This window comes from Hirundo rustica, chromosome 4, assembly GCF_015227805.2.
Source record: "Hirundo rustica isolate bHirRus1 chromosome 4, bHirRus1.pri.v3, whole genome shotgun sequence".
Lineage (NCBI taxonomy): Eukaryota > Metazoa > Chordata > Aves > Passeriformes > Hirundinidae > Hirundo > Hirundo rustica.
The window spans coordinates 54,714,780-54,786,868 of record NC_053453.1 but is presented as its reverse complement, the minus strand read 5'-3'; the positions used below and the strand labels follow the sequence as shown (position 1 = coordinate 54,786,868).

The 72,089-nt window shown below is 42.3% G+C and overlaps 1 protein-coding gene across 1 annotated transcript; it reads left to right on the top strand.

The window, feature by feature from the left end:
- The first annotated feature begins 27,487 nt into the window (after nucleotides 1–27,487).
- ISX (intestine specific homeobox) lies at nucleotides 27,488–50,740 on the top strand. The gene is made up of 5 exons (XM_040062978.1): nucleotides 27,488–27,778; nucleotides 34,963–35,205; nucleotides 45,692–45,843; nucleotides 49,694–49,810; nucleotides 50,504–50,740. Exons 1-5 carry the CDS (start codon nucleotides 27,607–27,609, stop codon nucleotides 50,738–50,740), a joined length of 921 nt encoding a protein of 306 aa, XP_039918912.1. The 5' UTR covers nucleotides 27,488–27,606.
- The last annotated feature ends 21,349 nt before the right edge of the window (nucleotides 50,741–72,089 follow it).

Below are 72,089 nucleotides of genomic sequence, written 5' to 3'. Positions count from 1 at the left end.
ATCAGAAGATATAAAATTACATTAGGATGATGTTTGCAGATGCATTCAGTGCAAACGCAGTGATGTGTTTGCCATGCTAACAGCACTAGTAAATTAACACACATTCCAGGCCAAACTAGAACTGAAAAAAGAGACCCTAATCCAGTTTCTGAAGTGCAGCAGTGCACGAAGCGTGGGCTCACTCCATATGTTCTCTCCCTCCTTGCAGAGTAAACCTCTGTGTTGCTTTTGCATGTTTAATGACAGTTTTCTACAACTCACTGAGCCTAGGAAATATTGGAGGAGCTATGAGTGATTAAATTCAGCTGGAGCGAGGCCAGCTCATCTCTCCATTCTTCAAAGTTGGTGGAAAGTGTTCACCAGGAAGAGGTGAGGGTAGTAAGTTCTCCAGCACTAAAGAAAGCAGCCACCCTGCTTAAAGCTTGCCCCAAAGAGGCTGTCCAGCATATCCTGCATGCCTCAGGCCCTGCCAGTCTACACTGTAGAAAGATGAGCCAAACCCTCATTTTTCCACTGTGAGATTGAATGTCTTATACAGTAAATAAATAACCCGAGGCTATGAATCATGAGGCTATTATTCCTTTCAGACTTTCTGTTCTAATCCAGAACAAAAACTTTCTAATGATGCCATCAGCTGCAAGAAAGGAAGCTTGAGTTATCATAGCTCCTGGATAAAATAGTTTGTGTGCAGTACACAATTGCCTGTTTGTTCAGATAAGCAGGTGTTGTTAACAGTGAGCCCTCTGACTGCCTGTAATAAGGCAAAATCAGTTTGATACCTGGCCCCACTGCCAGTTGAGAGCCAATGGGCTGTAGTGCACCCACTCTTTTCCTTCCACTCACGCACTGAGATCAATCACAAATGGCCCTTTGCAAATCATGAAAAATGAGCCTTATTTGTGCCCAGCACAGTCCTATCATGCATTTGCTCCATCTCCACAGAACCCCAATCCATTTCCCTCCCTCCCTCCTTGCCTAGAAGATGCCATGTGAGTCAGGAATGTGACAGCTCACACATGGCTCTCCATTCCCAGCTCTGCCATTTGGCTGTACAGTCCAGAATCCACAGAGATCACAGCAGCTGCAGCACAGAACTTTTGGGCTTGTATACTCAGACTGGCATCAAAAATCTGTGCTAAGGGCCCACAAACACTATGGTGCATGGAAAGAGAGGGCTGGTGTGTCAGAGCAGCCTGAAAATTACGCTGAGCAATTTAGTGAGTATGTGGATGTGCCAGCTTTAGCACTTGGTGTGTCCTGTCTTGCAGGGTTCCCCCCAGCATTAAAGGATTAGATGCTCCCATTCCTATTTTCCAAGGATGGAGAGTAGAAGTTTTGTCCCTATCTGGTGCTGGGTTTGGGGCATTGTCTTCCTAGTGGGAAACCAAGTTTGCTTCTTTGCCTAGTAAAGAGACTCATATATATATTTTAACATTCATTTGACTTGTTTAACAACCTGCCCATCTTTTAGGCTTTCCCAACCCTTATCCAAGGGTCAGACAGTAAGGAAGTACTTTTGTACTCTGTTGCTCTCTACTCCATTGATTGCAGCATTTACCTCAGCAGGCAGAATGTCTGGGTTTGGCATTTTACCCTAAAGAGTTGTTGAAATGTAAGGTAACAATTTCCCAAGGCTGAGCTTATTAGCTTGGTCACATGAATATGATTTGAATTCTCTCAAACTGGAACTCACCTTGCAATGTGCTTCTGCATTGAGGAGATACCCAGATGGCAAATGGCTGGCTCTGATCCCTCTACACAAGTCCATCATTACGAGAAGCGCCACAGAAGAGCAGAGAACAGAGCATGTATGGTAATCAAGTGAGTGGCAGTGCTCTGATAGACCATCCAATATGTGCTTCTAGAGCTCTTAAAAATGAGCATGGATGTTACTCGTAAGATATTCAGCTTTGCTCTGCTAAGCAAATCCTCGTTAACTACCTACCTTTCAAAGTCTGTTGCTAACATATTGTCTCTTGTATTCACAATCTTTGGCAGATGCCTGCAAGAGTTGCTCAGAGACTGGAAAGCAATGCCCAGTAGAAAGAGTCCCCAATATTTTCCTTCAGTGGACAACTTCCTTATCACCTTTAATCACTGTAGGATCAAACTTCTTTTTGTTTGCTAAAGGCTCACTGTCAGTTTCAGTGTAGGAACTGCAAATATTCATCTCTTGATCAATTGCCAAATACTTCTTCAGGAAGAAGGAGAGGGATGGCTGCTTATTGATGCAAGCCTGCATCTGAACTAGAGACTTCAAGCTCCCACAATTTAGAGTGCACCCTGTTTAGAGTGCAGCATAGAGAGGCCATAAATTACAGTAAGCTGTGAAGTCCAATCACAGAAGAAAGATAATAATAAAATTCAGGACTATTTTTCTTCCCCATCCTGTGTATGCTCCCTATAGATCAGTATAGCCGTAGGAGGGAAATGTGTACACCCTGACAAGAGTCCTTCTTTTGCTGGGAGTCTACATGTTTTAAGTTGTTGAAGCATTTGAAATGTAGCCAGGTCATTATGCATTGAGATTAGTTACAGGGTATCTCAGTAATAAAAAGCAGAGGCAAGTAAACCTATTTTATAAAAAAATCTGCTCCCCTGTACACATTGCGGCTGTACACATTGTGGCCATTCTGTTGGAATCGCTCAAGGAATGCCAAGTTAAGTATCTCTGTAGGTCTGTCAAAGTTGGGGTTGTAAGGCAAAATTAGGCGGGGAAAATGCCTTTACAGTCCATGGTTGGTAAATGATTTTCAAACCTTGAAGTCCCAGCTAAAGAAAAATCAATTTCCTTCACAATAAGCCTGGGCATTGTGCAAAAGTACAGCTATTAACATGGCGAATCACAGTTTTCAACTGTCAGCCATTTTGCTCATAAGAGTAGTTGAGGAGGGTCACAAGATATAATGGGAGAAATGCATTCTGCTTTTCATTCTCACTTAAAAATAGTCTGAATACTTCATATGTACACTTTTCAATGCTATTCACCAGGCATGGCACATTTTAGCCTAGAAGGCAGATATTTCACAAGCTACAACTATCACAAAATACATTTTTTAAATAAATAACAGTTTTCCCTCTTAAATATAGAAATAGTTGTCTCTGACTTTAACAGCTAGTACTGTCTTTCTAAATATAGAAATAACACATCATTTTGCATCTATTACCTTGAATCTAGGCTTTTAAGACTTCTAGGATGAAAAAAGTGGCCAAATAAAAGTGAAAAATATGAAAGAACTCGGGAAAAAATTCAGGGTTGTTTTTTCTATTAACTTTTGAGGCATAAGAAGCATGAAATTACTAGTGTTTGTAGGTATTGCAATAAGGCATCAACTTATCTGGTTTCACAGTGAGATCATTCTGCTCTAATCTTGTAAGGATTTTTATGAGATCATTGTAAAGGATTTTTCTCATGGCTTTTCCTACAGTAAAAAAGAGACCCACACAGCATTTAGTAGGAATTCTTTCTTAATTTTTAATGAAAACTACAGTATGATTCCTTGTGGCAGCAGATCTTCTCCATAGGAAGGGTTGGTCCTTGAAACGCAGGATGGGCACTTTCCAAAACCGCACATAAACTCTGGCTTCTGCCCGGACCAAATCAGCTATGGAAAAACAACGGAAATGTCAACAAGCTTAACAGACTTTCTGATAACCAGTCAGCACACAGTACCAGAGCATGCAATTCTAAATCTGCTCCCGAGAAACACAGCTTGCCATTTGGTTCGTACGTCAGGAGAGAAATGCTGCCTTCTTTGTTGAAATATATAACTCCACCTGAACTGCCAAAGATTTTCTCTTTTGTTTTTCAATTCCCTGATCTTCTGAATAAATGTGTTTTTCAGCATCAAAAAGGATGTAATTCTTGGCTATTTTCACAGCACATGCCCTGGCCTGAATTTCAATTTCATGCAGATATGTGTGAAATGCAGGAGCTGATGCAGAAGAGATGCAGTTCTACCTAGTCCACTGTCCTACCTCTGACAGCCGTGGATGCACAGTTAAAGCCAAAAAGACAGTCCCAGCTCCACCCTCAGAACCATTGCACCTTTCTTCCAATGCTGCCCCATAGCTTCCATGGCCACTGGGGATCCCAGGCCCTGCCTGTACAAGCGCTGCACCCTTCAGTTTTGTTATGAAAACCCTGGTCACCCAGAATCACCACTAGGTCACAGAATGGCAGGGAAAATGCCTTCTGAGAGCAGTTCACAACCAAATGAAAAGATGTCACGCTGTACCACCTCAGGCAGACACTGTGGTAGCAGCAGTAGCAGTACGGCTGCCAGTAGCATTTTCTTCCTTCCTGCTTCTCTTTGTACTGCTCTGAAGTTGCTAAGTTGATACTAACTGTGCCTCTGTTGCCATTTGGGCATATGAGTACTTCAGGATGTGGCAGACTTTGCAAGGATGCAAAGTGACAATTAAGTCAGATCACCCTAGGGCAAGGAAGCAGACAGTCAATTCAGGCAAATATTATGAAGTGATTTTAATACATTTGTTGTTCATACTCTTTTGGGTAATAATGAGTAACAGCTTTTGGGACAATTGAACAAAAGGTGCCTGAATTAGGGCAATATAATTTTGTAGGTGCACACAGAGGAAAAGGATAAGGAGGAATGGAAATGATACAGTAACATCTATGATTTATGAAAAAATCTTCATTTTACTTCTACTCATAATGGACTCCTGCTGCTTATAACCTTATTGTAATCAAAGGGTTATATTCATTTCTTGCATCGTTATGTGCACATAACTCCAACTGAAGCTAGTAAGCATTTTGTGCTTGCTGTGAGGAGCAGAGGTGCCACACAATTAAATAATTCACTACAGCTACATTAGAAACAATGAAGATGGCCTAGAATGTTATAAATGTAGATAACATTCCCCAAGGATGTATAGCATTCTCCTTTTGACCCTTTTGCTGGGAGTAAAACAGAAATGGTCACAGGGATTGAAGGCAATGGGAGGACAGGTTTCTTGAATACAGCAGTCACAGGGCACCTCAGGAAGCAAGGATAAAGCAGAAATCGGGGGCGGGGGTGGGGTGGGGGCGGGGCGGGAATAAAAACCTTGTTCCAAAGCTGAATTCTTCTGATTTTTTTTTTTTTTTTTGTGCCATTTTGAGTTTAGACAGTCTGATTTTGAAGAAAAGAAACAGCAGCAGAACTATCCTTCTTCCTACTTCACCTAAGAGATTAGTATCATTGTCTTCTCAAGTGAGAAAGTGAGAAACAGCATTTAAAGAAGGAGCTGCTACCAGTAATTAAAGCATCTAGATCTTCAATGCTTATAATGCTTACATAGCACACAGAAGCTCATGAATGTTGCAATCTGGAAATAAGGACAGATATCCAAATCCCCATTTAAGTTAACAAAATAAGTAGCACTTGTTCTCAGATGTGCCAGACCCCCCAAAGCTGCAGTCTAATTGCTTTCAGAGGCTGTGGACAAACATCCTTCCTTCAGATCCAGCTGTGCTGTTGGGTGTTACCACTGCAGCTGCTCATCTCTGGTGTTCTCAGACCTCGTCCCACCCCTTCCCTCCTTCCCTCCTCTCGTGTAAAGCACCCTTTCGAACCAGCCCACGCAGCAGTTTGTGTCAGCATTCCTTAGTCTGTGCAAAACAAACTCATTCGGCTCTGTTTAAGTGGTTTAAATAGGAGGTGGCCATACTGATTGTAGCCCTGAGGCACAAACTTTGGGCAGCAAGGCAAGGATAAATGGTCATGCAGCAGCCACCTGGAAGATGATGAAGAGAATGAAGATGCTCAGGAGCAGAACAAAGGTCAAGTAGCAGTTCAGATCTAATAAACTCTTTTTTCATGATGAGAAAGAAAAGGTCCCACAGAACTATCTGCACTGGGTCAGTCCCATAGGCTGGACGTACTGGACCAGCAGGTCTTGTGCCATCCTGTATATCTGATTTTCCAGCTTCTCCCCTGTTCTGGGGATCTGGGATCTCATCTGCAATTAATGGAAATACCTTGTTCAAGTATGGCTGCCATCCATCTTGTTCAAGTATGGCTGCCATCCACCCGCAGTACTTGGGTCATATTCTTTGCTCCTCTGCCTGTACATGCTGAAGTACCAGTGACCTTTGTAATCCTTGGGGTCTGGTATTTTTTAGGGATTCAGACAAACATTTCTTGTCACGTATCATTGTTTAGCGTAGTCGAGAAAGACATTAATTTTCTGCCTCCAAGATACACCCTCAGCAGCTATGATGTAAACTAAGAGCGTCTAGCTCCCAATACCTGGTGTCTTCCCATCCAGGAAACCCCTGTCCAAAATGTGACAGGAATACCTGGTTGAAACACATAACTCAAAAGGCTTGGCTGGTCCCAAAAACACTAGCTGTACTGTATTTGAAGAAGCAGCATTTACACCTACAACACATATTCTCTTTTGTTCAGTGCTTCTAAAGAGCAAATCTTGCAGCCTTTCTCATATAGGAAGTTATTTAGGATGATTTTATCATCTCTCCCCTTCGCCCAACTCCAGCTGTTTGAAGATGCTGTCATGCAATGTTTGCTAACAATATTAATGTGTCAAAATGGTGGCAAGACAGAAAAGTAGTACCCGTGCAAGAGACGGCCCAGTCTCCATATCCCTGCCTTTGGGGAGCAGTGCCCAGTGATGCATGAGGCATCCCAGCAACTTTCTTGTCAAGTGATTCTCAACTGCAAAGAAGTTGGAGATCCCCAACCAAATCAGGTGACCCAGCTGGAGAGGAAGTGCAGTCAGTAAGAAACCAAATCAAGAAAGTATTAACTAAAGTCACCTTGTTCTCAGTGAGAACAGGTCATAATCTTCCCTAAGTCCCTCTTGGGAACATGAGAGCTTAAATAATGAATCTCAAAGTCTCCTTTGTCAGGTACAGTAATGTGACACCTCTATCTCTCCTCAACTCATTCTCTGCAGCTGACTGATTCCCAAGGAATAGCAGTGAACTTTCAGATTCTCCTCCAGTACATAGAAGGGCAAGGAGCATCCACCAAGGAGCTGTTCTTACATTTTCAGTTGCCTCTTGACCTGCACCAGTCAATTATGCAGTTGTAATTGAGGCTGTTAGAAAGTGACAGTATTCTGCCCCAGAGCTTGCTCCATTCATAAAGGCGAGTGAAATCTGGGTTTATCTCAGCTTTAGCATCCTCTAGATTAAATTAAAGAGGCAATATTTGTGTTAATTTATCTCATAACCTGAGGAAAGGTTTAAACAATCTGAAACCTCAGACAAGTTCAGAGACTGATTCTGCAGTTATGCCTCATAACCCTGAAGAAGACAGTGCAAAGGCTTATAATAACAAGCAGCCCTTTTATGTGTAGAAATACTGATTCTAATTTCCCCTACCTTTACAATGGCATGGGACATTAGGTGAAAGCAAATAGTATTTTTGCATAATTTTTCCTTGCTGTTATGACAGGAACAGACTTACAGGGAGAAGGGTTGATGGGGCTATAGGTCTGATGACAGCATATACTGGCTGCCATGTAGTCTCTTAGCCACAGATTTGGGAGTGGCTGCTCCTTTTCCCCAACTTTCTTAGATTGTGGTCACATTCTACTCAACTCTACACTACTAAAATTTGTTTAAAGACCTTTCCACAAATGAGAACCAAGGGCTGTAACATTTTCTTAGATCAGTCCCTTGTTTGATTTGTTTTGCAACTGGCAGCGAACAAAATTATCTCTATGGTTCCAGTTGCGTTCCAGAGCTCATTTTGGAAACTTTCTAGAGAGGGATTAGAAAGAAGAAATTATCTTCTTGTGGTCAATAGAACCTGCATGCTCCCAGATGCCTCAAAGGCTTTTGTCCTCATTATATGAAATACTGACTAGTTCTTTAAGAACCTCCAATAAATGATGTCCTCAAATAAATATGTTCTATCTGTGTACAATGTTACTAATTTCCTTTGTACAAGAAGTAAAAACATTAAGCAGCGGTATGAAGAACACCTACAGTATCCCTCTCTTATGACTCACGTCCACCTATCTTCGCAACCTTTTATTCTGAACTCACTGTTTGAAGTCTTTTTTGCTCTTCCCTCTCCAGAAAATATTCACTTTCTGAATGGCTTGATTTGTTAGGACAAATTCATCTAAATCACTGCTATGGAACATGGTAAACTTCTACTCGTGTATAAAAGATGTAAGGCAACAGATAGCAAGTGTTTATTTCTATTACTAGGTTTCTGTATAGAATTTCAGACAACACATTCTTGCTCTTAATAGCTTGAATGTCTCAAAAGAAATCCATGGTACTTCATCAACAGTGTCTGAATCTTTTCACAGACTGGATGCTTTTCAAGAAATAATATTTTAATCATTTTTCTTAATGAAGAAGAGAAGATCAGTGCAATGTGCCAGTTCTCTTGCTTAGGCACTCAAAGTTGGCACTGGCTTCACGTTAGGGTTGTTCACTTGGTGACTGCTGGATGCTGAGACCCTGATCCAAGAATGTAATGAAGCACGTGGGCCTAAACATAAGCCTGAAGGTAATTTTTCAGACTGTCTTGTGTTCAATGGCATAATCCTGCTCCAAGTGCCTTGCAGAAACAGTATGGGAAAACCAGAAGGGAAGAGAGGTGGGTGTTATTTGCAAACAGTTTTGACAAACAATTCCCAGTATGGAACAGGTGACATTACACAGCACCCAGAGTGGTGGTCTCCTGAGCAATTCCATGGCATATGAATCATTTACATCAGTCTCCTTAACTTCCTGGACAAAGCCATTGTACTGAACTGCTTTGTTGGACTGCTGCTCTAACTGGCACCTCTGAGCACGATAAGCCCATTGAAGCAGGGATCCTGTTACTTGTTCTGCATTTCTTCCTGTGAGATCTGTCACAATCAAAGATTACACAGTTAAAATAATCCCTGCATTCACTGAGATGTGGGAAGTGGGAACTACAGACAGATGTGGAGCACAGGAATTTTCCAAGGCCAAGTTCACCCTCAGCCAGAGTCTGGCAGGCTGTTCAGGCACCCATTCAACCACCTCAGGCACAATGACATCTGTGGGCAGAGAGGAGATTCATCTCCCTCCAGTTTCTCAGGATCAATGGCCAGCAGAATCTGATTTGCCCTGTCTGCAAGTCTTCCCGTGTGAGAAAATAAGAAACTGGCCTTAAGGAATGGGTCCTTGCCACAGAAACCACAGACTGCAAGGTTCCTGGACCGCAAAAATTCTGTGATAATTGCCAGGATCTCATGGCTCTCCAGAGACCCAGTAAAGTAGGAACATGCCTGTGTACAAAAAGGAGGATGTGAGGGTTAGGATGCAGTAAACTAGACACACCTCAATTTGTGGGGACAGTCTTAAAGAAGAAATTGTTGCATTTTATTTCAAGTTAATTGTGTGCATATTTCTCATCAGTATCCCATCATCAGTCTACACTACTGGAAACATTTTTGAGTTGGTTTGGTTTTTTGGTTTTTTTTTTCCTTCAGCTGCATTCCTATTCATTGCAGAGGCAAAATCACTCATGAATCTTAAACAGCTTTTGCGCGGAATCAGCTCAGCTAATGAAAAAACAGAGAAGACTGCCATAATCTCTTGAATCTAAGGAGTAATATAGAGAAGTGATTCTATCAGGATGAAGAAGAAAGAAAGACATGAGAAAGATGGTCAGGTGCATTATGAATTTCTTGCAATATATTTCTTTAAAATATGTGGGGGAGGGAGAGGTGACAGTATTTTAACAATACCATTATTTTACATCATCCTTCTCCTCATTACTTATGGACAGGCTGATGCTGAGATTTAGCACAGGAAACAGTTTTAAGAACCCATATATTCCTGGCTCCAGTTCATGCCCTCAGACTGTGCCAGAACACCAACTGAATGTTAAATATCTAACCTAGCTATGCATTTTAATGCAGACTTTACCATTACACTGAAATAACACTAAGCACTAATGGCAAGTCTTTTTCTTTTTTTAATACAAATACAAGGCAGTATCCAGAAACTGTACTGAAACAGTAGGTGTAGTCAAAACCAACATGCACTGCAAAAACCTATGATTTCTTCCCAGAGACAATGTGTCATTCATAGTAAATGGCATGAAATTAGATGTGACCACACTCGTGAATAAGGTTTGCTGGACTGGGAGCTCCTCATTTAGAAGATTTAGGCAGGTCTGCAATTTATTCTGGTGCTGCCCATCTGTATGCCTCAGCTATGCCACTTGAGGTATGTTAGTCACTGAAGGCAAAATGAGTGATGGCTCTTCTGCCAATGCTCCCCGGAGTTGCTTTAGATGTAGAGGTGGAAGTCACAACAGCCTGTCAGTCCTCCCACACCAATCTGGTGGCCCAGCACCCTACCAGTGAGGCTTTTTTGAATACAGGCCTTGTTCTAGGGTCTCTGCACTGCAGTGCCCTGAGGTGTTTTGAGGCACTAACTTGGTCAGCAATCTCTGACCAAGAACTGTTTTGAGTAAATGTTCCTTTAGAAGCTAGAAGGATTGTTATATGAAATTAAACAGAGGAGACATCTCCTCTTTCTTTCCATGGCTTCTCTCATCTAGTTAAGCACTGATGGCTTCAAGGCAGGGATTCTTCCAGTGTTTGTATAGATACAGCACAGGGCACCTTCAGTTTCAGCGGCAGCTGCTAAGCACCACTGCAGTACACAATAATTAATATGAATTAACTGTATGTACCAAAGAAACCAGCTGACTGGCAGGTCCTATGTACCCACTTTGGAAAATATGAATAGCTCTTTATTATTCTCTTTGCTTTAAAATATATACATAACTGTATATACATAGTTCTCCTCTATGGAAAAATTGCAGTGATTGACCATTTTAAAAATAGGGTATATATGGGCTGAGATCTGGAAAGAATGAGAGGGATGTTCCTAAGGCATGAAATTTTCAAGATTTTAAAATGGTGTCTTCAATTTTAAAAACTGTTTCTCGAACAAACATACTAGGCTTTCATTACTGCACACGTCTTTGATTCATTATGCTTTCCTATTGAAAAACAGAAAAAAAAATAAAACAACCCTCAGTGTAAGGGGAAGTACTGGAGGTCAGCTGCTTCATAAACAACAAGAAGGAGACAATCTATATCCTTGAAAAAAATTCCACCAAACCTCATCATCCTCTTCCTGACACCCTAAAACATAAAGCTTAAAGGATTCTTTCATAGGTATTGCCTTTTGCAATATTCTGCTTTGGGTTTGCCTGCTAGTAATTTAAAACATGCTTATGCCAGTAGTCAAGACCAGTTCTGAGAAGCAATGCTTCCTCACTGGCAGTAGGTCTTTCTCCAATAGACTGGGATGAAACTGCTGGGAGGAAGCAGTTACAGCTCTGCAGCAGTTCACTAATGGCTCTAAAGCTGGTTGCCTGCTCAGTAATGAGGCACCAAACAGAAATATTTCTGTTTCTAATGCAAATAATGTTTCTGAGTTTTGCTTACTCATTCTGTCACTGAGACACCTGAAAAGGATGGGTGGTCTGTTATGTACCAAAAGCAAACAGTATCACATGTATTTTCCTCCAGGAAATTAATTTCTCATCTTATGTCTTTATCCCAAGGTGTGTCCAAACACCATATTAATTTCCTATTTCAGATGCTAAAGAGCAAGCAAGGTGACTTGTGCTCCTGATGCCTTAGTTGTTGTTTCTTTTCTGGAACATGCTATGTATTTTGTCATTGTTTCCTCTGTCAAAACTCATACCGTGGACACACTGTGACAGGAAGTACCTCAGTTGCTTAAAGAACCAGCACCTAGTTCTCACCACCAGCTAAAGTCAGTTGAAATGAATCTCACTCATAGTCTCTGCTACTTTCTGGGTAGCTCAGAGATACCTGTTATAAGCTGCTCATGCTGTGCCAGCAGTCTTGCTTCAATCAATGCAACAGCTCACACAGTGAGACATGACCCAGCAAGGCTGGGATCAAGCGACTATCCCCATTCCTTTCCAGCAGCTAGAAAGTACGTTATTATCTGAGCCTGTAGGTCTGTCTACTACACACAACGCAAACTATTTTGACCTAATGCCAACACATTTATTTAATTGTTGTTTTAATTTAATTTCATTTGAGCTTTCAAAATTTCCTATGGCAATGAGTTCCACAGTGTCATCTCTTGAAAACATATGGTGCTTCTTGTAAACCAAACGTCTAATAAATTGTTTCCTCCCTCCTGGCATTTAAGATGTGAGCACTGCATTGGTTTGCATGGTTAAAAAAATGTTTTTATCATGTTATCTACTTCTTTCCTAATAATTTCTAATACCCCATTTGTCTTTTTGATCACTGCTAGCTTTGAGGTGATTGTTTCTGAAAAATTATATGTAATGATTCCCAAATCTGTTTTCGGAGTGGTAATAGCTCATTTAGAGACCATCACTGTGAATGTATAGATAAGGTTGTTTTCCTCCATGTGCATTAGTTTGAATTTATTAAAACTGAATTTCATCTGCCATTTTATTACCCAATCATTCAGTTTCTTGAGCTCCTTTTTTAAGCCTTCACAAACAGTTTTATCTTTGACTGTGGTAAATAACGGGATGTCAGCAGCTGGATATGCCAATGGATATTAACCTCTTTTTCAAGGAGAGTATTTAGAGGCACGCTGTGCCTGTGGGACCACACCAACAATCTTCCTCTTCCGTGAAGCTGCCCCTATCTCCTAATGTCTCCAGCCTGAGTATCCAAACCGCCGAATATCTCAGGAGTACCTAGGCCATCGTGGCTCTCCCCTGCTCCTTTGTAGAGACTCGCGCGCACCCATGCCTTCTTTCAATACTAAACCTCCCTTCCCAAAGCCAGGCCTCCTAGTCCCAGCCCATCGCGGGGAGGTGACGCCCGCAGTTACAGTTTTCTTCCTCCCGTGTCTCCCGGGAGAAGCTGGCCCGGCCCTCCCGGCGCCCCCGGAGCCCGGCGCGGCCCAGGCCCTGGGGAGCGGGGTCCCTCGGGGCCGGCCGTGCGCAGGACGCCATCTGGCGGCCACGGCGCGCACGGGCCCAGGCCCCTGCTGACGCCCTCAGACATCTCCGGGCGCTCTCGCCGCCGTAGTCCTTCGCAAGCCGTGGCGCTGTCACGGCCCCCCAGAAGCTGTGCGAGTCCCAGCGCTTTTACAGGGGGAAAAAGCCAAAAAAATCCTGTTTACTACTGTTCACGTCTTCTTCTAGGGGGGGTGAAAGACGAAAAATTATCTGAAGGCCTTGAAAAGGTATAGTCGATGAACAGAGAGCCCAGGATGCTGCCAGGGTAGCACATTTCAACTGGGAACTTAATACTGTAACTCAGAGCTCAGTGCTTTTATTATCATGCTGCTACCTCACGGCAGACTGGCTGTGTCTCTAGAGTGCAGAGTCAGAAACACCGAGAAAGAAGTTGCTTTCTCGTTTATTCTTCACTTGCTCAGAGAGAGGGTACTGAGAACAGGGGGGTTCATCTCCCTCACTCTGGATAGCACTGCATGTCGAAACAAAAGCCAGTGCTGTAAAAAATAACTACCTTCTCAGGCTCACAGCACGGGACTAAGTCACTTGTTTGGCAGTCTGTGTTAAAAGAGAGTTCCGTAGCAGAAGCAGCATCGTGGTACAGCAAAGTTCAGCACAATTCTACCTGGAGAAACCAGCATGTTTGAAACTATTCTGTACATCTCTGAACTGCATGGTACTAACATGCCCTATGTGCCTAGAAAAAAGTTCAGATACAAATATTTAAAGTACAGCCATGGTTTAGCTCATCTCAGTTCAGCCCAATACTACAAAGGGCAGTGTGAACACATAAAAAGATTTTTGTAGGTTTTCTTTTCATTAGATCACTGCATTAATTGGACAGTTCTCATCTTACAGAGTGTTTCCTTGTTCTATGCTTTTCCAGCATCTAGCACAAGAAAGTTCTTAGGTGTTAAAACAGAGTGAGCTGCAAACTCAGTCTAGTGCCTTGAGAAGCCCAGCTGGAAGCTGCATTTTGGAGCATTGAACAAGCACAGAACACAAAATCAATTAATAATACGACTACAGTATCCACAATACAAAAATCCATCAGAGGGAAGCATGTTTCCAACCAGCTTCCACCTTTACTCAAGTTTGCAGACTATTGGTCTGAAAGACGCACACCTGGACTGCATGAAAAGGACCCACTGCAAGGTTCAATGCAGTCGTGATGTGCAGGAGGGACTGGGAAGACAAAGAGCCATTCCCTTTTCCTCTGACCTAGCACGTGTAGTATTTGGCCTGGGGGAAACTTCAGGTGCCAAATGAGGCATTAAATCAACTTGGAAAGCTTTGTTAACTGTTGCAATTCTAAGCCAAAAAGCAAAACCTTCACCTGATCAATATTCCAGGCCAGCCAACACCTGAATCATGTCTATTGCACAATTTATAAATGTAAACTCCTTTTGTCTGTGTTCCTCCAAATACTGCCACTGCGCTTCAGTAGTGCGATCCAAAACCTAGTGTTTTTTCAGCTGTGAACTAAGTCTGTATGAGGAATGCAGAAGGGCATTAATCTTATTTCCTCCACGTGTAAAGATCTTTAGTGCCCCTGAAATCTAGTGCTTGACCTGTGTGTGGTCCACGGATACTCAGCCATCATCTTAAGCAGGAAACCCGACTGCATGTATCATAAAAAGTACACAGATCATTTGTTAGTTGTGTTTTGCCGTGCAGAGGGTGGCTAAGCATGCCATGGAATCATAGAATGGTTTGGATGGGAAGGGACCTTAAGGATCAAAGGGACCCTAAAGATCATCTAATTCCAGTCCCCCTGCCATGAGCAAGGACACCCACTAGACCAGGTTGCTCAAATCCCCATCCAGCCTGACTTGTTACAAAAAAATTACTTGTTTTCATTCTCTTTATCTCTCAGAAAGCAAATAAAAATACTCTCAAACTTCATTTATCACAGCTTCCTCAAGACATACTCAAGCCTGTACAAACCTTTCTCGGTGTCTTTAAAGCACTCTCTGTATTTGGTCTTCTAAAATGTCACCAGGAAGACTTATCAAAAATTTCTTGTGGAGACAATAAGGAGAGGAGAAGCTGACCATTAGCACTAAAAAGCATCTTCAAATTGGGTAGGCATGAGCTAGGTTAAGCAACCAGCTTGTGCTTAAGGTTTAGGATGTTGTTTCCTCATCTTTCTCCCTGCTGCGGCTGCAAATAGAAGAGATGTGCAAGTTAGTTTAATCTTTATTATTAAAAAAAGGTAGTCTGTCAGGGTCCACACACTAAGGACCCCTGCACTCTCTTTGGATTGAAGCATTCTGGATTTGATTAGCTCAGTTACAGACGGTGAAAAGTTCTTAGTAAAAAGATTTTTATGGAAGGCAGAGACTGTCCTTTTTGTTGATGAATGTAATTTAAAAAAAAAAAAAATGCTTTAGCCCTTCTTGATTTTCTGTGTGTCCATTATCCATAGGCTGGATATTAACTGCACAGGCACCTGTGGATGCTCCACACAGATCACTGTGCTGTTTTCACATCCAAAGAGAACACCAGCATAGTGCTGCAGGGTCCCAAGTGGGATTTTGGTTCTGCTGTACATTAGCTTCAACATGTCTGCACTGACAAGGTCACTCACCACATCCTTTTCTCTGCTGTCTCCTCCCTGCATGTCGTCCACACTATTTCAAATGCATTCAGTGCTAGCTGTCTTACTCCTTTTTGTGAATTTTGTTATGCCTTCTGCATCACTATTACATTGCATTACCAAGAGAAAAAATCCTTGGCTATGTATAACTGTGCACGTGTGTGTGTGTAATTATTTTACTGCTGTATGACTGTGTTGTATTAAAGTGGTGCCAGCTGAATATTTAGTGATTTAGCTTGTTATGCCTGAGGTGGATTTTTATTGAAATGTGATATTTCTATTATGAGCTATAAGCCCCAAGTCCAAAATGTGCATCTTCAGAACTCTTCTCAGAATATTCTCAGAAAATTAATTTCAGATGTATTTGGTACTTGTAACTTCTGGAATAATGAAGAAAAAAAAAAAAACAAAAAAAACCTACACTGACATGCTGCAAGCTTGATGTAACCAGCATTTCAATCAAATTAACTTTTTATTTTACTTTTATGGCAGTTAAGGTGGGTGCATAACTTTTTAAAAATATTTAAGTGAAACTGGAGGTCTTCATGTATAAGCAGGAGGATGCTTGAATGCAGCATTCAAATTACTTGGCACTTGATTTTGGTTTATGTAGCACAATTTCTAAATAACCACTGCCAGAACATGAAGTGGGATCTAGAAATACTTCCCGTGTCACTATTGTTAGTCAAGTGACATTGCGTGTGTTATTAACTGTGCACTGAACTAAATGTGACAGATTTGGGGATGTAAAAATAATGTGAGTTTGCTCCCTATTTTCTTCATAGCTCATCGAAGAAGTAACAGAAACTTATTCTTTAAAATAGGAAGTGATAGGTAATAACAAGCTGATTCTTAACCTCATCTCACCCCTGCCATTAGTGTACTATCATGTAAAAAATAATAGAGTATTTACAAAAAAAAAACAAACCAAAAAAACCCAAACCAAACCAAACCAAAAACAAAACAAAACAAAACAAAACAAAACAAAACAAAACAAAACACCACCCTACCAAAGCTGGCAGTGACTGTGTCTCCAGTACAGGGATGGCAATTAGTATGTAGTCTGCAGGGAAGACCTAGTGGATAGAGCACAAGGCTGTACCTGCCTTTGCAGATCCAGAGGAACAAATCTACATGATGCCCAGGACAGATTAACGCACAGGAGTGTGCCTGGGGCTCCAGCTCTGCTTTGATGTCAACAACATTTATGTTTTTCTTATTAAGAAATGCTTTTAGCCCTCCTGGCCTTGATGGAAAGCTGGAAATTACAACCTGCGTGTCATGGATAGAGCAACATCTGCTTGAATCTGCTGTCAGTGTCCAGCAGAGAGAAGAGCTGTACCTAAAGCTAAAAGGAAATCACAGCAACTTTTTTTTTTTTTTTTCCCCTAAATAAATAAAGAAGACAGAGAAGATTTTCCATTTTTAAAAATTCCACTTTCATAAATGGAATGTGCTCCATTACAAGAGCACTGACAATCTGAAATGTCTTCATTTTTCAAAGCTTACTCCCATAATAAGGCAACTAAATGGAATATTTCAGACAATAGGTTTTATTTTTGGCAACCTAACTGCAAATAAGCTTCAGTGTTCAGCCAGAAAGGAAATGAACTGTCCTGTTGCATTACCACTATTGTAGGCAGGGATGTTGGGAGTGGTGGCAGAGGTGCTGCTCCTCAGTGCCTTGTTTTGGCCTTGCAAAGCTTAGCTCCCCTGTGCTATGGTGAGGTGCAGTGGGCGTAAATTTTCACTTTCTCCTCAGAATAGGCTGTGGAAATACTTACTGGATCATAAAATAACACTACTCTTGTAGTCCTTTTCAGTGTCTCACCAGTGACAGCTCATCAACAAAGGAGGCTGAATGAGTCAGGAACAAACCACATGGAGGGGTGATCTATCTTGTCTTTTGCTTTCTGGGCTGGGAAAATGCCCTTTCATCCCCCTCAGAAGTTGTCTGAACCAGACAATCCTCACCTGCTTCCTCCTCTTCGTCCCCTTTCTCCATCTGAGGCAGTACTATAGTGTGTGCCACAGCCACAGTGGTTTTAGCACCTGCTGGGACTTGCAGAGAAAACAGACAATGGACGCAAACGAGCACAGGAAAGGGAGTTGGGGGCCACAGCTGAAGAAGGAGTTCATGCAAATGAATCCCTTTTCAGGTAATTCATTCAGTCCTGCCTGTAAGACAGATCATCATCCCACCTTCTGTAGGAGTCTGGCCATCTATAAAAGCTTTTAGTATGTCCTAATGCATCTGCCCCTTAATGTATGAGCAGAAGCAATCTCAAGTCTGGCATTGCCTTAGCTTTCCAGTACTTGACTCTGCAGCCTCAGCTAATAATGTTCTTTAGGTGGACTTTCCGGTATGTGATTTTATGGATAAAAAGCGGACGGCACTTGAACAGAGGCCAGGTTGGCACAAAGCTACAGATATGTTGCTTTCCTTTAACAAACTGCAAGGGAAAAAAGAAAAACGTCCAACTATATATAGCCCCAAAAAATTTCATACCCTGTGCCAATGGCACATCAGAAAATACAGAAATATGTTTGAAATGTCTGTAGTTATGAAAACATGAGATTACTTCTTGCAGGAAATTTATATGAAATGTATGAACGAGGCTGTGTTAGATGTCACCCAGAGGAACTAAACTGGGGCTTTTCTGCCTCAAAAGTATAGGCAGCTCTAGCAGCTGGATCTAAACTTTGGCTCAAGTGTGTGCACTTATGGGCAAGACCACAAAAGGATCTGCAGTTAGTTGCAGGTCAGAAGTGCCCATTTCTCTGAAGTCTGAGTTCTGGTGCTGCTACATGAGTGGAAATACCGTGATTCAAAGAGCAACTTCGTGATAAAACCCATGCAAACCATGCATTTGCCCTGTAATTGGGCAGTTTACTTTGGTATGCAACTCAATTTCCTAGCAGACCCCCTTGGGCCCATCCAAACCCTGACAGTACTTGCTGCTCTCCTCCAAAGATCCTTGAGTCACAAAAGCCCCTACCCTACCCCTACTTCTGCCCCTTCAGCACTTGGTCTTTCTCTGGAAGGATGCAGCAAGGAAGCTCTTAATGGGTCCCTGTGGGGCATCACAGGAAGTCCAGGAGTGAGGAAGAACATCAGGCACATAATTCATGACCTGCCGAAGGCAAAAGGGGGCAAACAACAACAGCAGCAACAACAGAAAAAAAGCTCTTCCCTCCAGAGTGGAGTAATAGGAGTTCCCACAGGAGCCCATTAAACAAAACAAAATGCTGAGAGCCTAGGAATATTGTGCACTTCATCATCTTCTCAGGATCCCCATGGATAGGACAAGGAAAGTTGCAATGCTGTCTAAGTGGAGGGAAGGAACCTGAGAGGTGTGAGGGCTCAGCCAGGCAAGAGGGACTTGTACCTCCTTGGCAAGTCTCATTCGTGTGCCTGCAGGTGATATTTTTCCTTCTCTAGTCTGTACATGGATATGTTGTGCTCTCCCAAGATTTTGCAGGGCCTCAGTGGACCGTTTGCTTGTTTTGCCATTTTGCCATCTGGCCAGTCTAACACAGCTATCCCTAGCAGAGATTATAATTCTGATATTTTGTCTAAATTTAGAAGTGACTTTTTCATCAGGTTTTGTAATTAGAACTAATGAATTGTTACAGTGCAATCTATTTTACTTTCTCTTCATGGATTTTGACCTGAATTTTAGCACTGACGAAGATGATGTGTTGACAAGACAGGTTGCGAGAATAATATCTCCAGTGTGCTCTGTAGATGTGTCTTGCTCCTGCCCAGAATCTTCTCATGTTATCAAGACTTTTTTTATCTATTGCTCTCAGTCCTCTGTCAGAAAAGAGATTATTCTCCTCTTGGGACTGCCTTTGTTATGGCTGTGAGGACATATCTTCATACCCTCCTGCCATTCCTGTGCAGGACCTGCAGAGAAATTAATACAAACCATCCCAGCTCATCCTGAAATAATACTTAAGGTCTTGTCAGGCAAGAGGATTCAGGCAAGAGGATTCAGGATCAGTTCATTCCCTTAATTTTGTGGGATAAGTACAATTTGGGATATTTGACAGACAAAATCACAAATTATTTTTATTTTCCCCACTATAAACTTCTTAAAAATTGCATGTATGGGTGCTGCAAAGACTGAAGTTTAAAGAAGGCAGGAAAACTCTCAGCTTCTCTTGTGCTTTCTAGAATAAGTCACCTGAAAAACAAACTTTATCATCCAACCTTTAATAGATTTTAATTTACTGTCTTTCCTTATAGATATTGGATGCTCTCTACAGTTTCCTAAAAGGGGAAGTGGAGAAGAAGATGCTGATCTCTTCACCCTGGCATCCAGTGCTAGGCTGTGTAGGAATAATTCAGAGCTGAGCCAGGGAAGGCTTAGGCTGGACATTAGGAAGCAAGGAAGCATTTATTCACTGAGGGGGTGGTCAAACACTGGAACCTAGAGAAGTGGTTTATCCTCCCGTGTTTTAGAGGCATTTGGATAATTCCCTAAATAACATGCTTTAATTTGGCCCTGCATTGGTCAAGCAGTTGGTCTGGATGATCACTGTAGGTCCCTTCCAACCAAAACAATCTGCTATTCTATTCTATTCTATTCTATTCTATTCTATTCTATTCTATTCTATTCTATTCTATTCTATTCTATTCTATTCTATTCTATTCCTATAATTGTTGCCCAGCCTGAAAGGCTGCAGAAACCCTTTTATGCAAAAAATCAAGGTTGTTCTTGGCTTATAAATCACAGGCTTTACTGTATGAAGTAACTGCAGGAGAATCCTTGCATGCTAATCAGATGGATAAGACTACCACTTCTCATTCCGTGACATCTTTTCATTATGGGAATGTCTCAACTTAAAGTGGAAGATGAGGATGTAAGACAATTTTCCCTTCACCACCTGGGCTGTTGCAGCCCTGATGTTCTTATCCCACAGGATGTGCTGCCCTTTCCTGCTTGGCTTTGAGAGGCAGAAATTGTTCAAGAGTGATCCCCTAATACTGACTTTGTCAGCCTGAATATTGAATTAATTTGTGGTAACTAAAGCACTGTTTCACAACACTGTTTGCAAAGACCTTCATGTGAAAGGTGGTTAAAATCTGTGGGTGTAAGACCCAGTTGGGAACTTGATGACATGGTAATGCTTTTTTCTTGTGGAAATGACAGCAATTTCAGAGAAAGCTAAGGTTAGCAAATCCAAACACACTGAAATCTGTGACCATCCGAGACAGATAAAAACCCTCATACACATGCAGTATAGACTTATTTATTCCCATATAAAGTATCTATGCAGTAACTGTTTTCCAGGATACCTCAGAGACCAGACTGTTGAATTTGAGAAAAAATATCTACAGAAAAAAAGTGGGCTTAACAACATAATATGATAGTTGACTGTTCATCGTGTTAATCAGGACAGACAGCAGCCTTAGGAAAAACATACATGCTACAATTTTCCTTAATTTTTTTTTTTGCATCTATGAGACCAGGAAACTGGGTCAGCAGCAAAAACATGCATTTGCTCTGTACACAGAGAGCTCTACACTACCAGGTTGGGGCTGTTTGAATTCACTGTTCATTAAAATAAAATAATTTTTGAACATTCTTCATGTTCTTGAAACATGCTGTTCCAATAGTCTTTAAAAGGTCATTTTGCCATGTTCAAGATTACTACTTTATTTAAAAATTAATTCATTAAAGTGGAAAAGTAATTGAAAGTTCAACAGCAAGACAAAACATTGTTTTATGATCAAAGTGAAATGTTTTTATCGAGCTGAGGCTAACAGACTGGAAAAAAAAACCAAACCAAAAACAAAAAAGCACCTTCTTTTTTGAGTCTATCAGAGTTTGACTTTTTGATCTGGTTTGGTGTGGGAGCATTCCTTAAAAATCTCAAAATCTTTCCAGCACAAGAAGGCTGCTTCCCATGAAACTGTACCAGGCTGTGAATTACTTCTAGATCAGGCTTCTCAGGAATGAGACAACAGATGCCAGCTCCACCCCGTTACTGTAACATGAACATGTCCCTTACAACCAACACACTGATGGTCAGCTAAACCTCGCTGACTTCTGCCTAAGTACTCACTTGGTCTGTCTGTGCTTTTTTTTCATACAAACACACCAAAAAAAGCACAAGTGGTTAAGAACACAGAACAAAAATAACTCAGTTTCACACTCCCTATCTGTTCATTGTGTGGTCAGTTTGGGAGTAGGGTATGTATGTACTGTACTCCAGGCATATAACTTTTACATAATTAATCTAAACTACTTCTTGAGACTTTTTTTCTGTAAAAATAGAGAGAGAAGTGCATCCTGAGGGGTGTTAGGTACATTTCTCTCAGGCATTTTCCTAAGGATACCTTTAATTGCCCATTTGGCAATGCCAGTCTCCTAACTGGCAAATGAGACAGTTTGCCACAGCACTGTTTTTTAGAGTACCCTCTGCTGGCATCTCCTTAATGGATTATGCAGTGAAAGCGTAATCCTTTAACTGCAGGTACCACTGCAGGACAAGAGCAGCTCAGCATAGAATCAGTGATTCCTAGTAGCATTCAGTGCTTTCTCCTTCTCTTCATCACCTGGATGATGAAGAACCATTCCAGGTCACAGGAAATTCGTTTCCATGCATCACCACAGACATATATTCACTATCAAGCTACAAATAATTTGAAATAATTAGCTACAGGTCATGGTATTTCTGTTTTACTCTGTTAATGATTCCTTGGGCTTTTTCCCCCTTTTTTTTTTCCCCTGGAGAATTGGTTTCATTTCTGTACTTATGGATTCTGTAACTTCCTTCTGTAGGTGGGGAGAGAATTGGTGTTCTCCCTCATGTTTGCAAGGATGGACCTCATTAAGCATAATCCTTCTTTGTTTTTAGCTTTCCATCAGGCAAACAGCAAAAAAAAAAAAAAAAAAAAAAAAAAAAAAAAAAAAAAAAAAAAAAAAAAAAAAAAAAATCAAAGCTTGTTTATAGCCATGCTGGACAGTTCTCCATGGCAATTGCTGCTCCATGGCCTGAATTGTTATGAAAAGGACAACCTTTGATCTCTCCAGCCCTTCCCACATATAACAGCTCCTGCCCCATTCAAAACAAATTGCTCCCTATCATGGATTAACTAAAGATTTTTGATAGAAAAACCTCTACAAAAGGCTCAGGGGGCTGGCAGTGGAGAAGAAGCATTATGAAATACAAGAATGGATTAAACAGAGGCTGAAGTTGTTAAAAAACACCTCTAAATTATGTAATAAGTGACCTGGGCTCAAACTGTTTTTGTCCTTCTACTCTTGCAATCCTGCTGCTGCTGTTATGGGTTTTGGCTTGGGAGAAATATTTTTCTGAGTCCATTTCACCTTGATGGATTATGATGCCATTTTAAATGTCAATGGATAATAACTGTGCCATTAAAAAATCATAAATGTTATCTGTTTAAACCTACAATGTCCCTTTTATTAATATTTCTAATTTATGAGCATTTTCAGAAATCTACAGAGACAATGGGACTAATAAATCTGAGGTGAAAGGGACTCCAGAAGCAAGCTGCATGAGCTTTATCCTAGATGACTGACAGCTGTTGAACTTTGAGGAGATCAGAGCAGCTCAGATGTCAGTAGGGAGATTGGTGGAGTCCGGTACGGCATAAAAGATGGAAGACAACCTGCAAGGACATGAGGCTCCAGAAGTGATGTAGGCAATTTGCAGCTGCAGGTGCACTGGTGTGTCTCTGGCTGCCTGAGCTTGCTGACTTGCTCTGAACAGCTGAGTGAGCACAAGCCCTTGGAGATGAGCTGCTGTGAGCTGCAGCATCCACGCTATGCATAAACACTGGCAGCCCTGACTCTGAGTCACATTTGTGAACAGCATTTAAAGGAGATGCTGTTTTTTTATCTATTGCTCTCAGTCCTCTGTCAGAAAAGAGATTATTCTCCTCTTGGGACTGCCTTTGTTATGGCTGTGAGGACATATCTTCATACCCTCCTGCCATTCCTGTGCAGGACCTTTATCCAGTGGAAGAGACCAGTGGGACAGGAACAGTTCTGTTTCTTGACTGACAGGGTAAACACAATTATTCCTCCTTGAGATAGCCAGTATAAGACAAAAAATTCCCAAGTATAGATCCCAAGTTGATTTTAAGCCTATGCATCCAGAATTTTTCACTTTCTGAAATTCTTTAATTTATAAACCTCAGGGGTTGTGTGGACCTCTAGATTAGCCTGGCACATAGAGGATGTGTTGAGAAAATCAATACAGAGTGATTTTGTTCTAGACAGCCACCTTCTGCTGTAAAAGGTTGCCTTCAGAGCTCAGCAATCCCAGAGGAAGATGTGTTTCCTGCCTCAAGGAATTTATAGACTAAATTAGATGGGTAGCACAATAATTGTAACAAATGAGAGTCATCTGCATTTCCAGGTCAAGCAGAAATATAAAAATATCCCCAAACTACCCCGCAAAAACCAGCATATTAGAACTTGGCAGAAAAATAACTTCTTCATTCTCTGTTAATTTAAAAGTGAGTAATTTCTTGTTTTGAACTTAAATAATTTGTTACATTTCAGCAACTCAATCATTTGAGAAAGGGGGTCAACTGAACTATTTTAATTTGCAAAATGTTCATTTGCATTTCAAGGGTCTATTTTTTGCCACTTATCTTTATTTTAACATAATACAAAACAAATTCTGAGTGAGCAGTCATTCCAAAGACAATATTTAATCTTTTTTTAAGTTAATGAAATTGTATTTATCACTGTCTTTCCATTTCTATATTAAAAATAACAAAATGTTCAAGTCTTTTGATACTACTTAAACATTTTGATATCAAACTTGCCTTTTTTTCTGAAGAAACTTTTGTACACAAAACATGGGATTTATGCATCATTACATTGCTGCTTTCTAATCCCCTTTCAAGAGAAGTCACTTATTTATCCTATTTCCTACTTTAGTGCTTGTTTTGTTTTCCTATATAGAAGAACAAAAATATATTTCTCAGTTGGCATTGCGTTCACTTTTAATAAAACAGTACAATACAATCAGACAGAACAAAAATAAAGCCTTCACAAGGACACTTTCAAGTTGTAAATTTGCATGTGAGCATCTAATTTAAGCACACACAGAAAATCAACTTGTCAGTGCAAGCAGCAGGGAGGTTTAAAGTTGCAGACTGAGACAGACTAGTTATACAAACATGCACAATTTGATTTTTTGACATGGGACTACAGAATCCTCTCAGCAGGTCCCTGCACAGAACGAGTTAGTGACAGTGGAGACAGGCAGTGCGGACACTCTGAGTGTGCAGTAATGCTGAATTCACTCGTGACCACAGAATAAAAGTATTTATTCTCTTTGGAGATGGAAACTTGGAGTCTGCCTGTCTCAACTCTACTTCAGAATTTTTTTTAACATGAACACACATGTATTTCTGCCAGAAGGCTATGTTTCTCCCTTTCAAAACTGTGCGTGTTCAACTCAGCAAAAATGGAGCTGGGGCAAGGAAGAGGGATAGGATGTATCTTTTTTGCCGGTGAGAGTCTCTAGGCTAATTTACTCAGCTATTTTACCCAAAGATACAGGTCCTCTCATGAGGAGTACTGGAACCTATCAGACTTTGCTGTGAAATCCTTCTCTTCCTTCTCCTCCTGCCCCTGCAGCAAGAAAGCAGGCCCTTGAACAATGTTTTAATAACAAACCAAAGCCAAAGTTTTCCATTGCAAAGGAAAATGTGGCCTTGTTTCACTTAGTAATTGAAGCAGAGAAATCCATAGGCTTCACTTCTGCACCTGTATAGATACTTTGGAAAAATGGACAGCAGGGGAGGCTTAAAAAACAGATGTCCCTAGATCTTGTTTTTCCTGTGCCTGAAAGTTACAGGTAAAAGGCAGCACAGTAAACATCAGAGTTCAGACACTGAACTGTATATGAATATATACTAAATTAATACAGTGAAGCCTGTGTCAAGGACTCTCAACTTGAGGTATCTGAGAAGTAAGATTTGAAGTCATTGCTCTATAGGAAGCCAGAAAGCAAGAAGAGTGGCTCCCTTTTTAGTGCCTCAGGCAAATAGAGTGGGGAAAGTAGGGTACCTGTAAAAGAATGTACGAGGCTTCTCCTTGTAGTTTTTTCATGGGTTTTGAATCAGGAATCACAAGGTAAAAAGGGAAACACCGTTATTAAATAGGCAGTTTTAATCCAAGGTGTGGATTCAGAGCACCTTTCTTTCCCTTCTCTCTGCATACAGACTCACCTGTTCTCAGCCCATAAATTACCCACTCTCTCATTCTGCCTAAGCAAAGAAGAGGGGCACTTCCCTCTCTGTGTGCCCAGCCGAGATTACAGACTCTGGCAGCAAAGCTGGAGAGGACAAACCTTGGCTAGGGAAGCATTCCCCCAGTGCAGGGATTGAAACGGGAAGATGTTCCCTGCTTAATGGAGATGGCCAAAAGAACTTTTGCACCCACACAGCAGCTGCCGCCTCATCATACAACCAGGAAGGCACAAGTTCCTCCTTTATAGAAACAGCAGGGGGATGCAAAGGGAACAAAGGAAAACACTTCTCACTCTACCCCACTTGTGTCATCAGTGTGAAAGATGACCACTGGTCTATCCTGTCGCCTGGAGAGAAGCTTGATTCATAAAGTCAGATAATTAAATATTCTTCATCACGACTGGCTGCATCATCTTGAACCTCTTCCATTGTTATTTTCCTCATCACCCCCACCGTTTTTTCAGTATCTAGAATCTGGAAAAAGCCGAAAGCCTTTCATCTTATCAGGTGTGGTTTATTGCCCCCTGGTTACACAGTAATTTTTGTCTCCACTCCATGGAAAGGTCATATGATGGGATATCAGCTCAAGAATTGTCAGTTCGCTGGACAAATAAGGCAGGGACTGCCAGTACAATTATAAGAGCCCGATAAGGAAGGCACAGAGAAGAACCAGCAGGAGAGGGAGAAAAGACCGTAGCAATTTAAAAGGTGAGGGACAATACCAGAAGGCGGCAAAAAATGTCCCTGGGGGGAGGGAGAGGGAAGGAACAGGAGTGTATCTAACCACATTCTTCCCAAAATAAAAATTAACAAGAAGGTAGAAGCGGCTCAGGAGAGGAATCACAGGTACTCACCCTCATTAACCAGGAAATTTCCCGCTGTGCTGGGTGCCTAATTGGGAGGCATAAGCAACTGGTGGGATGATTATCAAGCTAGCTTGCCTCATAGCTCAGGATGGAAACAAAATAATGTTTCCTCTTTTGAAGCATAGGTGGGGGATAGAGGGCGCTAATTCCTGTTCCTACATGTGTTGCAAGGGCCATTTCTTTTTCTCTTGCGACTGATAAGATGGGATGATCTTGAAAAGCACCTGCTTGGAAAGTTCAAAGGGTTTTCACAATAGAAGAAAAGAGAATCTGAACCAAAGCTGATGGCTAGGAGGGATGGTTGAAGGAAAAACCTGGGAAGTGCTAGTGAGGAAGCTTTTCATATGTGACACCTCCTTGTATGCAAAAGAAGTTAACAATTGTCTCTCTTGCTAGTAGACGGCCCAAGGGAGAAGTATTTGTCCTGCCAATTATTTTCTTAACTCCGTAATGGTGCAAGTCGAGTGGGCTTTTTGCAGGTTTCAGCCTGAGAACAGAAAAGGAAGATTACTGCCCCACAAACCGAATTCACCAACAAGAGCCAACCCTTCCAGGGCGTTTTTCTCCTGGGTCTGCAAGAAGTACACCTCGCCTGGAATGGCCATACGATTGTTCAGAGCTCCGCAAACCCGAGAGACAGGGGGAATGCTCCGCAGTGGGTGGGGTTGGTTCAGACTTTTAACCCCCACTTCTAACACCGTCTTCCCCATGAGCAGGGAGTGCAGGTCCTGGTCCCAGGGTGATCAGCAGCGAGGAGCAGGCGTGTGCTGAGTTGCGGGTCGCCTTTGTTCTTCCTCCCAGCGCTGCCGCGGGTCACCCGGGCGTGGGTGGGGAGGGACACACACCATCCCAGCCGCATGTTCCCCGGGGTGCTCCGACACCCAGGCAGCACGACAGCACTCTGTGTCCCACGGCCGCTTTGGCAGGAACATGACGGATCCCCGGGTGTGTGCTGGACAGAGGAAGCCCAGCCTGTCCTTCTCCATTGAGGAAATCTTAAAGAAACCTTCTGCCAGCCCTGCCCTGAACAGTGAAACCGGGAACAGAAATAGCTACGCTGAGAGACCTCCGTCCCTAAAAGCAGGGTCACCGGTGGCCTTTGGTAAGTACCAGTTATAACACTTAATGAAAATGCTCCTTGCTTTTTTGATCCCTGAAGCTTTCAGGTTTAATTATGTAGAATTTTTATTCTTTAACTTTTGTAGGAATTTGGGATTTCCTTTATCAGGTACAAATCGTTCATTATCTATACAGAAAAAATATTTTAAAAATAATTTGCTTTCAACCTCGCAGTAGCTTGGACTGGGGTTTTGTGCATTGTAAAGTCCCAATGTCATTGGAGAGGTGAGTATGCAACCTGAAAAGTTATTTCAGGGAGCTCTCTTCAGTGATGAGTGCTTATTGTAAAAAATACAGCATCTTTCCTTTAAAAAACACACAATATTCTTGTTATCTGGTAAGGGGGAAAAAGACAAATAAATGCCTGCCATAAGAAGGACAGGTATTCAGACTTAGGAAACGAGCCTAAGACTGCTGCAATTTAACAAAATTTTTGGAGTTTCGCTTATATCAAGAGTTGACTGTTGTCTGGAATTACAGCCAAATCTCATATCAGCACCCTTTTCTGATAAATTTGACCACTCATCCTCAAGCAGAGAAATGATCTGTAAAGGTAATGGTAGCTATAGGAGTGTTAGAACCCAATTGCTGGAATAAGAAAAGAGAAAGCATATTTGTTTAATCATTTCTTCTTATCGTCATGGACACTAGGTTCTTTCATAAACTAAATATAAACAGCTAGGAGAAAGCTTGGCATGACTTTGATTTTAGCAAACCAGCAAGTGCATTAGACTTTCTGACTTCAGTTTTCACAGTTTAGTTACTGTGGCCTTGAGTGAACTTTAGCCCCCACAGAAATTGTCTCCTTTTGTTAAACAAAGAACAGCATGCAGCTTTTTCTGGATTTAGTACTTTTTCATCTTTTTCAATCTGCATTTTCCATGAAAAAGAGATACTTTATTTATACAAGCAGATCCACTTAAACAAAAAATTACCTGTAGTTTTGACACAAAATTTTCACTCACCTCTCACTCATCTGCTTTCAATAAAGCTTAATGCTACACTTTTTTTTTTTTTTTTTTTTTTTTTTTTTTTTTTTTTTTTTTTTTTTTTTTTTTTTTTTGGTAATATAGAGACATCCTTTCATGGATCAGGACCCCATTTCCCAGGACACTGGATGAACCACCCGTTAATTAGGGTAGAGAGTCTTTTTCCAAAAGTCTGTCAGTCCAAGAAACCATTGTCTATTCGCATAGTTTCATCTCTTTTTATGTCCAGCCTGGATACCTGGATTGGAAGGCAAACAAGACCTAATGGTGAGGGAAATTACTCCCTAGTGTAACATTAGTTTCTGGGGTTGGATTTAAGCACCCTAACACTGACTTAGTCATGCTTCGCACAAGATTTGGACTTCTTTTTGTTCATCTGTGACACAGGATAACTCGTCTCCTTCCCGTGTGGCAGTCAGCCCACCACTCACCTCACAGCATTGGGGCTGAATATACAGCTGCTGCCTTTGTGCCAGTAACTGTAGCTTTCCATGGAAACTTGTGTATGGGGAAAAGAGATTGAGTTCTGCTGGTTTTCCCAGAACCATAAGATAACTGGGGTTTGGGGAGACCTCTCCAGGTCATCTGGAGGTACAGCTTCCTGCTCAAAGAAAAAAGCTGTTTTCAGTGATAAAACGAGGTTGCTGAAAGCTTTGGCAAGCGTTGCTTGCTTGTTTCGCCACTGGTACTATTGGAGGACTGGAGCATTTGGTGGTTTCCTTAAGTTGCTTTTGCCAACTGGAACTGGGCAATCAGTCCTGAAAGAAGCAAGAACTTGGTAGTTTGTAGGGGTGGACAAGGACATGGCTGATGCTGCTGCAGTGCTAAAGGAGTTCAGATGCCAGGTTGTGAAGGGGGAGAAATGCTGCTGTGAGCTCTGGCGATTTGGTTTTGTGAGCTGAACGTTCTTTCCTGAGGGCCTGTGGCAGTCACTTTGTGCCACTGGATCCAAAGTGAGACAAACAACACCACTGAAAATTCAGTCACTTCTTGTTCACGTGGGCTATAGAACTGCATTTCAACAGTGTGAGAGTGTTCTCTGGGAAAGGAGACAGGACTTTTTTATATTAAGTCTTGTTTGCAATCCATACATTGAAGCCTGGTTTTACTGTGTGTCTTAACTAAGTGTGTCTTGCCCACTGAAAGCACAAGGGTTTGACAAATCTGCATGCAGAACATGGTGGGTTTCTGGGACTGCACTACTGCACTGCAAGTGCAGCCTCACCCCAAGTTGCTCCACCTGAGCATACAGTCAGTTTTTCATCTTGAAAGCAAATGCAGGTAGAGCCACCAGTCTTTGCCTTTGGCTTTGCTTCACCACCTTCACACCAGAGAGAGACTGTAGCGGTAGCAAGAGAATATAGTGACTCTTCTCTCCCCTGCTAGAAAGCAAGGCTGGATTCAAAAACTTAAAGGGAATGCAGAATATTAACTAATGAAAACATTATATACAAGTGAAGATTCATGTAGTTGTTACTGGAAGTGGGAAAACAGGAAAGCTGTAGAAACTTTTCAAAATGTTGTTGTGCTTTGTTTTTGCAATTGATTAAGGATGTTTAAAAAAAATGAAAACAAAGCTTTTTCACTGTTTGTTTCTTATCTAACAATGTGGTACCTAAGTTGATTACCCTTTGCTTTCTGAGCAGAACTGTGATTTATTCAGGTAAGTTTTATTTCTTTCAGAAGTGCAGTACCCTGTGCTGTATTCCATCTGAGTCGTTCAGCTTCATGCCATATAACACTGCCATTTAAAAAACAGTGTAAATAATCAGCTGCATCTAGTATGGCTCAGTGCTAGCCAAGATCAGAGAACTGAAATGAGCTAGGGAACTTGCTGGAAATTCCAGTTTGGGATACAAGTCCAGCTGCTTTCTCATAGCAGTTCAGCAGCAGCAAAGGAAGTACTACAGCTCAGGGCTTAGTTATATCTTACTATGGATTTTAAGAACATTCCCCACAATCCCATATGGTTTTTGTCTGATCAAAGCCATGACACATATGAGAGACAGGAACATCCATGTGGCACCACATAGGCTACTATAAGGTAAATACTGTGGCCAGAAATGACCATCTGATGTAGACAGTCTCAGTACCATGATCACACTTGTCCTGAAATCTAAATCTAGCCATTATGAGCTGAGGATATGGGTGGGAGCAGAAGATGCAAAATGTCAGAAATGTTTGGACTTGGTGGTTTAATATTTGGGCTCAATGATTTTAAAGGTATTTTCCAACCTATGATTCTAAATGAGGGGTACAAACCAAGATTCACAAGAAAACCCATGGAGGCTAGACCAGATGACTTCTCAAAGTTGTTTCTAGCAAATTATTCTGAGTCTCTGACAAAAAGGACGTTGTGATGTACCGTGCAAGCATCTCAGAAAGAGCTGGGGCTTGATCATGTATGGGAAGACCTCTGGGTCTGAGTCTGAAGTTCATATGTTTTTGTGAGTGGTGTTCCAGTGGGACTTGGAGTAAGGAGTGTTCTCTGAAGCATTTGGCTTCCCAGTTGCAGTGTTAGTCATAGGGGAGTTCACTGCACAAACACAACAGCTAGAGGACCTGGAGCTGTGGTTGTTGAAGCCTGTTGAAATCATTAAAAGCCTCTTACCAAATTAAAAAACAAATAATGGACAAGAAGACATTTTAGTATGCAGTCCGTGCTTTTCTTCTCAACCTTTTGTCACAATGCCTGGAAAGGGTAACCATGGCCTTTGCAAGGAACACAATTAAACTCCCAGGGGGTGCTGATCTCCTCCCTTGTGCCAAGTCTTTCATTTAAAACACAGAAGAATATCAGGCCTATTTCAGAAAAAAAAAAAAAAAAAAAGTTCTGAAATTCCTGGGAACCTGATTTTAATGTACTTGAAATTACATCTGAAGTGATTGCTCATTACTCCCCTGGTTTCTGACAGTGAGGTTTCACCAACAGATCTTTTATCAAGACAGGGAAAGCCTGGGATGAGAGTTTTACACCTGGGAAATTAATAGTGAAAGCAGTAACAGGTATGGTAATTTCATCATTCTGCCTGTGTTACTCCATCATGTAAAGGATATGCAAATTAATAGGAATACAACCTCCACTTCACACACAAATGTCAATATGGTGATTGTTCACCTTTAGCAACACTCCACCCAGCTTTATCACTAAAGAGGAAACAAACAGAAGGAATTTAACTGAACAAATACCATCTGGCCAATAAGACCAATTCACCCCACCTATTATAAGAAAAAACAATAAACCTGGAAAGCAAAAAAATAGGAAAGAAAGAAAAATATGTAGAAGAAACAGAAAACCAACACAATACAAAGATGCTTTTGTTTCTCAGTGACAGTCTTCCCTGTTCACAGCCTTAGTAAGACCCTAAAATCATAAACCTTGTGCCTCCACAAGTCTGTCTCTCTCCAGTGATTACAACAACTTAGGTCATCTGAAATAACCTCCTGCTTTCAAAGTCAAACCCTACTATCTTGGCTGGAATTGTCCATCCTTTCCTATGCAACTGAAAGTCAAGACAAAAAGACCGTTTTGAGCCCCAAGTCAAAGTAATTTCTGTGCATGACAGTAACAAGTATCTCATGTTGTGCTTGGCTGAAATGCCAAATGTCATTTCCTTCTCTAGGGGGAAAAAAACCACTACATTCCCAGGAGGAAGTTTTGCCCCACGCCAGTTCATAGCTGTTTTTCAGAGCTCCGTGCTGGAGTCACATGAATGTATACCAAAAAAAATTCAAGCTGGCCTAAAGAGCAACCACTTCACACAGTCTCTTTGGTCGTAACAACAAACACCAAAGAAGGTTGCAATGCAAACAGGACTGGGGCTTCTAACTCTCAGCTATGTGCTGTCAACTCAATATCATCTACCTTCACTCTTATCCTCCAGAAAAATTCCTTGATTAATTCACCCTATCTATGAGGTTCATATTTCTTTGATCTCAACTAACAGATCCTCCCACTCCTTTTCACCAGTTCACAGAGACATTGGCATTTTCCCATCTGTCTTTCATTTCCTCCCTGTTCTTTCTACTTCAGTCTGTAATTGCCCTATCCATGCTTATATGTAACTTGTGCTCATCTCTGGGGTATGGGAGCATTTCAGAGAAAAATTTTGGGGAGGAAAGTTGTTTGTAAAGATAAAGACATGAAAAGGTTACTCAAAAACTGCTAATATTTTAAATAGATAACATTTGAACAATTGCTCTTTATTGAAATGAAGCTTTGGCTAATATTTGGAGTGCTTACAACTTTGTTTTCTTCATGTAAGTGTAAACCCTCTATAAAATTCCTGTTGTGTGGGCTCTTAGTGAGGGCAGAGTCAGAATTGGGTACTTTGTCTCCAGATGTTATGATAATCATTGCTACAAAGCTGCTTTCAAATAGAACTTGTTTGTTTGAGAAAATAAATCTCAAACTAGTCTAGAAAGTTAGACGTTTTGCCAATGCCAGACATGACAACATATATATTTTATTTATCTATCTATCTATCCACATATATATATACACACACACACACAAATATATGTAAAATGTATATTAAAAAGTGGAGCCTCTTCCAGTACAGCCTGTAGTGGGTCACACCTGCTGCCCTTTATATATGAGAAGGAAGAGGGGACCACCCACAGGTAAAGCAAACCCCAGAGCCTAGATGTGGGAGACTGTTCATGAGTGCAGTCCATTGTTACATTAGGATTTTAATGTTCTTTGGCAGTAATAGCAGACAAACTTGCACTGTCATATTTGCTCCCAGGCCATGCAAACCATGAAACCTAAATTCCCCAAATGGTATGTTTATATGTTGCCTTTTACTCTGGCTTTCCAAGCAAAGAAACCCAGGAGGGGAGGAGAACTAGAGCAAACTCTAGGTTTGCCATTAAAGCAGCACAGACACAGATGTCTTATCTCTGAAGAGTCAACTGAGCCATGATTGCAACTACCAAAGGCAGCACATCAAACATGCAGCATCAGGGTTTATGGCAAGGCTGTAATATTGAAAAGGGAGGTAGAGAGTGGGGTATTAGGTGTAATTCCCTTGGGATGCTAACAGCCACAGACAGCCCACTGCCGTAAACCGCGAGCCTTCCCAGCGTGGTATATTTCAGTGCATGGCTTTGCAAAGTCTGTTCACATTTATAAGGAAGAGTAAGAACTCATACTACATTCATGAGGGTGGAGAAGTCATCTGGAAGATCTTTGTGGTGTCCCTGCTACACACTGAGGTAATGGTGTTAGTAATAAGGCAATACCATGACTGAAGAAAGATTGTGGCTTCTGGAGCCCATTTCCTCAGCACTTGGGGTCAAGTGTCCTAGCACATGTCATCACTGGTTGTTGCTGAGGTTACCTAAGAGATTGTTTATAATGTCCATGCTCAAATCTAAGCTAATGTTACAGCTGCACTTCGTGAAAAGAGGCCAACACACGGTTCTCCTGTTTGTCCTGTTAACAAAAGTATGCAGGTGACTTCATAAAGATGAGTTGGCTGTCAGTGCCTTCCTAGATATCACCAGCATCACCTGTCACAAAGGCAGAAGGGAAATGTTGACATGAGGGCAAAGGCTGCCTTTAGAACTGTCCTATGCCTAAATTAGAGCAGCAGGCAGCCTAGATAGAGAAGAAAGGAAAGAGGGACCTGAAATGGAGAAGACGCTGACTTTTTAGCCTATTCATTGGCCCATTTTCCTACAGGGTAGATGTACCTACAGGGACATTTAAGAAAGGACCAGGCTTTTAAAAGTATTTGGCATCCAGCAAATGCCATGGCAATCTTGTTGACAGATTTTCACAGCAGCTCAATATCCACTTTTTCTTCCAAGTTCTTCAAAAAAAGTGGCCACTAATTTGGATATTGACAGAGAAGTTGAGATTTCTCAATCTTTTGGTTATGTTTCTTTATTGTTACAGTCCTTTTTTAAAAATCTCTCATAAGGACCATTGAAAGTTTTATGGTGGAAGGAAACAGAGAACAGGAAAGATTTGTGGCTCAAATTCACCAAGATCCTGTGTCTGCAACATGAGGTAATCTTGGCATTGAAGTACAGCACAGAAGGGTTAGGGCCTTTTTAAATATGATCAGGTTTGAATGGTACAGTATCCAGACCACTTTTTTCACACAAACTGGAAGGTGCACTGAACAGTAGCTACTTTATTCAAAATTGTCTTGTGCTGTGTCCTTCACAGACTCCACCAGCCAGAGTCAGTCTGACTGTGACTTACCTTCAGCCAAAATGCTTCTTCGCACCACATGTGCTACACCCATGGCCAAAGCAAGGAGAGTGCAGGCAACTCACTGCAGAAGACCTAGTGCCAACCCAGTGTCCCTCCTGGGTGAGGACAGGGGACGTGAACATCTGGAAGGCAAAAGAAAACATGAGGAAGAGGAAGATCAGCTATGTGGTTTCCCAGTGGACCATCCACTTCATGGTGAGTGCCTCTTTATCCAGACTTTCCCCTTCAATTCCCCAAAATACAACTCTTATCTTACAATTATGTACATGGTGATACCAAACAACAGACATTACTAATGTTTCCATTGGCTGAGTCACAGTAGATGGTCATAGCTCCTGGATGAGTCACAGGTGCTTCATTCTTGCCATCAAAAGACTGAAGAGCCGCTATTTGAGCTAAAGTTCCAGCTTAGTCCTACCAACTCTGCCAATGTTAGCGGCAGGGAGTGCTTTGGGTGTTTATTGCCCTCCTGCTTGGGATGTGAGAAGTTACCACGTTCTGAGCCTCACTGCCAGGGTTGTGCAACACCCAATCCCTGGAAAATGAGCATTGCACAACGTGGGGAGAGAAGCTGGTGGATGAGCTGAGTCAGCTCAATGTGTTCTGTACACCTTGGACCCACTGTGCAGGTGATGAAGAGGTCATCGGCATGCACACAGGCAAACTGATGACATGCAATAGATCTGGCAGGATGTGTCAGGCACAGTTTTCAATTCTGGCCATATTGGTGAATCTGCTAATTTAACTAGTTATGAGCACTGGTAAACAGTGGTCTATCTCTTAGCCAAAGTACTGGACAACACAAGTATCCTTTTCCAGTATATTGCACAGAGACTTTAAGCTAAACAGGATATGTGGTACCTGAACAAGGTAAGTTCCTAACAGACAGATGGCAATTAATTAGCAGCATATGACAAAAATTCCTCTAAGTTCTTTGAGTTTGAGGAAAAGTAAATACAGACATTCATACTACACTCCAGAAAACAGGTTTTCACCAGCAGCAGAAAGGTGGGTTTTCATTAATTTGTTATTATTTACTCAAGGGAAAAGAAGGCGCTTCATTTAAGTCCATTGAAGATGGCAGATGTGGGGTTACTCAGATGGCTTTCCTGAAATCCACACATCATCCTTGCTCCATACTCTGCAAGCTAGCGGGAGAAATAACACTTTCTGTGACAAACATTTGAAAGAAAATCCTTGTTTCTGCCACTGCTGCCATGGTATACATGAGTCTTGTGACAAATTGCTGTCACCTCCTCCTCCAGCACGAGACAGCCATCAGTCTTGATGCAGGGAGAAGCCTTGTAAGATAACTGGAAATTTTAGCTTTCCTCTGCCCTGTAAGCTGCACACAGCTCGTGACAGCTGGGCTAAATCACGTTGCCTCCTCATAGAAGAGCCAGAGCTGTATGTCTCTAGCTCTCGCAGTTGCCACTGAGTATAAAAGTAGAATATTCACATGTGAGGGAGTCTTCAGGCAGGAGGATCACACCACAGCTGCGAGGTGGCTATCCTGACTTGGCACTTAGCTTCATTGACTAGCGCCATGGCGGGTCCCAGCCTCATCAGTAAAGCAGGGGAAGACACATGTAATTATCTGCACAAAAATGAGCAAACATGAGCAGCCTCCTTCAATGGCAACGTGTATTTTAAAGGCATTTTAAACAAAATCCTTCTGTTCCCTGGTCACAGTGATGTTTTGAAGTCATGCAGAGGTTTAATCATCTGCCATTCTCTAGGCTACTGGTTCCTGCAGTTGCCGAGCCTTTCATAGAAACTGGCTGAAGGAGGGATAATCTTAAAGCACTGGATTGACGTTTTCCCCCTGTTCCCCATATGCAACCAATGATGTTTTGGATTCTGTTCATGCACTGTGTCATTCCTAGCAGAGAGCTTGAGGCCTGGGTTTAAAATACTTTTCTGTGTCTCAAGTTTCAGCCTCCTTCTTCCACTTTACATTAGCGGGGAAGAGCTGGCAGCTCATTTTCTCCTGCCTCTGTCTGTGGCAAGTATCACCTTTCTCAGATAAAGTCAGCAACAGCACCTGCAGGAATGGTAGACTGCATCACCCCTGGAAGTAGTCTGTAGTCCTACTGACAGCTCAAGCTGATAGCAAATTAACTTCTTTTTATGCACCCATCAGCTGCGGGGTGCTTCAGACATGCTTTTGGCATGGCAGCTACAGGTCAGTTACGGGTCCTCTGACAAGGCTCCTTGGCAGTCCCAAATGCCCATAGCATATCCATGGAGGTGTCCCCAGGACCTCCCTCACACCCTCACCAACAGTGCCTGTAAGTCCTCAGAGGAACAGCACCAGCCTCAGCAGCAGGAGACCTTTGTGACGTGAAAAGACATCAGAAGCCCTTGGTGGGGTATTCCCTGACCTCTCTCTCTCAGCACACATCTATTGATGCAAAACACTTTCATGATTTGTGAGGAGTGGCCCTGGGCTCTATCTAGACACACACACCTGTTTAGTTGCCAGGGAACAGAAGAAATCAAGTGTGCTCTAAGATCACCTTGGAGGTAGGAGGGCTGGGCTTTGGTGCTATTTTGTAGAGGAGGAGAAAGGTGAAGAGGAGGCTTTGACAACAGCCTCCTTCATGGGCATGTGGTCTGAGATAGCAAGAGCACCCTACTGTGACCCCGAGTACGGATTTGGAGCATATTTCCAGGAAACACTGTAACAAGTCCCTAAAGTTTTTCTTTTCCTACAAAATGGCTTCTGCCACTAAGCGGTTTAGAAATGCAGTGCCATTTAAGCTAAATAGATTTATGCCCTTATCACAAACCACTTGCAGGAAGCAATGCGTCTTGTACTTTGAACTTGGAGGCTGCATTGTAAGCAAAAAAAAAGAAGAGTCCTCATATGCTAGAGACGTGCTGACACTGGCATTTAGTTTTGCTATAAACCCTTATTTGAATTTGGGTGCCTTCATTCTGAATGCTATATGCTTTCACCTGTGGCCTGCTGCATGAAAAGCTCAGCAGAGCCTTTTCAGAAAACCTGGATTCTTGGAAAGCAGTATTGATAAAGCCTGTTTTAGAAAGAGAAGCATCTTTGATAAAATCTGTTTTAGAAGGAGATCGTTCTAAGGAAGGCCTTACTTTGGAGCTGCAGGTTCAGACTCTGTTTGGGCCAGCTTCTGTGAGATGAGTCATTGCAGCCCCTTTGCCGTGTGCAACCACCATCAATGCCAAGGTATTCAAAACTTCAGAGCAAGCCAGGCAAACTCTTGTGGTTGTTGGTCAGCCTCTCAGCAGCCTGTCTGCAGAAACACCCGAATCTTGAGCTCCCACTTTCCTTTTAATTACTTCCTTCTGCTCTCTCTGACCTCCCTGGGACTTGGCTTGCCAGTTCAGAAGGGTGGAGCACTGGAGCCTGAGACGATAACATACCCCCATGCCTGCCTGACCTGCGAAGCTCCTGGTGGAGATTCCCAAGTACAAGATCCCAGCCTAGTTTGGATCCTTCTGGACAATCATTTTGCAATGTCTTTTACACATGCTGGGTCTGATTGTATACATTGGGCAGGTGTGCGCTGTAGCTATATCCAAAGGCACTGTGTGTGTGTGTCCAGCATTGCACACAGATAATGGTTCCAGTCTTCTGCTCAAGCAAAGGAGAAGTCAATGCCTTGGAGAAGCCAGGTAGCGGCATTACCTTCAGACACTGGTGGATGTGTGGTCTTGTGGGATTTCTTCTTTGGGCAATAATTCAAGGACAGCATAGATCATGCTTCAATAAACAGAGCTCCTAATGCCACCAGAAACTGAGGTGTTTAGGCTGTGGATCACACGTGGTTCAGGGGTTCATGTTATTTCCTGTAGCTTGTGTCTTCATTATTTGCTGTAGAGGAGGCTGCCCTAATGAGTCAACATCACCCAAATATTTCCAAAGCAGAAATCCTCTGCACATTGCTGACTGAGAGCTCAGGGATCTTTTTATTAATCTAATTGTTTTAGTGTTATGATATCATCTGTGATCCCAAAACATATTGATGAATTCTGGTGGCAATTTTCAAAAATACAACAGAAAGTATAGAGATAATCTCAGTTCTGGAGGAATTCCAGTATAGGTCATGTCCCCTCTGTACAGATGCCAGTTGCAGACATCCTTAGCTGAATGTTTATGTTTTCTCTGAAGTCATAAATTCACTTGTACTGTTCATTTGTGGACAATATGGTAAAATCCACATACCCCTGTGAAACACCATGGTTTATCTCTCACAGAACAGTCTTTCCCCCAATATGCTGACTTACCTTAATGCATTTTTGAAACACCCAAGAGAAAATGAAGCACTGTGCAATCACAATTCCAGATAAATATCGGCTGCCCAGAATACGCCAGTGGGATTGTGAGAAAGGGCACAAGCATCACATTGTCCTGCAGAAAAAAAAAAAAAAAAAAAAAAAAAAAAAAAAAGGAAGCAATTTTAAATGAAAAGGAAAAGCAGAAGAAAAAAAGAAATGCCCATATATATAATCTGGCTGCCATTAGCTGTCTTACCAGCCTTTTGTTTATCTGCATGACTAGTCCCTGTAGCCTTGTGTCTCTAAAGTGCAGTGTTACTCTGTATACACTTGGAAATGCCACAGATCATTGACCTTGTTTTGGTGGGTTTACTTGAGGTATTGTTGAAGGCTGATTCTTTTTTTTCCTCCCTCTTTGAAGACTTACTCTTCATAATGACACCCTGGATATTAAATGAAAACCTGAATCCTTTACTCTCACCCTTCAAACTCCTTTCACATAGAAGTCTCACTGGTACGAGTAAGCACTGAATAAAGCAAAGCTGTCAGCAGCTGGGGACTATCATAAATTCCTTTTGTGTTGTTTCTTCATGGCTTTTGGCTTTGGAGTTTTATTTGTTTAAAGCAAATGTTAACAGTCAATGCTTTCCTCAAGTAGCCCCTTCTTTCCTGGGAATTTTGGATCCAAAGGGTGCATTACATAGGACCCAGAGGTTAATTTGTTCCTTCTAGTCGAATCTGTATAATGCAACCACTTGTAAAATTGATGGCACATCATGATTAGTTTATTTCAAAGGTCTTAATGAGTATTTATTGGCTTCTCCAAAATTGTCCTAGAACTTTTCATTAAAGCCCCAGGATGTGGTACTGTTAATTACTGTTCTTTGAAATTGAGGGCAGGACTTTTGCCTACTTTTTTAGCAAGCCCTTTATGCTTAAAGGGGAAACAGCAGAGGCAGAGATGTAAATAGACATTACTGATTGGTGTCTAGACATTTGCAGGAACAAATAACAACAAAGAGCAGGAATAAAGAAGAAAGTCGGCTGTATGTGCAACCTCCAATAAGCTCAGCTTTCTCCCTGTTGCAAACGGCTTGTTCCTCTCAAAGGTTTTGGACCAGACACTGCGGGGAGAGTGGTGGGGAACCTGTTTTCTTTGGTGAGAACCATTATTGATTTAGGCTGGCCACTGCTTTTCAGGTGAGGTTTGACTATAGCAAACATTCACTGAAATGAATGTGTCAAGTGTCGAGATTGAGATTTAGCTGAGTGGGGAACCTACACATGCATCTACCCCAAATCCACATTGGCCTGAAGGAGCTCATGAAGGTGCAGGCTCTTTGACCTAGGTATGGACTTGATGGTTTGCTTCATCCTTCAGATATTCTGCTGACCACTGGCTGTGCCAGAGTTATGCACACATCATTTCAGGCAGCAGCATTTGTAGACACTGTCATCACTTTGCTGGGAGACAGGAAAGGTTAAATTCACCAGGAGCTCAGGTTGATGGTGAGCACGATTCTCCACAACAAACTGTCCGCATGAATGGTTTCATACATGCTGTCTACTCCTTGCCAATTCCTCTGACAAGCAGACTTAAGAAACTCCCCTGACCACCGCTGTACAGCCTGCTTAAACAGGTTTCTAGCCGGGTATTTTTAGCAGTCCTACTCACACCCCCTGAAGTCTGTACCTCTCTGCATTTCAGTTGTGCTGTCAGGTGATTAGGCACTGTATTCAGCACCAGCGTGGAAGGAGCTCTATATGAAGGAGCCTTGGACTGAAGGGAGGAGGTCAAGACTTTAAAAGTTTGAGTTGTGGTTCTCTGAATTAACTTTGGCAATGCCTGAACAGGCAGCAGCTGGATGCTAAATGCTGTGTTTCCCTAGCAGGAGGCCCTATCTGGAGCACATTGTACCCATCCAATTAGGATCAGTCTCATTGGTTATGCGAGTCCTTCTTAGGCTGAAAAACCACTTTAATAAAGATTAGCCACACTGCAATACTCATGCCTAAATATTGCAGCACAAGCTCTTTAACTAGGAGAGGGACTGCCATGGGCACGTGCCTGTATACAGACCAGCAGGTTTTGTCCTGCTGACATCTGCACTCTGTAATAACTGCAGGTTTTTGCTATGGGGCTGTCCGCCATGAGCAGAATGTTACCATGAGAAAACAACATTCAGAAAAGCCACGAGAATGAACTGGTGGGAGACCCACATATCTGAATTACAAAGAAAAGAGAGAGAGAGAGAGAGAGAGAGAGAGGAACTTCTCTGAAAAAAAAAGGTAAAAAAAGGATGAAACAGAACTTAGCCAGATGTAATGAGGCTCTATTTCAAGACCACCTGAGTTTCTTTCTGAGAAACAAATGATACAGTCAACTTTGTTACACAGAGAAAAATGTATTTCTGAGGATATATAGCTAAAGCCACTTGTTTGCTTATGTAACTGCTTTGTTCTTGTCAAAGAAAAAGCAGAATCTTTGGATCTGGCTGTCACATACTGTGAGAGGGTGTCTGTCCAGAAATGACAAAGCAAGATAAACTGATCCCATCAATCTTCATCTACCTAGGTTACCTACTTCAAGGCAAATATGTGCTAGCACTGATTTCCAGCCCTTCTCCTGCATTTTTAATTCCTTGTCCCTCCAGTGTATGGCCAAAGTAGGCTTGACACAGTTGTAGCTGCTGCTGGGGTAAGTGCAAATGAAGGGTGCAGTTGCAGAGATCGCCCTGAGGCAGCATTTTTATAACTGGTTCAGATATACAGCTAAGAAACATCAGTGCAAGACATACCATAGGCAATTTGCCTGCTGCAGAATGTAGTCCAGAATAAATTTGCCCCAAGTATGGCATTATTGTAGCTGTGCAGCTTTTACTTTAGGAACTGCAAATGTTAACAAACTTCTACAAGAAGTAGTCATCAGTATTGATTTGCTCATACCTCGAATTTCTTGAGACTGTGTTACACTGGACAGTGAAAATAAGCTGCACTATGCTAAGCTAAAACTGTATATAAGCAATTGCAAATCAAATGCTTTGAGCTGTGCTTAGTTTAAGGTCTTAATGCCCTAAGCTCCTTTACTTTTTAGGGAAGGAATGATGGGAGGGCTTTACTTCATGTGTTTATTTGAGAGATTACATAATAAAATAAATTGTGAAAGACTATCTTGTCCAACCCCAAATGTAAGCAGGGCCAGCTTAAATCAGGTGGCTTAGGGTTTTGACCAGTCAGGTTCAGAGTATCTGCAAGGACTGAGACTTCACAGCCTCTCCTGGCCCACATCAGACTACCTTCATGATGAAAACGTTTTTTACCTATTATGTAACCAGAATTTTCCTTGCTGCAACTTGTAGCCATTGATTTCATCCTTCTACTGTGCGCCTTCAAGAAGAATCTCTATTTCTACAAAGTTCGTATGTTCCAACTTGCTTCAAGTCTGACCTAGTAATAAAGCAAATCTGCAGAGGACAAATGAGCCTGATGCTGAATTTAAAGGAGCTATACTGCTTTATCAGCCTGGAGAATCTGGTCCTTCCAATGTCAACAGTAATACAATGTATAGACAGGTGTATCTCTAAGCATCTGAAAATGCTGACATATTTAGCTGTCTTGTATTTTCAGGCTTGGTTTCAGCGGCCAGCTAACCTGCAAATGACTTTCACAGAGCATAAAAGCACACTTGAATATCCCTGGCTTCTACATAAAAAATAGCTCAGGAAACTCAGAGAGAGTCTTATTTCCCCAGAGACTCTAGAGCCACATTTGAAAAGTCAAAGTTACAGTTCCAACACTTCCTAGTCTTACATCTTCCACTCACATTCTTTATTAGACTGTAATTCTGAATGCTGTTGTTTGCTATTGGATCTCTTAGCTGAGTTCCCAAGGCAAACAGAACAATCAAAGCTACAGTCAGAAAAAGTTTCATCTTGCGAGAGAAAATGTTAACATAGAGTCCCAGATTTTTTGCATTTCTTAATAGTTTTTAAAACAATTAAAAACAGAATGACTTATTGAAAAAAAAAAAAAATACACTTTTCTATATTCCCTGCTGGCAAAAGCCTTGATTAGTTAACAGGAATCTATTTTGTTAGCAATTTAATTTCATATCTAGTCAAAATCAGAGTTTGTCTTTCAGTCTCTACTGGCCCATAACTGACTTCACATTACTGTATTTTGTTCAGTCTGGGGAGTTTTGACTTTGCAAAGTCTGCTTTTAGTAGGATTGATACTTCTGAGCACTGTGCAGCCTCCCACCCCCTTTAAGAGTCTTGTCTATAACACAGTTCACCTTTCCAGAAGGGAACTTGTGGAGGATTTAGAGTGAACTGATAGTGAGATTCTTTTGCTCATCACCGAGTTATCTGGGTCATTTTCATACCCAAGAAGCTGGTATAAGACAACAGAAACTTAATGCGCCTGTTCTCTCTGAAGCCACGCTCTCTAGTCTTGGTGCTGCCATTTCTCAGGTGCCAGCAGGACAAAATACAGTAAGCCATATAGTAAATGTAAGGTGAAAAGCCTCCGAACAAGAAACAGCATTATGAACTGGGAACCCTATCACATCTACAGGGGATGTAGTGTCCTAAGATTTCTACTGCCAGCACTGATATTTCCCGTTTCTTACATATAGCAATAGACCCCCTTTACAGTAATCTTTTGAGAAGTTTGAAGTAAACGTAATCAGGGCTTCTTAGGAGAAGGTGCCCTTTATACCTTCTGCATAAAGGCACATGACTGTTTCTCATTTCAAAGCTCTGCCCCAGAAATGCCAGCAAGATTCAGTGGAAATAACATTTTTCTCTTGAGTCTGATGCCAGCACTGCAGTTTAATGACTAGTACTTTGATAGGCTGGTAGAAAGTCTAATGATACAGATTTAACTGTGTTGGGCAGCAGCTTTATTAGGCTGTTTCTGAGACATGGTAGTATTGACAGTGTTTATGATAGATGACACTCCTCAGTTATTCTTGCATGACTGGTTTCCTTTTAAAGTCCCCAAAAGGTTTGGGAAAGATCAAATATTCACAATGGTATCATGTCCAGGCTCCTTCCTACCAAGTCGATGAACAGAATATCTTAATCCTTATTTTCTGTGTCAACAGAGTCACAATGAGGTTTCAATAACAGAATGAAAAATGTCATTTTCTGGTTGGCACAGAGCCCACTTTATATTGGCCTAGGTGTTTAGTTACCTTTTCACTGTTTTAGCCCTCCAAAGGATGCTAATGACTGAAAAAAGGGGAGAAAAGGTAGCAAGTCTCTTTGAGGGGCTAAACTAACCTTGTCTGGTTAATTGTTCCCATTAGAAAGAGTATGCCTCTAGTTACGTAGTATGAATTGTTAGTTGTCATCAGAGGTGGAAGACCAAAAGCAGCCATTCAGAATAGCAATTTTCTCTAACAACACGGTTTCATTGACAATTACTTCAGGTCACTGAGTGGCAAGCTCATCATAGTCACTAAAACAGTATTAGAATTTTTATGCACATATCAGATGCAGTTTTCCAAGCTCAGTAAAAAAAACCCCTGTGATTCACAATGCTTGGGGTGTGGCTTTTTGAGCTGGTCACTCAATGTTAGCTGGAAGATACTCCATTTGTACATCAGAGAAGATTCCACCTTTTGGATGAGGCTGAACTCCACATTCTACAGGTGCTTTTTCCTCTTCCTTGCAAGACCTTCAGCATCATTTTGGAGCAACCGAGACCTCATTCTAACTTACATCAAGTGCTATACTGAGTTCATGATCTAAATAAAATATCCTGGTGTAGGAGGGCATTTTAAAAACACTATAGAAAAGTTGAGGGAAGCATGTTTGTGTTCACACAACAACAGGTGAAGAAAAGGAGCAGTCTAGGAGTCTCCTTAGGAATTCACAGCACCTAAACTTCCACATGGGATTTAAGGCCTTATTCTTAAGGTTAAGTTCTGTAAATTAAGCTTGTTTACAAAGTCCCCTGACCACGGTGGTACAGTCAGAAAAATAACCTTTTCTTTGCAACTGCAAAGTTTAACAGCTGACTATCCCTGCTGCTGTATGAATGGTATAGGAAGAGAACAGCAGTCAGTCAGGGGTCAATGGTTGGTCCAACACTGAAGGACTTTGGTGACAAATGCGTTGCAGGGCTGGTGTGGTTAAAAATACATAGGCGGTTATAGCTGTTGACATGCAGTGGATCCATGGAATTAGCAGTGCAAATGGACACTTTTGACTCATTCCTTTAATGATAAAAGAGTTCATTCATATTGTCTGCTAGAGAATGCCAGGAGCCAGTCACCTATGGTAGGTACACGTCTAGAAGGTGTTGTAGATGCCGTCCCAGCTGCAGAGCAATTTACAGGATTTGCTGCATCTCTGAATCTTCTTATGGTCCTGTAGCCTTTTCCTGTAAAAAGCAATATGTCTTCCATTGTTTTTCACAGCTGAGAGGAAAGGGAAACGAAGAATCCGGACAACGTTCACAGCTGAGCAGCTCCAGGAACTGGAGAAAATTTTTCAAGTGACTCACTACCCGGATGTCCATGTTCGCAATCAACTGGCAGCAAAGATAAACCTCCCAGAAGCCAGAGTTCAGGTACAGTGTGTCTCCAAAAGGCTACGTTCACTGCAATTCATTCATTATTTGGCATTCTTAATAGTTTATGCCTGGGTGGTAATGCTAATGAGATATGTGACCTCTCTCTTACCCTACAGACGAGGCCAGTATCACTGTTCTCTTTTTACAAATAGGGAAAGAAGTATTTGTCACCCAGCTGTGACTAACCAAATGGAATTAATCAAAGGGTTAACAGGAGCTCTAAGCATACTAAATGCATAGCAAATAGGAGTTACAGATGGTTATGAGCAACCTGTTGGACTCTGTAGCAACAGAGCAGCCACTTATGGAAACATTTATTAATCATTTATCAACCATTTATGGGCTAATATTCATCCAGTACAAACTGTCATCCACATCCATCTTCCACAGAGTCTCAAAAAATGTGAGAATAGTTGCCAAAATAGAAGTGCTTCTTAGTGTTCTGTATTTTGATATCACAGGCTATAAATGCACTGGCTATAATTTCAGTGCACAGAAACTAATCCGATTTTGCCCAGTTATAATATAATGTTGCTGACTGAGCTAAAAATTGACCCCAGATTCTTACTGCATAGGAAATCTGCTACATTAAAATATACATACTACTCTGTATTGGCATTTGGTGTTGTCTACCAGGCACTGTGGTGATGACTTTTGCATGAGGCAGTTTCTGCACTTGCCCCAGTGCTATGGTCATTGGTGTACTTATATATCCTTCTCTAACAATCAAAGTTCAACACAGAGCTGTTTATTGACTATGACATGCCTGGGACTATTGACTAGCCATGATAATATTGCTTCATCGTCGACAGGGAGATGGAGAATTGGACCTGCATTGCCACAATATGCCCATTAGCAATACTGGTACGCCAACAATGCGTTTCCAACAGCATAAAACACAAGCTGGGTTGCCAGTCAGTGTTCTCCACGGAACAATGGATCACATGAAAGAACTGGAGATGTTTCTGTTAAAAAAAAAAAAAAAAAATCTGTATGGGGAAAAATAAAAATGAGTTATTACGGGCAACATCAACCTGAGATGTAAATGAAAGAAGTAAAAAGTCCCTCATGTATGAGGTGCAGATGGCAAATTCCCAATTCAGTGTTATACATGACACGGGAAATTCTGTCTTTGACCTTACCCTGGCTGATAAAGGTAAAACAGCCACAGAACTAAAAATTAGCAGTAACTTAGGTTTGAGCTACAAGTTACAGTTTTGACTGGCTGCATTTGTCACACAAATCAAATAGCAAACAGGGAATTTGCATGTGCTTTTGCTACTTTGACATAATAGTTTTGACAAGTCAAATCACCTCAGAAATATAACTTAACTGTCAAATAAGTAAGTGAGCAGCCATTTGGTGACCAAATGAAACCCTTTATAACCATGAAAAATTCTTCAATCCTCCAAGAAAAAAGTAATCATTATGTGAAACAGCTTAAGTGCGTATATGAAATTGTATAACTGCATGTGAAACGGAAAACATTAGGAATCCTGTATGAGTAAACATGACAAACAAGAAATTTAAAAATAAATAAATAAAGCAGGAGGGTGCAGGCCAAAACTTTGGTCAGAAAAAATAAGGATCAAAAACTCATTAAAAGTTGATTAAGAACAAAAAAACAAAACCCAAAGTGATCAATTATATTGATCTGTTACTTTATAGAAACAGTAGAACTGTCAAGGATAATGCATAAATGGCAAAGATGTTCAGTCATCATTTCTGCTCTATCCTTAGAAATAGGTAAGGTGGCAACACTTTCTATAAGGATAATGTTGAACAGCAGCTGCTGCAGACAGATCTTTTTTAATCTACACATCTAAGTAACTTACGTCCAGTGGTTCTGAAAAAACTGCGCGAGAAGCAGTTTGGGTCATCAGTGTTGATATTTAATCAGTTCTTGGGCATGAGAGACATTTCATTCCAGGGGCCTTGAAGAAATCTAATGTTGTGTCAGTATTTAAAGTATTTAAACAGGACAACCAGATAATGACTAGGCTGTCAGACAAACACTGGTTTTTGGCAAAACTGTGAAAAGGACTGTATACTCTGTTAATGGAGAGTTAAAGAAAAGATAACATATTTAACGCTTATCAGCACTGGTTCATGAAAATAGACACTGCCAAACACTTCTTTTTATGGTGAGATTATTAGTGATGGTTTTAAACTGAAAGAAGGTAGATTTACTTTGTGTGTGAGGAGGAAATTCTTTATGGTGGGATTGGCAAGACACTGGAACAGATTGCCCAGAGAAGTTGTGAGTGTCCCATCACTGGAAGTGTTCAAAGTCGGGCTGAATGGGGCTTTGGGCAACCTAGTCTAGTGAAAGATGTCCCTGCCCACCACAGAAGTGTTGGAACAAGATTTTCTTTAAAATATGCATTCCAACTGAGACCAGTCTATGGTTCTATGATTCTGTGTATTTGGTTCATAAAGGTATGATACGTGCAGTAGACAGAGCACGAGGGGTTTAAAACACAATTAAAAGAACTCATGCTAGGTATTGAGAAATCATTTTAGACGTAAGGGTGCTGGAGAGCTGGTTGGGCAAAAAAGAGCAGTTTGGTCTGAAAAGTGTTAAAATCTTTGCCTTTAGTTAAAAAAAAGCAAGTCCATGAAGTGAGAACTTCATCCCATGTGCAGGTTTTAGAAGAAGCACTTCAGAGACTGAATGTTGGCTGGAGTGCCCCCTTTGCCCTCTATCCCTTTCTGAGTATTAAATTGTGCTGTTTCACCTTGTAACTCCTGCATGGTAGAGAAGGAATGGAGAAGTTCCTACAGACTAAGCAGTTTCCAGACATATGCAAACCCAGATAAACAAAACTGTCCTCTCAGTAACCCCAGATACTTCTAACTATCAGCAATATAGCAGCTAACTATCAGCAATATAGCAAAGGGCTCCTGACATTCCTATTACTTCTTGGGTGAGAGATGTAGAAATAACTGAGCTGCTCATTATTTCGCTTGAAATACATAATGTATTTACATCCAATAGTACCTGGCTTCCATAACTAACACTTTGTGTTCACGTGAACCACTTGCTTACATTCAAACAGCAAGTACCTTAGCAAGCTGGAAACTGCTGTTGAAGAGGTCTTGAACTTTTCACAGCAGCGCAGCAGGATGCACAACTGCAACTGCACAATAAATACATTTATGCCTCTGCCGGAGGGCAGACTGGTCAGATCAGCTGACAGATGAAAGAAATTCCCTGGAGAAAATTTCTTTCCAGTGCAAAAGAGATGGCAGACAACATACTTAGATTGCTGAGTGATCCCCTTGGGTCTTTCACTTAGGTCCCTTGCGTGAATTTCCAAATGCAACCAGCTAAATAAATATAGGTAGAACCCTGTTACTACATCTCCACTGGTGACACACTTTTATTGCAGCCCAGAAATTCTCAGTCTTTGCTCAGTCTATTCACTTGGAAAGAGGGTGGAAGAGCTTTGTCATGAAATGTCACACCATCTAGGGAAAACAGAGAACACACAGAGTACTGTGTGCATTGACCACTGCACATCTCTGAACACAGAAGGATCTACTCTCCCCAGAGAGCCCTGGAAAACCTGCAATTCTGTCTTTCCTTGAACAGGGTGATCCTATTTCTTCTGTGAGCCACAACAGAAAACAGGGTATCATAGCAGTCCAGAGATCCCATATGCTAGGCAAAGCGAAAAGTGCTATGTCAAACCCAGTGGTTTACTTTCTATTCGGCCTCTGGTTCTGCTGAGCTGGAGGTCAATGTTTTCTGATACTCAGAGTTTAGGGAAAGTTGTTGGCTGGGAGAAGTTCCTCCTTCATATTCTGTTAATTTCTGTACCTTTTCTTTCTTAACTTTATCCAGATCTGGTTCCAGAATCAGCGAGCAAAGTGGAGGAAACATGAAAAGTTCAGCAACTTTGGTGGCCTTCAGCACCTGACAGAAGTTGATTTTGTTCCTGCTCCCAAGTCAGATATCACAGTGAGTACCGGACACTTTGTATAAAGCCACTGAGTGAGACCCAGTTATCCTTCACTAGGTAATCACTTCACCAGCATTCTCATGGGACTGTCCCAGAGAAGGAGCACCAGGAAAGACGAAACTGGCAATATGATGATAAGAAATCCCACCATCAATCCATTGATCAGATAACACATTTCTTCATAGAAATAAACCTGTTTCATAAATATTCTGTGAGGTGTCTCTTGCAGGGTGGTCCTTCCCCATTTTGCTTGTAAATCACTTTCCTGTAAATCATACTGTGATTCAGAGTGTCTTTATAATCAGAAATTTCCTGAAAAGGAGGACCTAAGACATTTGCAGCCACAAAGCCATGCTCCTTTACAGGCAGTATCCCTTTACAATATCCAGCCTTGGTTAGGCTGACCAGCACTTTTTGCACTTTACCGGTGCTTTAGAAGTCCAGGACTGTTATTTTTTTAGGCTGCCACACAGGCTCTTTCCTGGACAGGGTTTTTTTCATGGCTACAAAAAAAAAGATGTATTGCTTTGTGTCCTGGTTGACAACACACCACTGGGTTTTAGGAAGTCTGTTTTTCTAAACTTTTCTTCTAAATTACTGAGCACTGGGGAAAAAAAATAAGGTTGATTGTAAATTTCATCTAAGTACAAGTCCATACTGATTCACTTGAGGCTATGCTTTTTTCTTGAAAGGCACCTAGCTTGATGCCAAGAAAGCTCTCTGCTTCCTTTCCTGCCATTGGATACTACTCACCACTGCAAGGACAGCTGACAACTGCCCGGCTGCCCAGCACGCTCTCCTTCGCTCCCCACCACATGGAGCTGCTGCCCTTCCCAAAACCATACTTGCTCTTCAATGTCCTGCCCCCTTACGGCTCGCTGCTACCCCACAAGTTGGAAAGGAGCAGCATCTGTGCCAGCTCCTCGTAGAGGAGACACGGAGCAGTGGGGCCTCTGGGGAATGCTTTCTCCCCATGTCCTCCATGAGGGTGTGTGGTTCCTTGAACAAACCTGCTGGGGTGATGGGTGACAGTGGTGCCCAGTCACCACGCTGGAGGAGTGCTGCCAGGAGTTGCCACAGCCAAAGGGATGTGGGCAAGAGGCACCAAGGACCAGAAGGGATCTCCTCATCTCCCTTAGGAGCAGCACACTCCGTGGAAACCCAACCCTTCAACCAAGAGCCCCTGCCCGGCGGGACACTGCACCACGCAGCCCTGCAAAAGGACTGGGATTTTACTCAGCTGTGAGACATTGGATGACCCTGTTGCACTGACGGCTTGGGGCAGGAAAGATGCTTGGAATAAAGTGTGCATAAGCCTAAGGTCCAGACAAAAGTGCATTTCTCTGCAGGTTTTGGTCACTTTCTTCATACATTCTGGTCTTCATGCGCTGGGCTGCTGCAAAGAACATGTGTAGGTCAAAAATCAAACTTTCAAGATACCTTTTTTTTTTTGTCAACGGAGGGAGTGTTGATTTGCTGTCTGTGTTTTTGACTTGAATAAAGGGGAACAAACACAATCTGAGCTGAAATATGACAGTCTGAGCTCTGGATTTGGTACTGCAAGTCTCTGGGGGCAAGAGAATTCTTCAGCTGGTTAATTAAAATGCTTATGAGGAAGCCTCCCATTTTTTGACCTAAATTAAGAAAGCTCAAAAATTTCCTCAGAAACAATAACAAAAAGAGATAGCCTGAGTTTAATCTGCTATGTCTAATAGGTTGATATGACCCCACAGTTTAGTTTATTGTAGATAAATAATGAGATCAGCCTGCTCATTTACAAAATGTCTCTATCCCTGTTATTTACATAATACTCATCCCCTACCAACATATGGTGCTTTTGTCTCCTCTGCTTATTCAGGGTCCAATCCTGCTTCCACTAAAGTCTGTACTGTATATACTGTATCCTTACTTTTACACATCTTCCCCAAGACCTTTTCCTCATACCTGCTTGGATCTGAATTCCCTATCATCTTCATCCCTGTCACCTTATCAGTCACCTGAAGGACGCTCAGGTCAGATACAGGGCTAAACTTCAGCTCCAGCAAAGAGCTTAAACACCTAACTGATTAAAATCAACACAAGTTTGTTGTGATGTTTACCTCGTGCAGCTTCAGATGACTGCATTGTAGCCACACACACTCTCTCAAATTAAGGACTTGATCTTAATTTAAAGAAGAAAAAGTGATCACACTAAGGTTTCTGAATTAGGTTCAATTTCTGCCTTAGTGCAGTTTCTGGAAGGTGAATTGTTCTTACACAATGATTATCATAATAATCTAAAGCTAAGGGGTCATGACTCTGCGCAATTGCCCAGGGATTCCGGCCAGCACCTGCATTGAGATAGCTCTTCCTACATGAATGTTTCTTTGGCCTTAAGGAGGATTCTGGGACAATCACAACATGACCATTTTCTTTAGTCAGGATATGGAGGTAAGAAGCTTAGGATGCTACTTTTACATTGTTTCATACTCTGATGCTTCCACGTAATACCAGGTTGGACACACCAGTGCTTAGAACATCCTCACCTCTGCAGTTCTTCAGATGTACAGGATTGCTTTGGGAAAACATATCTTAAACCTGACAAAGAGTTTCTTGAGGGAGAAATCATCCAAGGAAGCTGACTACACAACACATGAGTATAGAAATGTAGTCATAGTTTCATCCTAACCATCTTCACATTGATGTCAAGTGATTCAAATGACAGGGTTTACAGGCCTCCTGGGGCAGACTCCTGCAGTCTCACAGCATGACATTCCAATTGCATATGACAGCTTCAGCCTTTAATCTTTCCTAAAACCCCTTGTGACCTGAACAGTTTCTCCTCCTGGCTTATGGACCTGATTCCTGTTTTCACGCTGACTTTTTGATAAAAGAAAGAGAGTAGGAGAACCCAGGGGCCTCTAGAAAGTTTTCCTTTTATGGTTACTGCCATTGTTTTGTGGGGGGTGGCTAGAAAAGAGAGCTGGGGTCTTGAGGAGGTTGTTTACTTTTAAAGGTTTATCTTTTAAAATTTTTTTTTCCTCCTATGTTTACCACATTTTGATCACAGTCAAAAAGAGAGCATGCAGAGAGGATGATGCCTGCTCTGCAATTCCATGCAGGTACAAACTAGACCTTGGGTCAAAAATAGCTGTGATTTAAAGCAGCCAAACATCTGGTGCATCATGCTTTTTGACCAAGCTCTACATCCTCTTCCCACTCTGTGCTCTGACCTGACTGAGTGATTGTAAAATGTCCTTCCTCTGTTTCCTCATGTCTCTCCTTAGCCTAGGCAATGGGTCTTGCCTAAGGGTCTACTTCTGTTTTCTTGCCCTGCTCACATTTTGTTCCTGTGTAGTTTGATGTGGCTTTGGTATGAGAAAACACTATCTCTTCTAGCTCAGGAACCACCAAATGAGCCATTGTCTGTGCATCTCAGAGGAATTAACCCAAAAGACTTGGTGTAAGTAAGGGCTTAATTCAAAATAAAATGGTCAGTGAATTAATTCAGGTAGGCTTTTATCCAGTCACGGGAGTTTGACTCTTCTGGGAAGGTCTCCTGTGATACTTCCTCCCTGCTTGTGTCCTTGTGCAAACCTGCTCTCTCCCTGGGACATCTTTATCCCACTTCCAGGATGTGTTCTTGCTTTTGCTGAGATCCATAATTTATAGTGTCTATCCAAAGATACTAGCACAGAATGATTTTATTTTCAACTGGTTAACAATAAAACCTCACCTCCTGACCTCCTGAAGCCCAGCAGAATGCAGAGGGCAGGAAGGGAATGTGCCTTTCATTACAAGTCTTCAGAGCTAGAGCTTCTGAAAGGGCAATGGAGTTTGATCAAAAATGAACCTGGTGTCAAAGCCACAAGGTGGGTTTAGATTAAATCCTTTAAAAGAAAACTGAAACAGGTTTGGCTTTCAATAAGCTCAAAGGAAAATAAATAAAATCTGCATCTCAAAGTAGCAAATTATTCATTATTCCAACAGCTATTAGATATATATTACATTGTCATGGGCATTTCAAGGTGAGAAATGTCCCCTCATGTCCCCTCATGGGAGAGCTTGCATTGGCGCTGTGACCATTTCTGAAGCCATCACATCAAGTGGTACATGTTGTCCGCCTGACTGATCTGAAACCTGTTTAAGAATTAAAAGAGTACCAGCCAGCAGCCACATGCCAGGAATCTGTAGTAGTTGTCCATTTCTCTTCATTTCAAAACTCTAATAGTCACATTCTTTGCCATCACATTACTCGTCTTTGTCACAAGGCTGATATTGAGCTTACAGGAGAGAAATTCACTGAATCCTTCATCATCTTTGATTAAATATAGATGCTGCTATTTACAGCCTTGCAGACCCTAGGCCTTGTTAGCTTTTAATGCTTTCCAATGCTTCAGATAGCAGAAAAGAGCCACTTCATCTGTCCCTCAATAATAGGAAAAGCCAATTTAACACTTTCTTTCTCTGCAGGAAGCAAATTCCTGACTGTAGGGTCACCTTTCCTCTGCTTGTGACTACTGAAGCTAGGAAAACTTTTAGGGCTCTCAGCAATACCAGCCTTGTCTATCATTAATCTTCACTCTCTGAAGCCTTGCTTTTCCTTGCCTCCTTTCTTTTGTCTCTGACACACATTAACAGGACTAATGCCCCTGCTACTTCTGCTTTATTCTCTCCACTAATCTCTTTTTGCTGCCCTGAACTTAGAGCTGTCCCACACAATGCTTCCAGGATTTCCCAAGCAGGAATAGGTGCACACTCTTTTTAGGGCTGCCTGGCAGGGTAAACACCTCCTCACTACTGTGAAAATTTTGCTGGTGTAAGGACCTACTCAGAAGGGCCATTTTCCTTTGTTTTCCTGAAGCAGAAGTAAATAGGTGTCTGGTGTTCAAGGTCTATCATATGAATCCCAAGATTATCTTTCTTACGGTTACATAAAAGCAGATCTGCACCAAGGGGTCTTAAATCGGAGCCTGCATCACAGATGTTAGGAATCTTTTATTGATGCCATTTTATAGCACTCCACAGTGCAATCTGGCCGCTCTCAGACACTTGGAATTTCAACAATTTTTAACTTTCAAATTTTGACATTTTTTTGTGTTATCTGTCTGCCTCAGGCCGATGTCTTAAATCTAAGCAATTCAGTCCCTGAGGCTGTGGAAATGGCACTTTTTAACTCAGGGTGACAAAATTTGGGTGCCCTTTTGAAAACAGCACTTGGAGCAGGAGCTTGAAATCTGGCACAGAGATGGCCTTTTCTGTTAATTTTGCTCTTTGCCATCATTGTCACCGACTACTGTCACCTGGCCAAAGTACTAGTCTTTGAAAAGTATCGGTTTGCACAGGTTTTTTCTATATCCTTTAGATGATAGCAATTTCATTCCTTATGGAGTTGATGCTCCCTAGGAGCGTTTGCTCTGATGGCTCAGCACAATTTTCCCCCACACGTTCAGTTCCTGGCTTTCACTGAACGACACGTGGTCCAGACTCTCATGAAAGCCAGCCTGGCCCTTTTCCCTTGCTTCCCAGATGCCCCCCTGCCTCAATTACAGGATGCGGCTGGTGGAACAATCTCCTCAAGCCTAATAGTGAAATACATGAAATGAATAATTTCCTATGACCACTCACAAAATATGTAGGGTGCTATGGGACACACACTCCCTTTTGATCTTTACCTTGCAAAAATCTGTTGTTCACCTCTCTGTAACTGGTGGCTCGGAATGTCTGCAGGAGGGATGGCGAGCCTGGCTGTGGGAGTCTGGTTCAGTCTCTGTTGTTGCCAACAGGAAAACGTCCATCTACCTTGGCAGAACCAGAGACTGGTGTGTGCTGGAAAAACCACCTCTAACACACAGACTCACTGAAGGAAATGGCAGCCTGTTCATGTTGCACAGGGCATTATTCAAGTGCAGACCAGCATTAGCACAGCATTCCAGGAGTTAATATCATTCCAGGCAAATTAGTGCTCTCCAATATTAAAGCTGCTGTCCCTACAAAAACAACAGCATGTGGTAGCATCTTATGTTTTCTGTGGTTAGCTGAACTACCTCAGACAAGCTGTTTCAATAAAGTCAAATTTGTACTCGTGTTACAATGAATGATAGTGTGCTGAAGGAGCTATGAAAATTAGAAACTCCTCTTCTAGGAAGCCAGGTCTTCTCAGCTCTTGCAGGATGTGTTGCAGCACACAGCACTAGCCCAGGAAATGTTTTATCACACTGTCATAAAATAACTGGTTCTTAGTGTAAATGTTTACTAGGAACAAAATTAATCTTGCGCTCATTTTCTGTGAGGAGGATGTTATCAGGTAGAATAAGCCCAGTCCTGCTTCTCCCAGCAGACCAGTAGATCCTGCTTGGGCTCTTTGATGTTTGCTCTCCTGGCCCCACAGCATCTGCATTCCTGCCTGCACCGTGACCTAGCCTGAAAAGGGATCACTCTCTTTGCCCATACCAACCAGAGCTGTGCATCCCATCTTCCTCAAGGCAGAGAAAACTGGGGGTGCACATCCTGATGAGTAAAAGCTGTGATCAATAAGTCCTAGGTCCAGCTGCGGCTTTTGGCCTGGGAATTGCAGCAGTGAGATCACACCTTCAGTGCTGGTGTTGGCAGATACCCTCAACAATGCTGGAGGTTCCTGCCTCTGAGAACATTATTTTGAGGTGACAGGGGCTTTTGAATTTAAGTAAGCCTAAATCTCTCCACAGAGTCTTCCTAATTCAGGCAGTCCGGATGTGGCCACAAAACGATGGCTCTGCAATGCCTGCTTGTATCAGGCATGGTCTAGATGCTGTCCTCAGTGTAACATATATATCTAAAAAATACTCCTTAGAAGGCTGTCTTCACCATCCAGCTTGGGAAATAAGGATGCAAACCCATGTGTACTCATTCAGAGTCACAGAACACCTGCTCCTGAACGACATGTAAAGAAAGGAGGGGAAAAGAATCTTAAAAAATTTAAAAATCTGATTAAGATAGCTTAATTAAAAGATAAACGCAAATGAAATCACAACAATCAATGGTAGTTCAACACTAATTGAATTTTATCATCAGCAGAGCTGCTGTTGTTTTTCCCTTCCTCCCCAGATGAGAAGCTCTGGAAAGGAAATGTCCCTCATCAAATTTCTAATTCCGTTGAATTAGTCTGGAGGTTTTTTAATAATTTTTTTTTAAAAAGCAACCTTCACAGGAAACTTTAATTCCAGCCAAGGCCCTTAAACCAACCATCCTGTGCCAGACAGTTCAGTGACAGAGCTGGAGGGTGTCAGCACTAATCATCTGCCCCTGTTTTCTGAGGGTAAACTCGGCATCTGTCTCCAAGCTGGAGAGAAGAGGCCCTGGAGTCCTCCAAGGAATTGGCTTGTAATTCTGATGTGGTGGCATCAGCTAATTAGCAGCTCTAACAAACCTCACCTCCAGCCCCTCTCTGGATTTTTCTTCAATTACGGCTAAGAGTGCAGCCTGCAAGGAGGGGAGGTGAAGGGGGGGGAGTTGTCCATAGCTACTGAAGGTTACACAGCTGCATAGAATAAAAATGACTGCAGTATTTAATGACACTCCTGTTTAATTCTGACAAGCAGGAGCATTAACATCCTGCAAATAGGGACAAATTAACATGGAGGATACTGAGCAGAGACAAGCCCCAAAGCCCTTTCTCTGGCCCTTTGCACAGAACTAAATTTTACCCACAGGAGTTTTAGGGACTTGTCAGCCTTTGAACATGATTACTCCTTCACATATGGGTGTGACTATAAATACATAATTTCCTTGAGGTTCTGCTTTATTAAAATTCTTAACTATGGGGATTTTCTTCGTGCACTCTTTGCTCATACATATCATACAAAACAGCAAATACCATTTACCACAAGCAAAATAATCACTTACATACCAAAGGTAGAAAACACTTTAATTGCTGCTGTCCTCAAAAGAGTTTTCTGTTACGCTCAGAAAGTTTGGCTGTTTTTTTTATCCCTCGGTGGCATTGGAGAATTCTCCCATTGAAACCAGTGTAGTCCATTTTTCATTGAAATCATAGCATTTCCCAGCTGCCATAAAATGACATTATTTTAGAAATGCCATAAAATTGTATAGAATTTTACAAATGCCATAAATGTAGCCATGGAAAGAGTGAAAAATGTTCAAAGTGTGGTTTCATCTCTCCCAAATAACTGTGACACCCCTGTCACAGTACAAAGCTTTGGAACAGTTATACCGCCACACATAGCAATGTAAAGCACAGATGATGACACAAACAAATGCTCAGTGCTGACACTTAAAAGAGCAGCTGTAAAAAATAGCAGTCCATGATAAAAAGCACAGCATCAGCCAGTGACTTTATGCAAAATATTATTTACTGTACAAACATACTGGGCTGCAAATGTAGCTAATAAAATAAGTGATTTCCCTTCCTGCTGCTTCCAAAATCACTCACAGTCTCCAGTAGGCACAGTTCCCTAGGAGTGATTGAAAGCATTTTCTTGCAGTTGACAAGAAACTCTTGATAATTTTTTTTCTGTTTTGCTGGCAGTGAAGAGCCACCCTTGACAATCTGATTTTAACTCGCTAAACTCATTACAAGATCCTACTGTAAAAAAAATTAAAAGCAGACACCCAATTTCTAAATAAATCAAACAGATTGCACCTTCCAGAGACAAAACCTGTTCCTCCAGCTCCAAAGTAGCCAAATGATGTGCCAATGTCTTCATGCAACACAGAGCAGTGGCATGGGTCATGCTAAATGTCCCCTCAGAGCAAAGTGATGTGACAATCAAGGTGTGCCGAGTTTTGGCCAATGCAGAGCAATAACGCGGTCAGACACCAGCCAGGTTCAGCCTGCAAGCTACTTAGGGACGCCAGCCCAGGAGCTGCACCTCAGCAAAGTACCCTGCCCTTGGTGGAGAGGAGCAGATGGAGAATCCCCAGGTATCCCACAGACACTGTGAATGCCTGTGTCACGTATACATCCTTTCTTATTCCCGTCTCACCTGCACTTGGAATGGATAAAATCTCTCCCTGCATGGGCCATCAATTTTGAGACATATATGCCAATAAAGATGGACTTGAAAAAGCTCTGGGAAGATCAGGCAGACCTCACAATTTCTCTGTTGACAATGATGAGTTCTGCTACCCAAATGCAAAACAAGAAAATCTTCTCGTGATGTCCAGACCATATGACTTCTAAACAGAAATGTAAGTCCTTTTCCTTGGCTGATTGCCAAATGATCTTTTTTCTTCTTAATAACTTTGCATTCACTTTCATGGGACATTCTTGCCCTGTCCGAGAAAGCCTTTCACCAGAGAGCCAAGCTCCAGAATAGGAGAGGGAGAGATGGACACATTAGGAAGTGTTTCCCCCCACCAGCTCTTTACTACAGAAAGATAGTCTGCATTCACCAATCACACAAATTTGGAAGCATTTAACACAATTTCAGTTCTGAGTTCCTTCCACAATGATCTCACTCTGGCACCACTATATGGCCACAGGTCCCTTAAAATGGGGGACAGCTTAGGCAAACACCTGGACTCCCCAGAGATGCATGGAATGTTGGACATGGACTGCCACTCACTGCTCCAACTCAGCTTTTCTCCACAGAGAGCTGCCTTACCTGGGAAAACAATCAAAGGATCACATAGAATGGATCTGAGTTGGAAGGGACCTTAAAAATCATTGAGTTCCAACCCCTGGCCATGTGCAGGGTCATCTTCCACTAGAGCAGATTTCTTGGAGCCCCATCCAACCTGGCCTTGAACACTTCCAGGAATGGAGCATCAACAACTTCTCTGGGCAAGAATAAAAATATGTGAAACACACTGAGGTGCTTCATGATTCCCTACAAAGGCTCCCAGAATTTTCCTGTTGTAAATTAACTCTGACATTTCAGGCAGAGTCTCCTGGGAATACCGAGACATTAGCGTAGAATGAGGGGACAACAAAGCTTGAGAAATCCAAGCGAAATCAATGCAATATCCTGTCTGGATAGTCCTTCTCAGACAAACTCCATTTTATCCACTTGGGAATTTCTTTTTAATAGTTTTTTGCTTTTTTGCTCTCCTTGTTTTAAAATGACATACTGACAGATGCTTCCCATATATTTCCATCCTACAGTGTATTAAATCTTGATGTTGAAACAGCGATGATCCTTTCAAGGGATTATTTTTTCATTGTTACACCTGGGTCATCTGGCAGTCTAAGTGGGTAAAGAGATGTTCTCCACTGGCTCTGTGATTAAAATTATTTATGTTGCCAAAGCTTTCAGCATCACAATGAGCAGAATTCCACCACCTTGTGTGGTACAAGCTCCTGCACAAGTCTCTGCTAATGGCTTCTTTTTGCCAAGCAGAAATGGCTTCAAAGCCCCAGAGTTTTCTCCTTAGGCTGGAAAAATAGCTGAGCCAAACTCAGATGGAAGAAACACATTTGGTAGGAACTATATTAAAAACTCAGAGCAACTTTTCTCTCTCTTATTGGGCAGTGCAAAGGCAGTGCCTGGGCTGATGACAGCAGGAATGTGTTCATTAACCAAAGGCATCACGGTTGCCTTCCTATTGCTGAGCTCTGCAACTCCCACCCACAATCAATGCTGCTTCAATAGCAGAGTTTAATCTAAGCTTTGCCCCATTTATCCTAATAAAGACTAAAGATTTATCTTACTTTCCACCCTACTTTTTTTTCTTTGTGCAAAATTCAACTAAAAATCCTGATCACTTTGTCACTTGCTCTAAGCACTGGTTGCATTGCACCATAATGGCAGTGGCCCACACGCCACTCAAAAATGCCATGGAGGAATAAAGCCATGGTCTTCTGAGTGATGGAAATTTCCTTTGCAAAGGAAATATTTTGTTGCCCCACATCTTGGGCTTCCTGCCATGTGAGAGGCCATTCAGCCTGATATTTGCCCCTCAGCATTTGCAGAAATTGTACGCAATTCATCTGTGTCTCCCCACATGCCAAGAAACGCATGCCAAGCACAGTCTGGCCCAGAGTAATCCTACTTCTTGGCTGATGCTGTTCCTAAATATCTCCTCTGGAAAGGCAAAATGCTTAGAGGGGACTGGCAGTCACCAGGGAAGTTTGGTGCAAAGTCATACACAGGGAGCATTGTCAATAACAGTATCAGGTGTGGCACACATCCCCCAGTCCTTGTCTTTATGTTCTCTGAGCAGCACCAGGCACAAGCTGTGATCCTGCCTCAGACCCTGGCTTCACTTCTGCCACTTTTTGCCATTTCCCTATATTGAAATAGGTAGCTACGCAGGCCAGTGCATGGAACTGGACAGATACTTGTCTCTCTGCTTCCCCAGGAGGTGTCTGCTCCTGTAACTGATAGCGCCACCCTGCTGTGCCCATTCGGTGAGAAAATGAGGAATAAGAAGCTCATTTCATCAAATGGCTGACAGCATAGGTTTTACTACCTGGGACCAGCTCAGGAGGATCCCAGCTCCCCCTTGGCCCAGCTGGCAGAGTGGGTACTCATGAGAAAGTGCAATTTAGCAATGACCTGCACATACCACACATCCCAGATGCAGTTGCACTTAAAGCTCCTCAGCAGTGCCAGGGTATGGGGAAATAGAGGTTGCATAATGTAAATATTGTGGATTTATACAGAGTTTGGGGACCATCACCAGGCTGGAGGGAGTACCTGGTAACCATGTCCTCCTCCTGAAGGAAAGCATCTCCCAAACCCTCTGAGAAGACCCAAACTATTCAAAAGCTCCATAAAGTCACCTAGCCCTATAGGCTGGCAATAGGTGTCTGACTGATTGGGCAGGCCAGCAGCCTTTGCATTTACTTTTTTTAATCAGCCACCCACTACATGACGCCAGTTCAGCACTGTACACGTGAGGTGGGAGCAGAGAGACCTTCCTGCTGTCTGCATGAGACAATCAAGTCACTCGGCAGCAATTAGCCTCCCAACCAGCTTAGATCATTTACAATTATACTATGGTTCCTGACAGCTCTGGAGTTCCAAGATGTTGTTTGAGGGAGGTCATAAACCAGCCTGGGTTTTGGTGGTGTTGAAATGGAGCACAGAGCTAAATAAGGGAAAATAATGTGGCCCATAAAAGGGTTTAACCCTCAACTGCCACAATGGAATCCACAACGTGCCTTTTTAGGGACAAGTGAGAAACATTACCACCCTTTCCAAATCAAGTAGTAGAGCGTGAGCAACTAACCAATGTTTCCAACTTCTGTTTCTATGTCTAACAATAAGAAAATCTTCCTGTCTTCCTTCATAAAGAAAGGCATAGTTTTATCAAATCCCTGAGAAGCAGCACTGTATAGTACATCCTTGCTGCTTGCTGTAATTGTGATATTATTTGCATTCATCTATCTGGTATTTTTCATGTATTGGTATACCAAGACCCCTGATGGTGCTGTGGCTGGCACTTTAACCCACGTATTAGGTACAAATTCAGCCTCTTTCTGCATGTCAGGAAAAGACATGAGCCCCATTTTAGTTGCTCTAAACCACCTCATGCAGAGTCTTTCCTGATTGCAGGGGGAGCTAATTTTTGTAGGTTAAACTCACTCATTGCAAATCCACCACAAAAAGCCCCGCAGATGAGGGGATTCAGTATCTGCTCTCTGAACCATAACGTTTTCTTGTTTTGCCCTTGCCAGTGCTTTGTCCCCCTTATCTGACATCTGTCAGGCTAGGAATTGAAACCCCACCAAGCCCTAACAACATCAGTAGCCCCAGTTGTCATCATTGATCTCCGCCTGCAGGTTCCGATGCCCACGGTGGTATGAACTACTGCTGGGCTGATAAAGTCTGATGTCTTGTGCTGTCAACAGCTTGCTCACTGACTCATGATGTCCTGGGGATGTGGATAAAATTCTGCAACCAATTGTTAATCTGCTTCAGTCGATGCTAAGTTAGTACTATAAACATTTGCCCTGAGTGCCTGAGCCATTATGTGTGCGGTGTTTTTTCTTGCCCGTTTGTGAAGCTGGAGGAACTGTTTTGTCCTAGTTGCCTCATGCAGTAGTGGAGCTGTTCATCTGGGGGAATGAGGCTACCTGGAGATCCCAGAAGGATGCAAACTGTTGATGGTTTTTCTTGTCTTCTGCTCTCAGGGTCCAGTCTCAGGGCGTCTGACTGCACTTGTAAACTGCAAGACTGCTGAAGGAGGGTACAGACATGTGTGAGAAAAAGATCGCAAAACCAGAGGTAGATAATTAATGTCAGGAAGCAAGGAATTTTGGGGTTAACCATAACCCTGACAAATGAAGGGACGGTCTCTCTGTTGCTTTGCAAGGCCACAGTTCTGTCAGCACCAGCACTGTTCGGCTCTCTTGAACCCTGAAAACTGGGCCTGGGATCTTTTCCCAGTAAACTGTCCTCTAGATTTACCCTGCTGCACCAGAAGCCCAGCACACTGATCTCTTGTCCCAGGCAGGCAACTGTTCTTGATCCATGTGTTTCTCAGCTGATGATCCTCCTCTAACAAGGTTTGAAGGTGTTGTAGCCAGTAGCACTGGCATGTGAGGGGGGACAGCACAGAGAGGGAGGCATCAATCCCCTCCAGGCAGCTAAAATGCTAACTTTCTCTGCCTTCCAGAGAACTTGCTTTGCAAACCTGCTCTGTGTCCAGCACAACTTCTTTGCAGGCAAGACTGCATAAATTCTCAGAAGAGGTCAGCATGGGGGCAACCCACAGAGATGCCCTTTATTCCCAGCCAGTGACCCTGTGCTTACTTTCTGTGACCTGTCCTTGAGGAAAAAGCTGGGTAGTAGAAAGCAAATCACACCAGGAATTAGGACTAAATGAAGAAAGAAAAAGCACAGAGCATAAGAAAGAAAGAGAACAGACAGAGCAGGAGCAAAGCAGGTGAAAACGTAAAACTGCTAATGTGTTAACTTCCACCAGAACTAAAGCTTTCTGTGATTTTTTTTTTCAAACAAAACCCTAAATGAACAGCCTGGCAACAGGAGAAACCAAGCAAAATAGAGAAGCCATTTTCACTTTCACCAGTGATAGGTTTCAGCACTTTTCTAAGCCCCTGTCATACCAGTGTTCCCTAACTCCCCTAGCAGCCCATCAGAAATCTTCTCTGGACAGTTTGTTCCCTGCTGTGTGTTAGTGCAGAGGACAGCATGGGAAAGGATGATGCCCTTGTATGCACAGAAGGAATAATGGGCTGTTTGCTGGGGAATTAGTTGTTTGGCTGCCTGCTCCAGCACATCAGGCGTCCCAGAGTGTGGAACTAGCACAACACCAAAATGGCAGCCTGTTCCAATAAGAGGGCAGGACATTTAGATACATTTTATGCACATTATCATGAAAGGAAATCTCTTCAATTCCCAGGAAAAAATAGGAGTGCTTGATCGGCTTTGAGGAAGCGGTGATATTTCTTCAGATAGGGCAGTAACAGGGGGCTTGTTTGGGAGCACAACCTTGAGTCTCTGGAAGTAGTTTAGATTGCCATGGTTAATTAAGTTTAAAAGTGCCAAAGACCATGAAATGCTAAAGTTCTTATGTTGCACACATCATAGCTATCACCTTCTGTGGTGGTTCCAGCTAGCTTGATGAAGAAATTGAGTTCTTTTTTTTATTGAGAGGAGGTACACTCTGATTAGTATCTCTCACACCTTCTAATAATTTGTTCTTAAAATAATAATTACGAAATGAAGCATAGGGCAAAGTTATCTTCTTATCCGGTGAGCAACCTTATAACTTATCTACCCTCATCACTGGGGCAAAGTTCAGGTGGGATGTAAAGTAATGCAGCAGCAGAAGCAGAGCTAACAACGGCTGTGGGGTTCTTACCTCATTCCTGTCCCGGTGCCTTGGGCTGGCACCACATGGCAGGCGGGACCTGGAGTTTAAAGTCAGCCACCTGACGTGCTTTGTGCAACTCCTGAGGCCTAGGTTTAGTAGCTATTATTCTTACACCAATAAACAACAGAGGCACAAGAACATGGGCTCAATCTCTTAAGAACCAAGCACATGTTTTATGCTTTGGCATGGTGAAGGCATTTAACAAAGTTGTTGCCCAATTTAGAATGGCTACATGTAGTAAGCAGCAGTTGCTAGAAAGTGCTGCTTGCTAGAAATGGCAGAAACTTCAATATAAGCAATATACATATAAGTATCTTAATGATAATTTGTATCTAAATCTTTTTGGTGGAGCACTAGGTGCCAATAAATACAGAGCCCAGGCTTGCTTGTACCAGGAATTTCCCTTCAGGTAATGCCAGTGGTCTCCATCTGTGATGCATCATATGTATCATGTCTCAACTAAAAAGTTTATTTGCCCTTCATTGGGCTTGAGTGGCACCACACAGAAATTTGGATTCCCGTTGTCTCTGCAGTGACCTTTTCAGACAGTTCTCACTACTACCCACTGAATAACTTGACCTGTAGAAAGTGCACTTCAGAAGTAATAAACCTGGGCAAGCCATGAACTCAAAAATACAAGTGGAGCTGCTGAGAGCAGTTCTGCTCTTTCCTTACAGGTACCATGTCAATACGGGATTTGCTGTTTGTCATAGGAAACTGCCAGGAAACCTATTTAGACGCTGAACTTCTGAACTTCTCCTTTCACCTGTGTTTGAACCCTGCTAAATGATTTTACAACTATTATTGCTTTACAACCCATGACTGTAAATTCTTCCATTAGATTTTATTACTTAAGGATAAAAATGTGTGCCTGGGGTTTGTATTTATATTTAATACTATGTGCATGAGCTCCCACATGAAGTGACTGATAGATAAGATAGAAGGGAGAAAACGGCGGTTTGCATCTGAGGGCTGCGGCCTCCCTCTCTGGGAGCCTCTGACAGGGCTGCAGCCGGGAGATCTGAGACACTCAGCCCCGAGTCGCCTCCCCAAAAGGCCCTTGGAGACCAGGAATTCTTCATGCTGGAAAAGGAAGAAAATACCAGTTTTGCCAGCCTCAAGCAATAAGAAAATTATTATTATGACCCTATAAAATCTCTGGAATGTTTAAATGTACCGTTTACAACACGAGTCGCTTGGTTTTGTTCCCTTTAATGAGGCCGTAGATATAACAATTTCAGTCTTTCCTCCATCTTTTAAAGGGCTATGCTCTCCTTTCCTTTTTGGACAAACACTGAAACAATGCTGTAATAGCAGGACGCAAAGGGCTTTATGAGGAAAACAAGGAAATAAACATTGTAAACAACTGGGATAAAAATTATATCCCATGATATATGATGATATCATCATATGATGATAGAACTTGATATCATCAAGTTCTCAATGTTTCTTCTATATGCACTCACTGTCTCTCATGTGATGAACTTTTGAGAGACAAGGCCGTTTCCTTCTTTTGGTTTCTTTATTCCAGCTCACTTTTTGTGAGTTGTTTCCAATCAGAAATATCAAGAAAAGGTGAAGTTTTCTAGCAGGCTCTGGTTAGGAAAAACTCAGAGTGCTGGAGAGAGAATTTTTTTCCTTCTGCTCCATCACTTGTCAGGGAACGGAAACCTTGCAGGGTACAGATGGGAGCCCTGAGCAGGAAGGCAAAGACAGCTGCCTGGAGCACGCTGTATGTTGGAGCCACAGACAAACAAGCAGGGAGTGCAGGGAGAGCGCAGAGACCCGACAGCCTGAGAGCCAGACACACCATAGGCTAAGCCTTTTGACAGGATTTTTCTGCTGCTGGGACAGGGCTTGTTTTACCTCAGCACAGCTTGACATAGTTCAAAGACCTCCACTTTGCCTCCTTAAAATGATGTCTGGAAGAGCTCCAGTCAAATATCCCCACTTCCACTGCCAGAAGACCAAATGTCCTGCAAAGATCTCAAAGCACTCACTCCAGAGGGAGGTCTAAAGCACAGAGAAGCTCAGCTTCCACCTGAGAAATAGGTAGCTGTGAAAAGGGAGGGAGAAGGGTTTCTTCTCTTCCCAGAACAGTCCTCCTATTTCTGCTAACACTTCTTTGAGATAAAATCAGGTTGAAAAAGAGAAAAGGGTTTTCATACAAGGTTTATAAGAGAATAGTGACTCCAAGAGATTAGGGGAACTCCACTCTCTGATGGAGAAAAAACACTTAAGAAGGGACGGGAGTCTGGATGGACACTGAAAATTTGGAGAGTGATTTAGGGTATTTCAAATTCACCAGTATAGCTCCTGTTTCAGATGATACAGAACTTTTATTTCACAGTTGTGCTCCCTGTTTCTCCACCTCATCTGTCTCCATTACTCAGTTGTTCCAAGTAAAACTCTAAAGGTTTTGCTCTGCAAAATGAAGAATGGGTTTGGAAGATCCCAAAAGACAAGAAATGTGCATTGATAGCATTTTTTAAATGGTATTATCTCTCTGCTTTAACAAAGTTTAAGATAATTAACTCCCTAAGAGCCTCAGGTGGCTGATTTCCCCGATTACTCAGCCAGAGGGAATGTCATTGCTACTGCAGCAATTAATTAATTAACTCACATCAATTGATTGGAAGAGTCACTCCATTATTAAGCCCTTGCTTCAGTCTCTTGTCACTTTTCTGACACTACTGGGAGTTTTGTTAAGGATTTCCTGGGGTTTTTGTTCAGCCGGAGGGTAGACTCCTTTTAACAATTACAGTCAAAGCAATATGTCAGCTATTTCCTTTTCCAAAGATGAAAAGGCCTGGGCATAGGTATTAGGTGACCACCAAATGTGGTCAGATAATGCAACTAAGTCCTTAGAAACTGGGAAAAGCCAACTTTCAGGCTGCTTGTCCAGCTGGGATTGATCAAACCCACCCATGATTTCTCACCACAGCAGCACAGGGAGCAAAGTGATGGAATGATGGCCAGATTCAGCCCTGCTCCTGGAGGCATTCCCTTCTGCAGGCAGTGATTTTGTCTGAGACAGCAGGGTGGCAAGACAGAGCTCTCCAAGCACTGCCCAGAAGGTTTGGAAAGCGTGAGGAGCCAAGCTGGTCAGACTGTCCAGTCTGGGTGGCAAGGACATCAGTTTTCCCTCAAGGGTCAGCAGAAGGATGGGGCCTTTGTCTCCAAGCTCTTTGCTCCTCCATGCTGAGCTATGATTGTGCTTTCTTACTCTGGGAAGTTATCTGAGATACACAGGCACTTGTCTCCTGCCAAGAAACAGTCAGGACTCCCTGCCATAATTTCTCTCTCACCCTTTCCCACTCCGATGGTAGGTTTCAACTTTTTGGGCTCTTTTCCAGTTGCTGTCAGATTTTTTTGGTGTACAAATAAATTTCTTTGGGGTTTTTTTGGGTTTTTTTTTTTTTTTTCCCCTGCAGAAAAGGACAGCACAAGGAGCACAGGCAGGAGGGGTGTCCAGTCCTGATGCAAGCACTGTCCCAGGGACATCACCACATTTCCAAGCTGAGATGGCTCCAGGCTGGGCAAGGACTATAGGGAATAAAAATACAGTGCACTTCCACTGGCTTTTGGATATTTTTTTGCAAGTATGCAAACAAACGTGTTTCCCTCTAAATTTTCCCCAGACAGGCATACTTTGTAGGTGGCATGACTGGAGAACCTGTCTGGTCCTGTAGCGCCTGTTTCTCTTCATCTGGCAGCTGGAGCCCACCTCAGGATCAGGCAGCACTGCAGAAAACCTATCAGACAAACACCACAGACTGTCCCACAGGTCTGACTATGGCTCATAGTGCAAAGGTGATTGCATTCAGACTGGATAAGGCTCACCCATTGCTCCATGAGGTCCTGTCTGGTTTGTGTTTGTCCTCACAGCCCCAGCTGTTCATCTCCATACCCCTGCCTTTACCATCCCTGGTAACTTTGGGAGGGCAGGGGGCCCGTCCTCCAGTGTGTGAGCCTTCCTTAGACCCTTTGGAAAGCTGTACTGAGAAGCGTCCCTAAACCTCCTGGAAATTATGGCCCTGCCACTTCAGGAAAATGACAAAAGCTATCTTCCCCAAAGCCAAAGGAAGGTGAAAAATTGACCCCCTCGACACAAGAGCAGCAATTCTGTGTGGGTTCTGCTCTTGACACAGCCAGGAGCTAGGAACCACTGCTGTGTCCCAAAACACAGTCAGAGCTGTAATTCTCTGTCCATAAACGAGGACCCTTGTTTACTGCCTCTGTGCTGGTCCAAAAAGACAGGCATGAGTAGGAAGGACTGAGCCAGTCATAAAGGGAATGCCTCAAGAAGATGCCTAATGATGTCAGCCCAACTTCACACAGTTATTTGTGAGCAGCCTGTACGATGCTACAGCTGCGGCAGTAATGATTCACAGCAGGGTTTAATCCAGGCTTCTTCACTGCCATACTGTGAAACTGTGTTAAGCTACTTGCAGCTTAAGCCTTTCCTTGTAGACAGCACCAGGGACTAATGAGTCCTTTCAAATGCAATATCTGAGTAAGTGCTGAGCTCCTTATTTATGACTGAGTCAGATCTGATTGATGCATGAAAGTCTCTTCCATGACAACAGCACCAGGCACTGCATTGACTGCTGCTGGTGATGGTCCCACTCCAAAAGCCAGTTCAAACTTCTCCAATTCCCTGCTTTCTTAGTTGTCTGCATGATCACTACGTCCCCGGATTAACCAGTCTACATTTTTGTGTCTGTTCCTAGTAAAGCACCAAGCCTGTGTGAATAAAGCTGACCTGCATTCCAGGAGCAGCACAGGAGCCAGTCACAAGGAGGCAGTGACAAGAATGACTTAAAACATCAGCCTGGGAATCCCCGTCTCTGGCAGTGACCTGTTGTGTGTTCTTGGACATATGTATTTCTACCTCTCTTGAAGTGGTTTCTCTCCTGTTCACGCTGTGTCTCTTTTGTTCTCAAACTCTTTTGGGTGAGGACAGTCTCCAGCTCTGGGCCTGTAAAGCTCTTAATGCAACTTGATCTTGACCAAATTCTACAAGCACTCTAAGTAAAATTAGTCCATTCATAGGGCTGTATAAACATCATTTTTCCATCCTTTATAGAAGAATGGTCATCACAGAAGGGTTATACTGCCCTCTTTGAGGTGGGGCTGTATTTCAGGATGCTATCATTATACTTAATTGATCATTCCTTCAGCACCAAAAAAAAAAAAAAAAAAAAGCTCTTGCTCTTTTAATCTAACCCACTGTAATTGTCATACCCGCAAACCCTGTTTGCTGCATTGCCAAAAGATATATTTAATTTTTTATCTTTCTATATCATAATAGAGCCCACCAACATCCATTACAGAGCAGGACTCCTGTGCTGTTGCATGAGTACAGGAAAAAAAAAAAAAAAAAAAAAAAAGGCAGAGTTTGCCCCAGAGAGAGATATAAGTGCTTATAAAAACAGTGATAATTCATTCTTCTAACACTTTTGTGAAGTAAGCAAATATGATTATCAACCTCATTTTACAGATGGAGAAGTATGTCACAGAAAGGTTAAGTGATTTATCTAATAATATGAAGCATGCCAGTGACAAGAAAAAACTGGAACTCTTGATCCCAGACCCAGAACATAGTTCTCTAGTCTATAAAGCAGATCTTTAGCAGCAAAACCAGAAATGAGGACCAGACTTACTGAAACAACTGTTTTAAAAATGCTCAGCTATTTTTGAGGCAGAAAATTCTGAAAGAAGAATTTCCCAACATTACTTTAATCTTTTGTCAATAATTCAAGTCCCTGAGCTGAGAAATCTTACATTTCCTAGAACTCTTCCTAAACAAACTCATTTCTTCTCACTGCGTTCCTTCTTTTTTGTTACTCAAGTTTCCTCGTTTCAAAACATCACCTCTAAATGTATTTACCTAAAATAGCAAATGTTAAACCAGATTTTTTTTCTCATTTTTCCTGGATAGACCCAAGCAGCCAGTTGTGCTCTAAGAAGCATTTCTGAGATGTGCCCCACACAGGGCCAGCCAGAGTCAGCCCCCAGGGTGTCTGGTCTCTTGTCTGTGCCTGATGTGATGGCATGGAGGGAGGAGACCCTTTCCCGCTGTTGCCACAGGTAGCCTGGGAGAGGCACAAACGGGTGCTGAGCTCTACACCACCATTCCTTTGATGAGACAACTTGAGGGTCCTGTTTGAGGTCTTGGGCAGGGGGCTCCAGAGCAGCATTCCCACCTGTTCAGGCACCATGTTCTCTCCAGCTCAGCACTGAACTGTGCTGCAGCCCCTGTCCCAGCATCCCCAGCCTCAGGTATGCCACCACCATCTAGGAGGGTTATTTATGCCTCCCTTTTCTTTGTAGCTGGCTGACATCCTAAATTCATCTGGCAGCAAAGCCACAAACGCTCTCCTCCAGCTTCAGGCCACAAAGAAATGTTTGTGTGTTTTCTGAAACATGATTAATATTTAACTTGCCCAAAGTAAGATTCCAGTCCAGCTGGCAGATATGAAACCTCAGGTGTGGCTGTGGCAAGGCACCCTGTCCAGCTGCCCAGCAGAATGAGGGCAGGCAGTAGCCCTGAGGTGCCAGCGTGTCTTTCCTGCATGCTCACAGCTCCCATTCCAGCTGGAGAAGTTTCTCTGGGAAATGGAGTCCAGAAAAAGTCTCCTCTGCCACGTCCCCCAAAGGGCATCATAGATGATTCCCTCTTTACCTTTTCACCTCTGCTTGACCTGTTTGTAATGTGGAGTTTATGATGTAATTATATCTCACACAGCTGAAATTGTCCCCTTATCACCAGACTGATTACACTTAACAAGGCATAAACTCCCTCTCTCCTTCTCTGCCAGGAGTCCAATTTTAAGCTCTAATTGTTTTATAGGCCTTTTGCACTCTGGAGAAAGAAAAAAAAAAAAAAAAAGTAGAAGAAGAAAAAAGAAAAATTAGTTGCCATTTACACATGTTGTGTAAGGCACATTTTTCACCCTCCTATCCACACAAATGCCTCTTGGGGACTGCCCAAATGACTAACAACCCAACAGCTTATACGCCTCAGTGCTTTCCTAATGACTGCTAGAAGCCTCAGCTTTTCTCCGTCTCAAGTACAAATTGTTTCTTAGAGGTGAGTAGCAAAGGCCCCGTTCCAGGGCAAGAGTTTCTGCTCAGGGTCACCAGCAGCTGCCTGCTGGCACACGGGGCTGGTGACAAGCCAGAGGGCACCGAGCTCTGCTCAGACCTCCTCCTGCAAGGGCTCACCCCAGGGCACCTTGTCTTGAGCTAAGGGAAGGTATGCAGTGAGTTACTGTGGCTCAGCTAGGACAAGCTGAGTGATCTCTGGCTCTCTAGGAGACTGGCCCAGAGATTTCACAAACAGCAGCCAGGTTATGCACCAGGCAGTCCTGACATCTTCTGAAAGGATTCTGCTTTTGATGGGTTTTCCTGCTTCCCTTTTTCCTGCTTGAAAAAAGGAGGACACGCAGTGTTAGCGACTGACACAAGGCATGGTATTTCTGTCATTTGCTATCTTGTTCTAAGCCCAAC

Excerpts from the sequence above, each read along its gene's own strand:
- ISX (XM_040062978.1), top strand. The coding sequence starts at position 27,607 with ATGACGGATCCCCGGGTGTGTGCTGGACAGAGGAAGCCCAGCCTGTCC. Across the intron at positions 35,206-45,691 it reads AGTGGACCATCCACTTCATG|CTGAGAGGAAAGGGAAACGA; the intron begins GTGAGTGCCTCT and ends TGTTTTTCACAG. Across the intron at positions 45,844-49,693 it reads TCCCAGAAGCCAGAGTTCAG|ATCTGGTTCCAGAATCAGCG; the intron begins GTACAGTGTGTC and ends AACTTTATCCAG.